This window comes from Pseudophryne corroboree, chromosome 6 (assembly GCF_028390025.1).
Source record: "Pseudophryne corroboree isolate aPseCor3 chromosome 6, aPseCor3.hap2, whole genome shotgun sequence".
In the NCBI taxonomy this organism is placed as follows: domain Eukaryota; kingdom Metazoa; phylum Chordata; class Amphibia; order Anura; family Myobatrachidae; genus Pseudophryne; species Pseudophryne corroboree.
Window position 1 is genome coordinate 43,524,412 of NC_086449.1, and position 72,089 is coordinate 43,596,500.

Here is a 72,089-nt window from a genome sequence, read left to right on the forward strand (position 1 = left end):
GCAGGTCAGCCCGCGCAATTGACAGAAAAACCTGTTTAAGGTGCATTTCTTATATGGTGTAGGTACAGAAAGTGGATTTGGGTGGGTTATATTGTTTCTGTGCAGGGTAAATACTGGCTGCTTTATTTTTACACTGCAATCAAGATTTCAGTTTGAACACACCCCAACCAAATCTAACTCTCTCTGCACATGTTACGTCTGCCCCACCTGCAGTGCACATGGTATTGCCCATCTGCTAACAAAAATCAGCTTATGGGTATTTATATGCTACATCTATCCCTGGACGCAAAGAAAATAAATGAGTTGTACAAATGTGCGGGTGCAATTTTAGAAATAAGATCAAAACAAAAACACGGCTGTCACCTCTGCCTTGGAAATTCTTGGAAAACCTTCTCCTACTAGGGCGTCTGTCTCGGGGTGTGTACTCTCATATGGAGCCTACACCCTACATCTCACTGCACTGTTGTGCATACTTGCCTACTTATGAAAAAGCATTTCAGGGAGATGTGACAGTAACATCTACCAGCGCGGACGCATACTGCTACATCTGAGAGGCGTGTCATGCACATGACTTACATCCAAATGTAAATGAGCCCTAAAGTTAGTAAGATCTACTTGTTAAAGAGAAAAGACTCTGATATTTTACAGGATTTGTTTGTGTATTGTGTGTTACAAGAGGTTCCAAATACTGTAAGTGGCCACAAGAAACCTTATTTAAAATGTATGTAGCCATAGCATACCTCCCAACATGACCCTCTCCAGGAGGGACACAATGCTCTGCTTCTGGACTTTTCTCTTAATTTATGATTGCCGGCACCTGTGTTGAACAGGTTAATGAATAAGAAAGGTGTTTTAGCACAGGTGATGGCAATCATAGAGTAAGAGGGAAGTCCAGGAGCAGAGCATTCTGTCCCTCCTGGAGAGGGTCATGTTGGGAGGTATGGCCATAGGGATCATTGCATACCTCCCAACATGACCCTCTCCAGGAGGGACACAATGCTCTGCTTCTGGACTTCCCCCTTCATTTATGAGAGACATCACCTGTGCTGAAACACCTTTCTTATCCATTAACCTGTTCAAAACAGGTGTCTGCAATCATGAATTAAGAGAAAAGTCCAGAAGCAGAGCATTGTGTCCCTCCTGGAGAAGGTCATGTTGGGAGGTATGTCATTGTGCCTTATAACCAATGCAGGGAAATGGCCCTGATGATCCCAGTTGAATGGTATGTACAGTATCTCTGATTTCTCTTTCTCCACCAAGAAAGTAACGGCTATATAATGTAGGTAAGGTGCAATCAGGGAGATTGCTGGTCTATTCAGGGAGTCTCCTGCAGAATGAGGGAGGATAGGTAACTATGGGGCACATGTACTAAGCAGTGATAAAGGTGGAGAAGTGAGCCAGTGGAGAAGCTGTCCATGGCAACCAATCAGCTGCTCTGTATACTTTTATAGTATGCTAATTATATATGTTACGTCAATGCTGATTGGTAGCCATGGGCAACTTCTCCACTGGCTCACTTCTCCGCTCTTATCACTGCTTAGTAAATGTCCCCCTGTGTCTGTGTGTTACTATCAGTATCTTCTCTGTTTGAGATGTGTTTGTATGTTACTGTGTGTGATTCTCCTCTCACGGTTTCCTCTATGTGTGATGTCTGTGTATAGTATATCTCTGCCTCTCCTTTATATGTTGTCACTCTCTGCCAGTTGTCTATGGGCCTACTTCAGACCTGATCCCAGCAGCAAATTTGTTCTCTAATGGGCAAAACCATGTGCACTGCAGGTGGGGCAGATGTAACATGTGCAGAGAGAGTTAGATTTGGGTGGGTTATATTGTTTCTGTGCAGGGTAAATACTGGCTGCTTTATTTTTACACTGCAAATGCACTGCAGGTGCAACACACCCCACCCAAATCTAACTCTCTCTGCACATGTTACATCTGCCCCAGCCGCACTGCACATGGTTTTGCCCATTAGAGAACAAATTTGCTGCTGCAATCAGGTCTGAATTAGGCCTTTTGTACATTCATAATCTCCCTGGCTGCAATAACTAACTATGCAGAGATCAATATCATTGCTCTTTGTCCCTGCCTGTGCACCCACCAACTAGAACTATCAGTACTGTCTAATCTGTGTGTAACACTCACTCCTGCCTTTCCTGTATGTACTGCTCACGTATGTCTGTCCTACAGTATATGTACCGCTCACTCCCGCCTGTCCCTTCTGTACCGCTCACTCCCGCCTGTCCCTTCTGTACCGCTCACTCCTGCCTGTCCTTCTGTACCACTCACTCCTGCCTGTCCTTCTGTACCACTCACTCCTGCCTGTCCTTCTGTACTGCTCACTCCTGCCTGTCCTGTCTGTACTGCTCACTCCTGCCTGTCCTGTCTGTACTGCTCACTCCTGCCTGTCCTGTCTGTACCGCTCACTCCTGCCTGTCCTTCTGTACCACTCACTCCTGCCTGTCCTTCTGTACCACTCACTCCTGCCTGTCCTTCTGTACCACTCACTCCTGCCTGTCCTTCTGTACCACTCACTCCTGCCTATCCCGTCTGTACCACTCACTCCTGCCTGTCCCGTCTGTACCGCTCACTCCTGCCTCTCCCTTCTGTACCGCTCGCTCCTGCCTCTCCCGTCTGTACCACTCACTCCTGCCTGTCCCGTCTGTACCACTCACTCCTGCCTGTCCCGTCTGTACCACTCACTCCTGCCTGTCCCGTCTGTACCACTCACTCCTGCCTCTCCCGTCTGTACCACTCACTCCTGCCTCTCCCGTCTGTACCACTCACTCCTGCCTCTCCCGCCTGTACCGCTCACTCCTGCCTCTCCCGCCTGTACCGCTCACTCCTGCCTGTCCCTTCCTTACCGCTCACTCCTGCCTGTCCTGTCTGTACCGCTCACTCCTGCCTCTCTCGCCTGTACCGCTTACTTCCATCCTCTCCCGCCTGTACTACTCACTCCTGCCTTTTCCGTCTGTACAAATTACTCCCGCCTCTCCCACCTGTAACGCTCACTCCTGCCTGTCCCGTCTGTAACGCTCACTCCCACCTCTCCTGTCTGTACCAATTACTCCTGCCTATCCCTTCCGTACCGCTCACTCCTGCCTCTCCTGTCTGTACCACTCACTTCTGTCTGTACAGCTCACTCCTGCCTGTCCCTTCCGTACCGCTCACTCCTGCCTCTCCTGTCTGTACCACTCACTCCTGTCTGTACCACTCACTCCTGTCTGTACAGCTCACTCCTGCCTGTCCCTTCTGTACCGCTCACTCCTGCCTGTCCCTTCTGTACCGCTCACTCCTGCCTCTCCTGTCTGTACTGCTCACTCCTGCCTCTCCTGTCTGTACAGCTCACTCCTGCCTGTCCCTTCTGTACCGCTCACTCCTGCCTCTCCTGTCTGTACCACTCACTCCTGCCTGTCCCTTCTGTACCGCTCACTCCTGCCTCTCCTGTCTGTACCGCTCACTCCTGCCTCTCCTGTCTGTACCGCTCACTCCTGCCTCTCCTGTATGTACTGCTCACGTATGTCTGTCCTACAGTATATGTACCGCTCACTCATTCTGTACTGCTCACTCCTGCCTCTCCTGTCTGTACCACTCACTCCTGCCTGTCCCTTCTGTACCGCTCACTCCTGCCTCTCCCGTCTGTACCACTCACTCCTGCCTCTCCCGTCTGTACCGCTCACTCCTGCCTCTCCCGTCTGTACCGCTCACTCCTGCCTGTCCCTTCTGTACCGCTCACTCCTGCCTCTCCTGTCTGTACTGCTCACTCCTGCCTCTCCTGTCTGTACTGCTCACTCCTGCCTCTCCTGTCTGTACAGCTCACTCCTGCCTCTCCTGTCTGTACTGCTCACTCCTGCCTGTCCCTTCTGTACCGCTCACTCCTGCCTCTCCTGTCTGTACTGCTCACTCCTGCCTCTCCTGTCTGTACTGCTCACTCCTGCCTCTCCTGTCTGTACTGCTCACTCATGCCTCTCCTGTCTGTACCGCTCACTCCTGCCTCTCCTGTCTGTACCGCTCACTCCTGCCTCTCCTGTCTGTACCGCTCACTCCTGCCTCTCCTGTCTGTACCGCTCACTCCTGCCTCTCCTGTCTGTACCGCTCACTCCTGCCTCTCCTGTCTGTACCGCTCACTCCTGCCTCTCCTGTCTGTACCGCTCACTCCTGCCTCTCCTGTCTGTACCGCTCACTCCTGCCTCTCCTGTCTGTACCGCTCACTCCTGCCTCTCCTGTCTGTACCGCTCACTCCTGCCTCTCCTGTCTGTACCGCTCACTCCTGCCTCTCCTGTCTGTACCGCTCACTCCTGCCTCTCCTGTCTGTACCGCTCACTCCTGCCTCTCCTGTCTGTACCGCTCACTCCTGCCTCTCCTGTCTGTACCGCTCACTCCTGCCTCTCCTGTCTGTACCGCTCACTCCTGCCTCTCCTGTCTGTACCGCTCACTCCTGCCTCTCCTGTCTGTACCGCTCACTCCTGCCTCTCCTGTCTGTACCGCTCACTCCTGCCTCTCCTGTCTGTACCGCTCACTCCTGCCTCTCCTGTCTGTACTGCTCACTCCTGCCTCTCCTGTCTGTACTGCTCACTCCTGCCTCTCCTGTCTGTACTGCTCACTCCTGCCTCTCCTGTCTGTACTGCTCACTCCTGCCTCTCCTGTCTGTACTGCTCACTCCTGCCTCTCCTGTCTGTACTGCTCACTCCTGCCTCTCCTGTCTGTACTGCTCACTCCTGCCTCTCCTGTCTGTACTGCTCACTCCTGCCTCTCCTGTCTGTACTGCTCACTCCTGCCTCTCCTGTCTGTACTGCTCACTCCTGCCTCTCCTGTCTGTACCGCTCACTCCTGCCTCTCCTGTCTGTACCGCTCACTCCTGCCTCTCCTGTCTGTACCGCTCACTCCTGCCTCTCCTGTCTGTACCGCTCACTCCTGCCTCTCCTGTCTGTACCGCTCACTCCTGCCTCTCCTGTCTGTACCGCTCACTCCTGCCTCTCCTGTCTGTACCGCTCACTCCTGCCTCTCCTGTCTGTACCGCTCACTCCTGCCTCTCCTGTCTGTACCGCTCACTCCTGCCTCTCCTGTCTGTACCGCTCACTCCTGCCTCTCCTGTCTGTACCGCTCACTCCTGCCTCTCCTGTCTGTACCGCTCACTCCTGTCTTTATTGATCACTCCCGCCTATACCACTCACTCCCGCCTCATCCGCCTGTACCGCTCACTGCCGCCTCACCTGCCTGTACCGCTCACTCCTGCCTCTTCCGTCTGTACCATTTACTCCTGCTTCTTCTGTCTGCTCACTTCTGCCTCTCCCATCTGTACCCAGCGACGGATCTAGACTTTTCTTTAGGGGGGGGCGGTTTACTCTTTAATCTTGACTCCTCCCTCTACAGTCCCAACTCCTCCCATCTGCAATCCTAACTCCTCCTCTCTCAATTCTGACTGAACTTTTTGAGTGAGACTGAGATAGAGCTTTGTGATTGTTCTATGTACAAGTGACTGTGCTATGGGGTAATTCTATTTATTAGCCCTAGTACCCACACACCAGCAAGTGAGGGGCAAATGCTCTGTAACCCTTGCTCTCCTGGCTCCTCTGTGCTGCTATAAGCTGCAGCACATCGTTCTGCCTCATGCTCTCCCCGGAGAGCTCTCTTCTGCTCAAAAGTGGGCGTGGCTATGACTGTGTTTGGGGGGGGGGCGGTCGCCCCCTTCGCCCCCCCCCCCAGATCCGGCCCTGTCTGTACCGCTCACTCCCGCCTCACCCGCCTGTACTGCTCACTCCTGCCTCTTCCGTCTGTACCGCTCACTCCTGCCTCTTTCGTCTGTACCGCTCACTCCTGTCTGCTTTGTCTGTACCACGCAGTGGGAGATGTATCAAACCATGGATAGAGATAAAGTACCAATTGAACAGCTCCTAACTAATTTTTCAAACTTAGGGGTAGATTTATTGAGTGATATTTTTGTTATCACTCATAACTAATGTTAAATGGCGCTCCAGCCAATCAGCTCCTCTCATGTGTTTGAAAAATGACAGAAGCTGATTGGCTGGAGCACCATTTATCATTCGGCATGAGTGATAACAAGAATATCACTTGTTAAATTTGCCCCAGCTCCTGTCCATTTTCAAACCCAGCCTGTAACATGGCAGTTAGGAGCTGATTGGCTGGTACTTTACCTCTCTCCACTCTATCTTTCTCCTAGGCTTAGTGCATATTCCCCTATGTACTAAGCCTTGGAGAGAGATAATGTACCAACCAACCAACCAACCAGCTCCTGTCATTTTTTTTTAAAACAGCCTGTAACATGGCAGTTAGGAGCTGATTGGCTGGTACTTTGTCTCTCCAAGGTTTGATACAACTCCCCCTTTTGTACCTCCCATTCATATCACCATTTTCTCCCTTCTCTGTGAGTGAATACTGGTCCTTCTCTCACAGGGTGTTACTGGTTTCACTTGAAGAACAGGAACGGCAAGTTTTGTCCTTCTCCAATCCTCACACCTACACAGTGGTAGTAACACAGGCCCAGCAAGGGGGAGCCTCAGCTGCAGAATAGCATGGTGGATACACACACTCTGGTACAGTGAAGCATCACCGTGTGCCCTCCTCGCTGCTGGCATAGCAAAATGCAGAGTGGCCCCACTTCAGCAGGGCCCAGGGAGTGACAGAAGCCCACACTGGACTTGGCACATGACATTTCATCCATACATTTCTGGGCCTGTACGGTGGTAGGACCTCTACGCCATGGTTCTTCATTACCAGGAGCAGCGTTACGACCATCTCAAAACCCAGTGTCGCCAGCAGAAGCACCTCTTCGAGGACCCAAAGTTCCCAGCCGACGACAGCTCCCTTTACTACAGCAGACGCCCCCCCAGAGTGGTGGAGTGGAAGCGCCCTCAGGTAACATTACCTCAGCTGTTTGAAAAGGTCCGCAGCGGCCCATAGGTTTGTAGCTGTGTAAACGCACCTTTCCCTAACCAGCAAAATGGCTGGAGTGTTATACACTGGTTTGGTCAGGTGACTTTGCGTCAGCCATCCAATCAGTACTCTCGATACACACACAAAACATGGTTGCGGTGGTGTCATTCAGAATTATTGCAAGGGTGGGCCTTTGCATCGGCCCTTGGGTTTGAGCATCTTTTGGACTAGTCGGATCATTTAAGTAGATCTGTTGGCTACATATAGTGGAGGCATGTATTTTGTGGGCTGTACAGAAGTCTCGGTTCACCAAGAATTAGGGATCTATTCATGAAGCAGTGAAAAGTGTGGAGAAGTTAGCCATGGCAACCAATCAGCATTGAAGTAACATTTATAATTTGCATACTATACAATTGTACGGAGCAGCTGATTGGTTGCCATGGGCAACTTGTATACAATTGTACGGAGCAGCTGATTGGTTGCCATGGGCAACTTCTCCACTCTTTTCACTGCTTCATGAATAGACCCCTTTGTGACATCACTGAGGCACGGCACCGGCTCCTAGTGAGCTGAGAGGTGGCATTCTCATGCGATACCTTGTATGCGTTGTGTATAGGTGATTGGGGGGGGGGGCCTTATTATAGCAAACACAGAATATGAGGTAAAAGAAGCTCCCATCAAAGTGGAAAAAATATGGGACTTGCAATTACTGTATATATATGTATATAAACTGCACTGTAAATACAGCCTACACTGCTGCCAGTGGTCCTGGTGATACAATACAATGTTATGATATTAGGTGTATGTACACATGACAGTATATGCCAGCTTAGACCCCATGCACACTTTCTGTGCCTCTCACAGTCTTATAACTGATAATTACTAATAGGATCAGCATGTTCAGTGTTAGAGCTAAACAGCCATCTGGAGGAATGCCAACATACAGTATGAATCACACAGGTACGAACACGGTGATCGCAGTACACTTCTGGTTACTGAACTTTTGGGTTAAATGATAATCACACGCAAGCAGAAAAGAGATTGACACACACACACACTCACACTCACACTCTGGGGTATATTTACTAAAATTCGTATTTTCCCGATTGAGGTTAAAGTTCAATCACGAATGACATCGAAAGTGTAAAGTTGCAACTTTTTGAATTTATTACGACTAATTTACTAAGCTGCCGTATTCTGCATTTTCGTATTTACCGATGTCGATGTCATTCGTATTTTTTTGCAGTGTTTTACATGAGTGACTTGTAAACCACTGCCGACTTTAACACAATGAATCTCGGCCGGATCTGTGAGATCCGTCCTGGGCTTCATTGTGCACCTTTATTAAAATAAAAATCATTGTTAAAATCTTTAAAAAAAAATGCGTGGGGTCCCCCCTCCTAAGCCAAACCAGCCTCGGGCTCTTTGAGCCGGTCCTGGTTGAAAAAATATGGGGGGAAAAGTGACAGGGGTTCCCCCATATTTAAACAACCAGCACCGGGCTCTGGTCCTGGTCCTGGTTCCAAAAATACGGGGGACAAAAAGCGTAGGGGTCCCCCGTATTTTTAAAACCAGCACAGGGCTCCACTAGCCAGGTACATAATGCCACAGCCGGGGGGACACTTTTATATAGGTCCCTGCGGCCCTGGCATTACATCCCCAACTAGTCACCCCTGGCCGGGGTACCCTGGAGGAGTGGGGACCCCTTCAATCAAGGGGTCCCCCCCTCCAGCCATCCAAGGGCCAGGGGTGAAGCCCAAGGCTGCCCCCCCCCCCATCCAAGGGCTGCGGATGGGAGGGCTGATAGCCTTTTTGTCAAAAAATTTATATTGTTTTTAGTAGCAGTACTACAAGTCCCAGCAAGCCTCCCCTGCAAGCTGGTACTTGAAGAACCACAAGTACCAGCATTCGGTGGAAAACCGGGCCCGCTGGTACATGTAGTACTACTACAAAAAAAATACCCCAATAAAAACAGAACACACACACACCTTGAAAGTAAACGTTTTTTTACATATATGCACACCTGTTCTCGATACATACATACTTACCTATGTTCACACGAGGGTCGGTCCTCTTCTCCATGTAGAATCCAAGGGGTACTTGTTGGGAAAATTATACTCACATAATCCAGTGTTGTTGGCTCCTCTTCTGGTCTATTTGTAATCCACGAATTTGGCAAAATAACAAAACGAACACCTGACCACGCACTGAAATGGGCCCCATGTTTTCACATGGGACCCCTTTCCCCGACTGCCAGGAACCTCCCGCCTGACTTCTGTCTAAGAGGGTTCCTTTAGCCAATCAGGATGCGCCACGTCGTGGCCCATTTGAGTGCGTGGTCGGGTGTTCGTTTTGTTATTTTGCACAGTGCTGTTACCCCAGTGAGGGTCTGTCTGGTGTGTACGTGTTTTCTGGGGTCTCTGCCATAACACCGTTTCGGAGCGGTAAGAGGGCTATTAGCGCAATGCAGCTCGGTGCAGCGTAACATCTTAGTACATCCGCGCATTAAACTGATGAACTGACAAGAACAGATACTATACTTGATGTTAGCCAAAAGGCCGAGAAGCGAAATGTGAAGTATCTGTTCTTATCAGGTTAATATCTGATACGCCCCCTCAATTATTGACTTTAGGGTTGAAGTGTGTCCAAAACAGAAGAGTACCTTTCTCCCCACATGTTACGTCTACCCCACCTGCAGTGCAGCGTGGTATTACTAAGGTGCAAAGTTACTTGCTCTTTCTTTCTTTATTCCCAACTCAGAATCAGGCTCTCTGAAAGGCCAAAGGACTGCACCCCGAGCAGCCAGTGCAAATCTTTGGTTGTCGGAAAACCTAGGCATGTGGCAGTAGGAGAGGGATGTGGCAGTAGGTAGGGGGACGTGGCAGTAGGCAGGGAGATACGGAAGTAGGCAGGGAGATACGGAAGTAGGCAGGGGGTACGTGACAGTAGGCAGGGAGATATGGAAGTAGGCAGGGGGTACGTGGCAGTAGGCAGGGAGATGTGGCAGTAGGCAGAGGAATGTGGCAGTAAGCAGAGGAATGTGGCAGTAGGTAGGTGGACGTGGCAGTAGGCAGGGAGATATGGAAGTAGATAGAGGAACATGGCAGGAGGCAGGGGAATGTGGCAGTAGGCAGCGAGATATGGAAGTAGATAGAGGATCATGGCAGTAGGCAGGGAGATGTGGCAGTAGGCAGAAAACGTGGCAGTAGGCAGGGAGATATGGAAGTAGGTAGAGGAACGTGGCAGTAGGCAGGGAGATATGGAAGTAGGTAGAGGAACGTGGCAGTAGGCAGGGAGATATGAAAGTAGACAAGGGAATATGGCAGTAGGCAGAAAACGTGGCAGTAGGCAGGGAGATATGGAAGTAGGTAGAGGAACGTGGCAGTAGGCAGGGAGATATGAAAGTAGACAAGGGAATGTGGCAGTAGGCAGAAAACGTGGCAGTAGGCAGGGAGCTATGGAAGTAGATAGAGGAACATGGCAGTAGGCAGGGGGGACATGGCAGTAGGCAGGGAGATATGGAAGTAGGTAAAGGAACGTGGCAGTAGGCAGGGGAACGTGGCAGTAGGCAGGGGACGTGGCAGTAGGCAGAGGAACGTGACAGTCGACAGGGAGATAGGGAAGTAGACAGGAACATGGCAGTAGGCAGAGGCGTATGGCACTTGTTGGGGCTGCGGCACTAGGCAGAGGAATATGGAAGTAGGGAGATGTGGCAGCAGGCAGAGGGAATTGGCAGTAGGCAGAAGTCTGTGGAAGTGGGCAGAAAGTGACAGGAGGCTTAAAAATGCTGAAACTTCCCACCCAAATTCCTTATATCTAGCATCTTATATTACTTCACCAACAGTGCTACAGGTGACTCTGTATGTAAAGAAGGGAGAAGCACCTCTGAGATTTCGTTGACCATAATTATGCCAATCTTCCTCCCAGGAGCTCGTCCAGTCACCCCGTTTGTTCTCTGATGCGGGTATCAGTCCACGTGACCTACAGCAAGGCAGCCTGGGTAATTGCTGGTTTGTAGCAGCTGTTTCCTGTCTGGCTGGGGATCCATCCATTTGGAAAAAGGTAAATACCTCCACCTGATGGAACAGTAATATGTATCCCTACCCTGGAAGATATAGGGCATTAGGCCGCAGATTTATATATATGGCAGATATACTGCATTACACTATGACTTTCTCTTACGTCCTAGAGGATACTGGGGTCCACATTAGTACCATGGGGTATAGACAGGTCCACTAGGAGCCATGGACACTTTAAGAAATCAACAGTGTGGGCTGGCTCCTCCCTCTATGCCCCTCCTACCAGACTCAGACTAGAAAATGTGCCTCAAGGAGCCGGTCACGCTTTGGAGAGCTCCTGAAGAGTTTTCTACTTTTATTTTCAATGTTTGTTATTTTCAGTCAGGGCTGTTTAGGCAACAGCCTCGCTGCTTCGTGGGACTTAGGGGGGAGAACGGCCCAACTTCCTGAGAGTTAGTGGTCCCGTTTCTCTGCTGACAGGACACTGAGCTCCTGAAGGAGCCATTCGCAAGCCACACCACGGCGCAGCGTACCCTCCCGCTGCACGCCGCTATCCCCTAACAGAGCTGAGTTTTCACTAGTGTCTGTGTCTGTGTCTGTGTCTGTGTCTGTGTCTGTGTCTGTGTCTGTGTGTGTGTGTGTGTGTGTGTGTGTGTGTGTGTGTGTGTGTGTGTGTGTGTGTGTGTGTGGGTGTCCCTTTACAATCATGTCCAGGAACTGTGTGTCTTGTACAGCGGAATGTCTCTCATCTCCTGGGGACTCACTACCCTGTACTCAGGATAGTGTTCACTCCCAGTCCAGTGGGGCTGAACCTCCATGGTTGGCCTCCATTAAAGGGATGATTTCAATTATTTCTCTGACGTCCTAAGTGGATGCTGGGGACTCCGTCAGGACCATGGGGAATAGCAGCTCCGCAGGAGACAGGGCACAAAAGTAAAAGCTTTAGGATCAGGTGGTGTGCACTGGCTCCTCCCCCTATGACCCTCCTCCAAGCCTCAGTTAGGTTTTTGTGCCCGGCTGAGAAGGGTGCAATCTAGGTGGCTCTCCTAAAGAGCTGCTTAGAGTAAAAGTTTTGTTAGGTTTTTTATTTTCAGTGAATCCTGCTGGCAACAGGCTCACTGCAACGAGGGACTTAGGGGAGAAGAAGTGAACTCACCTGCGTGCAGGATGGATTGGCTTCTTAGGCTACTGGACACTAGCTCCAGAGGGACGATCACAGGTACAGCCTGGATGGGTCACCGGAGCCGCGCCGCCGACCCCCTTGCAGATGCTGAAGAGAGAAGAGGTCCAGAAATCGGCGGCTGAAGACTTCCCAGTCTTCTTAAGGTAGCGCACAGCACGGCAGCTGTGCGCCATTGCTCTCAGCACACTTCACACCAACGGTCACTGAGGGTGCAGGGCGCTGGGGGGGGAGCCCTGGGCAGCAATGAAAGTACCTATGCTGGCTAAAAATACATCACATATATCCTCTGGGGCTATATGGATGTATTTAACCCCTGCCAGGTTGTCAGAAAAACGGGAGAAGAAGCCCACCGAAAAGGGGGCGGGGCCTATTCTCCTCAGCACACAGCGCCATTTTCCTACACAGCCCCGCTGCTAGGAAGGCTCCCAGGCTCTCCCCTGCACTGCACTACAGAAACAGGGTTAAAACAGAGAGGGGGGGCATTTTTGTGGCGATATTATTACATATTAAGATGCTATAAGGGAAAACACTTATATAAGGTTGTCCCTGTATAATTATAGCGTTTTGGTGTGTGCTGGCAAACTCTCCCTCTGTCTCCCCAAAGGGCTAGTGGGGTCCTGTCCTCTATCAGAGCATTCCCTGTGTGTGTGCTGTGTGTCGGTACGTGTGTGTCGACATGTATGAGGACGATGTTGGTGAGGAGGCGGAGCAATTGCCTGTAATGGTGATGTCACTCTCTAGGGAGTCGACACCGGAATGGATGGCTTATTTAGGGAATTACGTGATAATGTCAACACGCTGCAAGGTCGGTTGACGACATGAGATGGCCGGCAAACCAATTAGTACCAGGCGTCTAAAACACCGTCAGGGGCTTTAAAACGCCCATTACCTCAGTCGGTCGACACAGACACGGACACTGACTCCAGTGTCGACGGTGAAGAAACAAACGTATTTTCCATTAGGGCCACACGTTACATGTTAAGGGCAATGAAGGAGGTGTTACATATTTCTGATACTACAAGTACCACAAAAAAGGGTATTATGTGGGGTGTGAAAAAACTACCTGTAGTTTTTCCTGAATCAGATAAATTAAAGCGTGGGTTTCCCCCGATAGAAAATTATTGGCGTTATACCCTTTCCCGCCAGAAGTTAGGGCACGTTGGGAAACACCCCCTAGGGTGGATAAGGCGCTCACATGCTTATCAAAACAAGTGGCGTTACCGTCTCCAGATACGGCCGCCCTCAAGGAGCCAGCTGATAGGAGGCTGGAAAATATCCTAAAAAGTATATACACACATACTGGTGTTATACTGCGACCAGCGATCGCCTCAGCCTGGTTGTGCAGTGCTGGGGTGGCTGGGTCGGATTCCCTGACTGAAAATATTGATACCCTTGACAGGGACAGTATTTTATTGACTATAGAGCATTTAAAGGATGCATTTCTATATATGCGAGATGCACAGAGGGATATTTGCACTCTGGCATCAAGAGTAAGTGCGATGTCCATGTCTGCCAGAAGATGTTTATGGACACGACAGTGGTCAGGTGATGCAGATTCCAAACGGCACATGGAAGTATTGCCGTATAAAGGGGAGGAGTTATTTGGGGTCGGTCCATCGGACCTGGTGGCCACGGCAACAGCTGGAAAATCCACCTTTTTTACCCCAAGTCACATCTCAGCAGAAAAAGACACCGTCTTTTCAGCCTCAGTCCTTTCGTCCCCATAAGGGCAAAAGGCCAGTCATATCTGCCCAGGGGTAGAGGAAAGGGAAAAAGACTGCAGCAGGCAGCCCTTCCCAGGAACAGAAGTCCTCCACCGCTTCTGCCAAGTCCTCAGCATGACGCCGGGGCCGTACAAGCGGACTCAGGTGCGGTGCGGGGTCGTCTCAAGAGTTTCAGCGCGCAGTGGGCTCACTCGCAAGTGGACCCCTGGATCCTACAAGTAGTATCCCAGGGGTACAGATTGGAAATTCGAGACGTCTCCCCCTCGAAGGTTCCTGAAGTCTGCTTTACCAACGTCTCCCTCCGACAGGGAGGCAGTACTGGAAACAATTCACAAGCTGTATTCCCAGCAGGTGATAATCAAAGTACCCCTCCTACAACAAGGAAAGGGGTATTATTCCACACTATTTGTGGTACTGAAGCCAGACGGCTCGGTGAGACCTATTCTAAATCTGAAATCTTTGAACACTTACATACAAAGGTTCAAATCAAGATGGAGTCACTCAGAGCAGTGATAGCGAACCTGGAAGAAGGGGACTATATGGTGTCCCTGGACATCAAGGATGCTTACCTCCATGTCCCAATTTGCCCTTCTCACCAAGGGTACCTCAGGTTCGTGGTACAGAACTGTCACTATCAGTTTCAGACGCTGCCGTTTGGATTGTCCACGGCACCCCGGGTCTTTACCAAGGTAATGGCCGAAATGATGATTCTTCTTCAAAGAAAAGGCGTCTTAATTATCCCTTACTTGGACGATCTCCTGATAAGGGCAAGGTCCAGAGAACAGTTGGAGGTGGGAGTAGCACTATCTCAAGTAGTTCTACGACAGCATGGGTGGATTCTAAATATTCCAAAATCGCAGCTGTTTCCGACGACACGTCTGCTGTTCCTAGGGATGATTCTGGACACAGTCCAGAAAAAGGTGTTTCTCCCGGAGGAGAAAACCAGGGAGTTATCCGAGCTAGTTTGGAACCTCCTAGAACCAGGCCAAGTGTCAGTGCATCAATGCACAAGAGTCCTGGGAAAAATGGGGGCTTCTTACGAAGCGATTCCATTCGGCAGATTTCACGCAAGAATTTTTCAGTGGGATCTGCTGGACGAATGGTCCGGATCGCATCTTCAGATGCATCAACGGATAACCCTGTCTCCAAGGACAAGGGTGTCTCTTCTGTGGTGGCTGCAGAGTGCTCATCTACTAGAGGGCAGCAGATTCGGCATTCAGGACTGGGTCCTGGTGACCACGGATGCCAGCCTGAGAGGCTGGGGAGCAGTCACACAGGGAAGAAATTTCCAGGGAGTGTGGTCAAGTCTGGAGACCTCTCTCCACATAAATATACTGGAGCTAAGGGCAATTTACAATGCTCTGAGCCTAGGAAGACCTCTGCTTCAAAGTCAACCGGTGCTGATCCAGTCGGACAACATCACGGCAGTCGCCCACGTAAACAGACAGGGCGGCACAAGAAGCAGGAGGGCAATGGCAGCAAGGATTCTTCGCTGGGCGAAAAATCATGTGATAACACTGTCAGCGTTGTTCATTCCGGGAGTGGACAACTGGGAAGCAGACTTCCTCAGCAGGCACGACCTCCACCCGGGAGTGTGGGGACTTCATCTGGAAGTCTTCCACATGATTGTGAACCGTTGGGAAAGACCAAAGGTGGACATGATGGCGTCCCGTCTGAACAAAAACTGGACAGGTATTGCGCCAGGTCAAGAGACCCTCAGGCAATAGCTGGGACGCTCTGGTAACACCGTGGGTGTACCAGTCGGTGTATGTGTTCCCTCCTCTGCCTCTCATACCCAAGGTACTGAGAATTATAAGACGGAGAGGAGTAAGAACTATACTCGTGGCTCCGGATTGGCCAAGAAGGACTTGGTACCCGGAACTTCAAGAGTTACTAAGAAGGGACTTGCTTCAGCAAGGATCATGTCTGTTCCAAGACTTACCGCGGCTGCGTTTGACGGCATGTCGGTTGAACGCCGGATCCTAAGGGAAAAAGGCATTCCGGAAGAGGTCATCCCTACCCTGGTCAGAGCCAGGAAGGAGGTGACCGCACAACATTATCACCGCATTTGGCGAAAATATGTTGCATGGTGTGAGGCCAGGAAGGCCCCCACGGAGGAATTTCAACTCGGTCGATTCCTGCATTTCCTGCAAACAGGAGTGTCTATGGGCCTCAAATTGGGGTCCATTAAGGTTCAAATTTCGGCCCTGTCGATTTTCTTCCAGAAAGAATTGGCTTCAGTTCCTGAAGTCCAGAAGTTTGTCAAGGGAGTACTGCATATACAACCCCCTTTTGTGCCTCCAGTGGCACTGTGGGATCTCAACGTAGTTCTGGGATTCCTCAAATCACATTGGTTTAAACCGCTCAAATCTGTGGATTTGAAATATCTCACATGGAAAGTGACCATGCTGTTGGCCCTGGCCTCGGCCAGGCGAGTGTCAGAATTAGCGGCTTTGTTTCACAAAAGCCCATATCTGATTGTCCATTCGGACAGGGCAGAGCTGCGGACTCGTCCCCAGTTTCTCCCTAAGGTGGTGTCAGTGTTTCACCTGAACCAGCTTATTGTGGTACCTGCGGCTACTAGGGACTTGGAGGACTCCAAGTTGCTAGATGTTGTCAGGGCCCTGAAAATATATGTTTCCAGGACGGCTGGTGTCAGGAAAACTGACTTGCTGTTATCCTGTATGCACCCAACAAACTGGGTGCTCCTGCTTCTAAGCAGACGATTGCTAGTTGGATGTGTAGTACAATTCAGCTTGCACATTCTGTGGCAGGCCTGCCACAGCCAAAATATGTAAATGCCCATTCCACAAGGAAGGTGGGCTCATCTTGGGCGGCTGCCCGAGGGGTCTCGGCTGTACAACTTTGCCGAGCTGCTACTTGGTCAGGGGCAAACACGTTTGCAAAATTCTACAAATTTGATACTCTGGCTGAGGAGGACCTGGAGTTCTCTCATTCGGTGCTGCAGAGTCATCCGCACTCTCCCGCCCGTTTGGGAGCTTTGGTATAATCCCCATGGTCCTGACGGAGTCCCCAGCATCCACTTAGGACGTCAGAGAAAATAAGAATTTACTTACCGATAATTCTATTTCTCGTAGTCCGTAGTGGATGCTGGGCGCCCATCCCAAGTGCGGATTGTCTGCAATACTTGTACATAGTTATTGTTACAAAAATCGGGTTATTAGTGTCGGGAGCCATCTTTTCAGAGGCTCCGCTGTTATCATGCTGTTAACTGGGTTCAGATCACAGGTTGTACAGTGTGATTGGTGTGGCTGGTATGAGTCTTACCCGGGATTCAAAATCCTTCCTTATTGTGTACGCTCGTCCGGGCACAGTATCCTAACTGAGGCTTGGAGGAGGGTCATAGGGGGAGGAGCCAGTGCACACCACCTGATCCTAAAGCTTTTACTTTTGTGCCCTGTCTCCTGCGGAGCCGCTATTCCCCATGGTCCTGACGGAGTCCCCAGCATCCACTACGGACTACGAGAAATAGAATTATCGGTAAGTAAATTCTTATTTTCTACTAAGATGTCTCATACTGAGAATGAGACAAAATTTTTGCGGCAGTCTATGGATGACCTGATAAATAGAGATTCAGCTCCCATTAGTGATGAGCGGGTTCGGTTCCTCGGAATCCGAACCCCCCCGAACTTCAGCCTTTTTACACGGGTCCGAGGCAGGTTCGAACCTTCCCGCATTGCTCGGCTAACCCGAGCGCGCCCGAACGTCATCATCCCGCTGTCGGATTCTCGCGAGGCTCGAATTCTATCGCAAGACTCGGATTCTATATAAGGAGCCGCGCGTCGCCGCCATTTTCACACGTGCATTGAGATTGATAGGGAGAGGACGTGGCTGGCGTCCTCTCCGTTTATAGAGAAGAGAGTAGAGAGTTAGAGACACTATTTAGTATTTACTAATTTTGGGGAGCATATTAGGACTGGAGTACTACTACTTGCTGATAGTGTGACCATTGACCACCAGTTTAATTAATCCGTTCTCTGCCTGAAAAAAACGATACACAGTGTGACACAGTCACATACCATATCTGTGCTCAGCCTCAGTGTGCTGCATCATCATATGTAATACTGTATATCTGACTGTGCTGAGTGCTCACTGCTCACACAGCTTAATTGTGGGGGAGACTGGGGAGCAGTTAGAGCAGGAGTACATAAATAATATATTTTAAGTACAGTGCACACTTTTGCTGCCAGAGTGCCACACTGCCAGTGTGACTGACCAGTGACCACACTGACCACCAGTATATTGTGATTGTCTGCTTAGGACGGAGTACTACTTGCTGATAGTGTGACCAGTGACCAGTGACCACCACCAGTTTAATTAATCCGTTCTCTGCCTGAAAAAAAAACGATACACAGTGTGACACAGTCACATACCATATCTGTGCTCAGCCCAGTGTGCTGCATCATATGTAATACTGTATATCATTATCTGACTGTGCTGAGTGCTCACTGCTCACACAGCTTAATTGTGGGGGAGACTGGGGAGCAGTTATAGCAGGAGTCAGTGCCGTAACTAGCCATTTTAGCGCTATGTGCAAGAAACGACAGTGGCGCCCTCCCCATGTAAGATAGGGGCAGTGCGCGCCGTAGGCGCGTGTAAAATTTATAGGGGCGTGGCTTCACGGGGAAGGGGCGTGGTCACAAAATAACAGCAATTCATACTACGGTGCACAGTAGTCTACATTATTCAAATTACGCTGCACAGTAGCGCCACTACACCAGGTAGAGCCCCTTTTATACATTACAGCAGACAGCATCCCCCTTTTTACACATTGCGGCAGCCAGGACACCTTTTTACACATTACGGCAGCCAGTCCCCCTTTTTACACATTGCGGCAGCCAGGACCCCTCTTTTCACATTGCGGCAGCCAGGCCCCATTTTTACACATTGCGTCAGCCAGACCCCCTTTTTATACATTGCGGCAGCCAGGCCCCCTTTTTACACATTGCGGCAGCCAGGACCCCTTTTTACACATTGCGGCAGCCAGGACCCCTTTTTACACATTGCGGCAGCCAGGCCCCCTCTTTACACATTGCGGCAGCCAGGCCCCCTCTTTACACATTGCGGCAGCCAGGCCCCCTCTTTACACATTGCGGCAGCCAGGCCCCCTCTTTACACATTGCGGCAGCCAGGCCCCCTTTTTACACATTGCGGCAGTCAGGACCCCTTTTTACACATTGCGGCAGCCAGGCACCCTTTTTACACATTGCGGCAGCCAGGCCCCCTCTTTACACATTGCGGCAGCCAGGCCCCCTTTTTACACATTGTGGCAGCCAGGACCCCATTTTACACATTGTGGCAGCCAGGACCCCTTTTTATACATTGCGGCAGCCAGGACCCCTTTTTACACATTGCGGCAGCCAGGATCCCTCTTTACACATTCCGGCAGCCAGGACCCCATTTTACACATTGCGGCAGCCAGGACCCCATTTTACACATTGCGGCAGCCAGGACCCCCCTTTTTACACATTGCGGCAGCCAGGACCCCTTTTTACACATTGCGGTAGACGGTGTCCCCCTGAGAGAGAGAGAGAGAGAGAAAGAAAGAAAGAGAGAGAGAGAAAAAGAGAGAGAGAGAGGAATATACTTACCTTCTCCCCGCTGACAGGCTCCTCATGCAGCTCCCTCGGTGCAGGCACAGGCAGTGAGATGAGAAGGAGGAGGGAGGGGGAGCAGGGAGCCGCAGCAGCGCTATTTGATTGGTAGTAAGCGCCGCTGCAGCATCCCCCTCTCCTTCTGTATTGCTGCCCGGCGCTGCTATGGATGCTGGGATGCGGTTCCTTCATCCCGGCATCCATAGCAGCGCCGGGCAGCCAATACAGAAGGAGAGGGGGATGCTGTAGCGGCGCTTACTACCAATCAAATAGCGCTGCTGCGGCTCCCTGCTCCCCCTCCCTCCTCCTCCTTGAACCCGGCGCTGGTCTCCTCTCCCTCCAGCCGCGCACGGCGCACACAGAGGCGGCATGTAATGAGTCAATTTGACTCATTACATGCCGCTGACCGTTGCGCCCCCAGGGCAACTGCGCTGTGTGCCAAGCCCACTTGGCATACACGTAGTTACGGCCCTGGCAGGAGTACATATTTTAAGTACAGTGCACACTTTTGCTGCCAGAGTGCCACTGCCAGTGTGACTGACCAGTGACCACTGACCACCAGTATATTGTGATTGTCTGCTGACCACCAGTATATTGTGATTGTCTGCCTGAAAAAGTTAAACACTCGTCGTGTGGTGTTTTTATAAACGAATTCTGCAGACAGTGTCCACTGTCCAGCAGGGGTGTGGTTCGTTTTATCGACCGTGCCTAGGTCGACAATGTTTAGGTCGACCACTATAGGTCGACAGTCACTAGGTCGACATGGATGGAAGGTCGACAGGGTTTCTAGGTCGACATGTGCTAGGTCGACAGGTCTAAAGGTCGACATGAGGATTTTTTTGTTTTGGGTGTCGTTTTCTTCGTAAAGTGACCGGGATCCCAAATTAGCGCACCGCGTCCCCTCGCATGGCTCGCTTTGCTCGCCATGCTTCGGGCATGGTGCCTTCGCTTCGCTCGGCACACTTTACCGTTCCAATCGTAGTCCACATGGATCGTTAAGTATGAAAAAATTGAAATAAAAATTTAAAAAACTCATGTCGACCTTTAGACCTGTCGACCTAGCACATGTCGACCTAGAAACCCCGTCGACCTTCCATCCATGTCGACCTAGTGACTGTCGACCTATAGTGGTCGACCTAAACATTGTCGACCTAGGCACTGTCGATCTTCAGACCGGATCCCGTCCAGCAGGTCCGTCATTACATAATATATACCTGTCCGGCTGCAGTACTAGTGTGATATATATATATATATTTTAATTTTATCTCATTATCATCCAGTCTATATTAGCAGCAGACACAGTACGGTAGTCCACGGCTGTAGCTACCTCTGTGTCGGCAGTCGCTCGTCCATCCATAATTGTATACCACCTACCCGTGGTTTTTTTTTCTATCTTCTTGATACTAGTAGCTTACTTTAGGAGTCTGCAGTGCTGACAGACAGTGTCCAGCAGGTCCGTCATTACATAATATATACCTGTCCGGCTGCAGTACTAGTGTGATATATATATATTTTTTATTTTTATCTCATTATCATCCAGTCTATATTAGCAGCAGACACAGTACGGTAGTCCATGGCTGTAGCTACCTCTGTGTCGGCAGTCGCTCGTCCATCCATAAGTATACTAGTATCCATCCATCTCCATTGTTTACCTGAGGTGCCTTTTAGTTGTGCCTATTAAAATATGGAGAACAAAAATGTTGAGGTTCCAAAAATAGGGAAAGATCAAGATCAACTTCCACCTCGTGCTGAAGCTGCTGCCACTAGTCATGGCCGAGACGATGAAATTCCATCAACGTCGTCTGCCAAGGCCGATGCCCAATGTCATAGTACAGAGCATGTAAAATCCAAAACACCAAATATCAGTAAAAAAAGGACTCAAAAATCTAAAATAAAATTGTCGGAGGAGAAGCGTAAACTTGCCAATATGCCATTTACCACACGGAGTGGCAAGGAACGGCTGAGGCCCTGGCCTATGTTCATGGCTAGTGGTTCAGCTTCACATGAGGATGGAAGCACTCAGCCTCTCGCTAGAAAAATGAAAAGACTCAAGCTGGCAAAAGCACAGCAAAGAACTGTGCGTTCTTCGAAATCCCAAATCCACAAGGAGAGTCCAATTGTGTCGGTTGCGATGCCTGACCTTCCCAACACTAGACGTGAAGAGCATGCGCCTTCCACCATTTGCACGCCCCCTGCAAGTGCTGGAAGGAGCACCCGCAGTCCAGTTCCTGATAGTCAGATTGAAGATGTCAGTGTTGAAGTACACCAGGATGAGGAGGATATGGGTGTTGCTGGCGCTGGGGAGGAAATTGACAAGGAGGATTCTGATGGTGAGGTGGTTTGTTTAAGTCAGGCACCCGGGGAGACACCTGTTGTCTGTGGGAGGAATAGGGCCATTGACATGCCTGGTGAAAATACCAAAAAAATCAGCTCTTTGGTGTGAAAGTATTTCAACAGAAATGCGGACAACATTTGTCAAGCCGTGTGTTGCCTTTGTCAAGCTGTAATAAGTAGGGGTAAGGACGTTAACCACCTCGGAACATCCTCCCTTATACGTCACCTGCAGCGCATTCATAATAAGTCAGTGACAAGTTCAAAAACTTTGGGCGACAGTGGAAGCAGTCCACTGACCAGTAAATCCCTTCCTCTTGTAACCAAGCTCACGCAACCACCCCACCAACTCCCTCAGTGTCAATTTCCTCCTTCCCCAGGAATGCCAATAGTCCTGCAGGCCATATCACTGGCAATTCTGACGAGTCCTCTCCTGCCTGGGATTCCTCCGATGCATCCTTGCGTGTAACGCCTACTGCTGCTGGCGCTGCTGTTGTTGCTGCTGGGAGTCGATGGTCATCCCAGAGGGGAAGTCGTAAGACCACTTTTACTACTTCCAGCAAGCAATTGACTGTCCAACAGTCCTTTGCGAGGAAGATGAAATATCACAGCAGTCATCCTGCTGCAAAGCGGATAACTGAGGCCTTGGCATCCTGGGCGGTGAGAAACGTGGTTCCGGTATCCATCATTACTGCAGAGCCAACTAGAGACTTGTTGGAGGTACTGTGTCCCCGGTACCAAATACCATCTAGGTTCCATTTCTCTAGGCAGGCGATACCGAAAATGTACACAGACCTCAGAAAAAGAGTCACCAGTGTCCTAAAAAATGCAGCTGTACCCAATGTCCACTTAACCACGGACATGTGGAGCAGGGCAGGGTCAGGACTATATGACTGTGACAGCCCACTGGGTAGATGTATGGACTCCCGCCGCAAGAACAGCAGCGGCGGCACCAGTAGCAGCATCTTGCAAACGCCAACTCTTTCCTAGGCAGGCTACGCTTTGTATCACCGCTTTCCAGAATACGCACACAGCTGAAAACCTCTTACGGCAACTGAGGAAGATCATCGCGGAATGGCTTACCCCAATTGGACTCTCCTGTGGATTTGTGGCATCGGACAACGCCGATTTAATGTGCATTAAATATGGGCAAATTCCAGCACGTCCCATGTTTTGCACATACCTTGAATTTGGTGGTGCAGAATTATTTAAAAAACGAGAGGGGCATGCAAGAGATGCTGTCGGTGGCCAGAAGAATTGCGGGACACTTTCGGCGTACAGGCACCACGTACAGAAGACTGGAGCACCACCAAAAACGCCTGAACCTGCCCTGCCATCATCTGAAGCAAGAAGTGGTAACGAGGTGGAATTCAACCCTATATATGCTTCAGAGGTTGGAGGAGCAGCAAAAGGCCATTCAAGCCTATACAATTGAGCACGATATAGGAGGTGGAATGCACCTGTCTCAAGCGCAGTGGAGAATGATTTCAACGTTGTGCAAGGTTCTGATGCCCTTTGAACTTGCCACACGTGAAGTCAGTTCAGACACTGCCAGCCTGAGTCAGGTCATTCCCCTCATCAGGCTTTTGCAGAAGAAGCTGGAGACATTGAAGGAGGAGCTAACACAGAGCGATTCCGCTAGGCATGTGGGACTTGTGGATGGAGCCCTTAATTCGCTTAACAAGGATTCACGGGTGGTCAATCTGTTGAAATCAGAGCACTACATTTTGGCCACTGTGCTCGATCCTAGATTTAAAACCTACCTTGGATCTCTCTTTCCGGCACACACAAGTCTGCTGGGGTTCAAAGACCTGCTGGTGAGAAAATTGTCAAGTCAAGCGGAACGCGACCTGTCAACATCTCCTCCTTCACATTCTCCCGCAACTGGGGGTGCGAGGAAAAGGCTCAGAATTCCGAGCCCACCCACTGGCGGTGATGCAGGGCAGTCTGGAGCGACTGCTGATGCTGACATCTGGTCCGGACTGAAGGACCTACCAATGATTACGGACATGTCGTCTACTGGCACTGCATATGATTCTCTCCCCATTGAAAGAATGGTGGAGGGTTATATGAGTGATCGCATCCAAGTAGGCACGTCAGACAGTCCGTACTTATACTGGCAGGAAAAAGAGGCAATTTGGAGGCCCTTGCACAAACTGGCTTTATTCTACCTAAGTTGCCCTCCCACAAGTGTGTACTCCGAAAGAGTGTTTAGTGCCGCCGCTCACCTTGTCAGCAATCGGCGTACGAGGTTACTTCCAGAAAATGTGGAGAAGATGATGTTCATTAAAATTAATTATAATCAATTCCTCCGTGGAGACATTGACCAGCAGCAATTGCCTCCACAAAGTACACAGGGAGCTGAGATGGTGGATTCCAGTGGGGACGAATTGATAATCTGTGAGGAGGGGGATGTACACGGTGATATATCGGAGGATGATGATGAGGTGGACATCTTGCATCTGTAGAGCCAGTTTGTGCAAGGAGAGATTAATTGCTTCTTTTTTGGTGGGGGTCCAAACCAACCCGTCATTTCAGTCACAGTCGTGTGGCAGACCCTGTCACTGAAATGATGGGTTGGTTAAAGTGTGCATGTCCTGTTTATACAACATAAGGGTGGGTGGGAGGGCCCAAGGACAATTCCATCTTGCACCTCTTTTTTTCTTTCATTTTTCTTTGCGTCATGTGCTGTTTGGGGAGTGTTTTTTGGAAGGGCCATCCTGCGTGACACTGCAGTGACACTCCTAGATGGGCCAGGTGTTTGTGTCGGCCACTACGGTCGCTTAGCTTACTCACACAGCTACCTCATTGCGCCTCTTTTTTTCTTTGCGTCATGTGCTGTTTGGGGAGTGTTTTTTGGAAGGGACATCCTGCGTGACACTGCAGTGCCACTCCTAGATGGGCCAGGTGTTTGTGTCGGCCACTAGGGTCGCTTAGCTTAGTCATCCAGCGACCTCAGTGCAAATTTTAGGACTAAAAATAATATTGTGAAATGACCCCCAAATTCTATGATTTAAGCTGTTTTTTAGTTTTTTTTTTTTTAAAAACACCCGAATCCAAAACACACCCGAATCCGACAAAAAAAATTCGGTGAGGTTTTGCCAAAACGCGGTCGAACCCAAAACACGACCGCGTAACCGAACCCAAAACCAAAACACAAAACCCGAAAAATTTCAAGTGCACATCTCTAGCTCCCATGCCTGCGCCCCACACTCTCGCCATTTGCTCACAAAAGCGTACTATGGCCCAAATCATGCAGGGTTATACTGATCCTGACACGTCGGATCCAGAGGAGTGTGAAGTGGATGCGAGTGGGGGGGGGGGGATGCTGTCCTGTCACACGGTATACAGGCCCTCATTGAGGCGATCAGATCTGTCCTACATATTCCTGACAAGACTGAAGATGTAGAAGAGGAATCTTATTTTAACACTAAAAGAAATACTTAGCTACTTTCCCCGCTTCAAAGGAATTTAAATGCCCTGTTTGAAGAGATGTGGGCGAACCCTGACAAAAAGTTTCAGATCCCTAAAAGGCTGATGTCTTCCTTTCCCTTTCCTGCGGAAGATAGGAAGAAATGGGAGAACCTGCCGATTGTGGACGCATCAGTGTCCAGGTTGTCGCGTAAGATAGTCTTACCGGTTCCCGAGCCGCGTCCATAAACGACATAGCTGACCGCAAGATTGAGACCACTCTCAAATCTTTATACACTGCGGCTGGGGTGGCCCAGAGACCCACTATTGCTTGTGCATGGATCACTATGGCCATTGTTAAGTGGTCAGGTAACCTAATTGACGGCTTAGATTCCTTACCCAGGGGGGAGATTATTTTACTCCTACAGCATATTCAGGATTCTGCTAACTTTATGGTGGAGGCCTTAAAGGAAATTGGTTTGCTCAACGCACGCACCACTGACATGGCAATGTCAGCACGCAGAGGCTTGTGGCTACACCAGTGGACTGCGGATGCGGATTCCAGGAAAGGCATGGAAAGCCTACCATTCACGGGTGAAGCTTTTTTTTGGAGATGAAAGTCTACATATCTTCCTTCTGCATCAACCCCAGCTAGGAAAACCTACTCTGCTCCAACTCTGAAATCCTTTCGGACAGCAAAATCTAAAGGAAAATCCAAGGGTTCTTCTACAATCTTCCGAGGCGGTGAAAGTAAACCCAGAAATCCAGAAAACCCGCTGCTGCAGATTCTCAGGAACAGACCTCCGGATCTGCTTCCTCAAAGCCTTCAGCATGACGGTGGACCGCACTGCCTGGAAGACAGGCAGGTGGGAGCCCGGTTACGTTATTTCAATCACATATAGGCAACATCATGTCAAGATCTCTGGGTCAAAGAGCTTATCACACAGGGATACAGACTGGAATTTCAGGAACTCCCACCTCCCAGATTCTTCAAATCCAGCTTACCAGCTTCTCCAGAAGCAGGTTTGACTTTGCAGGCAGTGATTCAAAAACTGATACAGACTCAGGTCATTGTTCCAGTTCCACTACACCTACAAAACCAGGGTTATTACTCCAACCTGTTTGTAGTACCGAAAACGGACGGTTCGGTAAGGCCCATTTTAAACCTCAAGTCACTGAACCCGTACTTACGGGTGTTCAAATTCAAGATGGAATCTCTGAGAGCGGTGATATCAGGTCTGGAGGAGGGGGAATTCCTGGTGTCTCTCGACATCAAGGATGCGTACCTTCACTTTCTGATTTGGCCGCCTCATCAGACATAACTAAGGTTTGCCCTGCAGGACTGTCACTACCAGTTTCAGGCCCTGCCATTTGGCCTCTCCATGGAGTTGCTACTGGAAGACCCGTGGCCTCTACCTCTGCGAGAGGATCTTCTGCAACAGGGGCCGTTCGTCTATCAAGATTTACCGTGGCTACGTTTGACGGCATGGAAGTTGAGCGTCAGATTTTAGCCCGGAAAGGCATTCCGAACAAGGTTATTCCAACCCTGATCCAAGTTAGGAAAGGGGTAACTTCTAAACATTACCACCGTATTTGGAAAAAATATGTCTTGTGGTGTGAAAACAGGAAATTTCCTGCAGTGGAATTTCAACTGGGATGTTTTCTCCTCCTTCTACAGTCAGGTGTGGATGTGGGCCTACATTTGGCCTCCTTGAAAGTCCAGATTTCGGCCTTGTCCATTTTCTTCCAGAAACAATTGGCTTCCCTCCCTGAGGTTCAGACGTTCTTGAAGGTGGTTCTGCACATCCAACCGCCCTTTGTTCCTCCCACGGCACTTTGGGATCTTAACGTGGTGTTGCAGTTTCTGCAATTGGACTGGTTTGAACCTTTACAGGAGGCTGACGTTAAGTTTTTTACGTGGAAAACTGTTACACTGTTTCCGCAAGGCGTGTGTCCGAACTGGGGGCGTTGTCTTACAAAAGCCACTATTTGGTTTTTCATGAGGATAGAGCTGAACTCAGAACTCGTCAGCAATTTCTTCCTAAGGTGGTGTCTGCGTTTCATATCAACCAACCTATTGTGGTTCCGGTGCTTACTGACACCTCTGCTACCTCAATGTCCCTGGATGTTGTGAGGGCTTTGAGGATCTACGTGAAGAGGACAGCTCGTCACAGAAAATCTGACTCGCTGTTTGTTCTCTATGATCCCAAGAAGATTGGGTGTCCTGCTTCAAAGCAGTCTATTGCTCGCTGGTTCAGGCTTACTATCCAGCAGGCTTATTCATCGGCAGGATTGCCGGTTCCGAAAGTACAGGCCCACTCTACTAGGTCAGTGGGTTCTTCCTGGGCGGCTGCCCGGGGTGTCTCGACTTTACAGCTCTGCCGAGCAGCTACTTGGTCTCGGTCGAATACGTTTGCTAAGTTCTACAAGTTCGATACTTTGACCAAACTGAAGGTCCTCAGAGACCAATCAGTTCGGCAGGAACCTCGGCACTCTCCCACCCGGTTTGGGAGCTTTGGTACATCCCCATGGTACTAATGTGGACCCTAGTATCCTCTAGGACGTAAGAGAAAATAGGATTTTAATTACCTACCGGTAAATCCTTTTCTCGTAGTCCGTAGAGGATACTGGGCGCCCGCCCAGTGCTTCGTGTTTCCTGCCCTGTTACTTAGTTAAGTAATGTTGCTGGTTCAGCCGTTGCTGTTCCTGTTCAGTTTGGTTAGCATGGCTTTCCTCTTGTTTGTGTGTGCTGGTTCGAATCTCACCACTGTTCAGTTAAATTCTTCTCTCGAAGTATGTCCGTTTTTCTCGGGCACAGTTTCTAGACTGAGTCTGGTAGGAGGGGCATAGAGGGAGGAGCCTGCCCACACTATTGATTTCTTAAAGTGCCCATGGCTCCCAGTGGACCCGTCTATACCCCATGGTACTAATGCTGGGTGGGCCTGGGGCACTTAGGACAGGGGGGCCCTGGTGGAGAGTGTGGGGGAGGGGGGGGAGGGGGGGGGGTGTATATTAGGTTGTGCATACCTCTCAACATGACCCATTTCAGAAGGTACAAAGTGCTCTCTACCTGGACTTCCCTTTTTAATATATGGTTGGCATCAGATGTGTTGAACTATTTAATTGATAAAAAAAGGTATTTCTACAAAAATGATTACAATTATAAATTAAAAGGGAAGTCAAGGTAGAGAGCACTTTGTCCCTCCTGGAATGGGTCATGTTTGGGAGGTATGGGTTGCGTATATTAAATATAAACCAATGGTGTATGTTAGATTTAAACTAATAGTTTAATAAGGCCTGGGTACTGTTTACTCCACCTAATAAAGGGGCAACTATTGTATAATGTTTTCCTGCAGTGGAACAAAGACAAGTTAAGCTTAAAATACACATAGAAAAATAAAATCTATAATTTATATTGCAGAAATGCAATAGCAGCAACCTCTGTACTACTAACACACTGGAAAAGGACTCAGGAGGATGCTCTGTGTGTCTCTCTCTCTCTAGACATGAAGGCTCTCATTAGATAACAGGTTACACAGGACCCTGACACCCAGTCGGGAGGAGAAGTTGGGATCCCTGGGTCACTTACAGCTCTCTCCCCTCTGCTATCTCTCCTCTGGTCAGGATGCTCCATTGTTATCTCTTGAAACCCTGCTCACATTCTGACAGCCTAGTTCTGCTGCTGCACAAGAGGGAGAGCTAGTAATGTCAGTATGCTCTGGCTCGGGGGCCCCTTGACAGAGGGGGGCCCGGGGTACAGTATGCCCTGCATCTTCCCCTTAATCTGGCTATGTACTAATGTGGACCCCAGTATCCTCTACAGACTACGAGAAAAGGATTTCCTGGTAGGTAATTAAAATCCTATTTTCATTGCCACACACATTTTAGTTAGTAAAATATTTGTAAGAAATAGGTGTTAATTAACAACACTCAAAACACAGTGGAATAAAAAATGTGGTTGAGAAGTGCAGTTGTGTGTGTTTTATCCCACATTCCCACCGTAGGTCCAGTTTTGGCAGACTGATTTACTGCAGGTGGCTGAAAATGAGTGGGGTCTATTAGATTAGCTAATGGTCTCATTAGCTAATCTAATGGTCTCTCTATTAGAGTGCTATGGTCTCATAGATTAGCATCATGGTTTGATGGATAAGGGGGGTGGCCTTGGAAATCAGAAGCAGTACTACAGCAGTTGTTGGAGGTGCACAAGCTATGGGGTATAGTGGTCGGGGTAGGGGCTAACTGCACTGTAGTTATTCACAGCCTAGACTGCCACACCCATCCTTTAAGACCCATCTTCATATTATAAAGTCTACTTTTCTCATTGTACTCCCAGGTGATACCTTCTCCCCAGGAGCAAGACTGGCCTCGACCGGGAGGAGCCCCTCACCTTGGGATCTTCAGGTTTCGCTTCTGGCGCTTTGGCCGCTGGCTGGAAGTTGTGATTGATGACCGCCTGCCCACATCTGGGGGGGAGTTACTCTTCTGCAGACCTGGCCGGGATGGCAACGTGTTCTGGTGTTCACTACTTGAAAAAGCTTATGCCAAGTAAGGTTCATCTGACTTCTACTGTGTGTCCTCAAGAATCTGCCTGTGCTTCTGTCTCTTCTCTAACCTAACATCATCTACGTCTTCCACCTATTCGTTGTTCTCTTGCAGGCTCATTGGAAGTTATGAGTCTTTGGATGGGGGAAGTACCGCAGAAGCTCTTATTGACTTCACTGGAGGAGTTTCTGAGGCAATTGACCTTCTTGAAAGGAACTCTGAGACAGAGGAAGAAAAGAAGAAGCTATTCAAGGCTGTGTTGAAGGCTCACTCGCGGGCATCCCTCATCTGCTCTTCCATTAGGGTAAATTTACCTGGTCATCTCTTGTACCTTTTACTTCCTGTCATTTACTCTTCACATTTACCATACGTTCACTGAGAAATTCTGAAGGTTCTCCGTTTCTCCTTATCAGCCAAGTCCAAGTCAGGGGTTTGAAGAGGTCCTCTCCAGCGGCCTGGTAACCGGCCATGCTTACAGCATCACCTCCGTCAAAAGCATAACTCTACACTCAGGGCTCTTATCGCTTTTTCGGACGCATAAGCTGCGCCTTGTTCGCCTGCAAAATCCCTGGGGGAGCGGAGAGTGGAAGGGGCCTTGGAGCGATGGGTAAGAGCTATATACTGATGCAATTTGCAGATAATACAAAGGATCTTTGTGTTCTCCTCTCTATGGGGAAAAAAATATCCTTATAAAGAATTCAAACAAGCAGATTCTGTTTCTGTAGGTCCGAAGAGTGGAAGAAGGTGAGCCGAAGGCAGAAAGAGAAGATGGGGGTCACTGTCAATGACGATGGAGAATTTTGGTAAATATAAACTGAGAAAGAGTCTTAGGAGTAAATTTACTAAGATGGGAGTTCTATTTAACATGGGATGTTCCCCATAGCAGATTCCAGGTATTATCTTCTAAAAGGTGCTAGATAAATGAGAAGTAGAATCTGATTGTTGCTATGAGCAACATCCCATCTTAAATAGAACTCCCATCTTAGTAAATTTACACCTTAGAAGTGTTTCTCCTCCACTTGTCTCCTCAACACTCGGATCTCTCCATTTTCTATATTTTCCTCATTATTTGCTCCACTCTAACTTTTAGCAAAGATGTCTTTTGCATTGTCCCCAGGCACCTCGTTTCTTTTTTGCTGACTCCCCCCTATCTCCACCCTTGCCTCACTTCACCCTTCTGCTCGTCCATCACTCCCCCACTTACCTCTCATGCTCCATTGGCTAGGATGAGCTGGGATGACTTCTGCACTCACTTCACCGATGTCACTGTGTGCCGCCGAGTGAACACTCACCTTCTGAGCTCTCACAAGACGTGGAAAGAGGAGACCGCTTTTTCTGCCTGGAGGCAAAATCCAGACCCTTTGAAGGACAGGAGTGGGGGTTGTCCTAATAACAAGACCACCTACCTACACAACCCTCAGGTACTCGCCTATCACCTTCCTACTCTCCAGTAAGGTACCTTCACAATAGCAGTTACCTGTCGGCGCTTCCTATAGGCAGACATGCAGATGGTCATGTGGGGACTCACCTGCACATCACTCAGACATACCTTCCGTCTGACAACCCGTGAACACATTTAGGGGTCTGTTTCCGGGTTGGAACGAAAATGCCGACGGTCAGACCGACAGCAGCAGGTGCTAAGGAGTCTAACCCTCCCCCTACCCTACCCTAACTCTCCCTTTTAGGTGCCTCACCCTCCTGCAGCCAATCCCCCAACTCCCCCAGGTGGTCCTAAACCTAACCCCCCTCCTTGCTCCCTAACCCCCTGGATGGTGCCTAAACCTAACACCCCCGCCCTGCACCCCTACCCTCCTGCAGCCTAACTCTATCCGCCCCTGGGTGATGCCTAAACCTAACCCTCCCTGCCCTTACCCTAAACCTAACTGTCTCCCTCCTGCAGCCTAACCCCCCCACTGGTGATGCCTAGCCCTAACCCTCCCAGCATCCTAAACGTAAACTCCAACCCCCGCACCCTAACCCTAAGTCCCCTGGGGGTTAACTAAACCTAACCGCCCCCCATCCCTGGAATAGTACTTGCCCTGTCCGCTGTGTTGACGATCGGGATTCCAACGTCAGTATTCCATCATGTTGGGATTCCAGCACCGCAATCTCGACCGCCGGGATGGTAACTGCATCCCCTATTTACTAAGTCGTGAAGAAAGATTAAGTTCCAGCCAATCGACTCCCAACTGTCATGTTACAGGCTGTATATGAAAATGACAGGAGCTGGTTGGTTGGTGCTTTGGGTGTAATTCAGAGTTGATCGCAGCAGCAAATTTGTTAGCAGTTGGGCAAAACCATGTGCAGTGCAGGTGGGGCAGATGTAACATGTGCTGAGAGAGTTAGATTTGGGTGGGGTGTGTTCAAACTGAAATCTAAATTGCAGTGTAAAAATAAAGCAGCCAGTATTTACCCGGCACAGAAACAATATAACCCACCCAAATCTAGCTCTCTCTGCACATGTTACATCTGCCCCACCTGCAGTGCATGTGGTTTTGCCCAACTGCTAACAAATTTGCTGCTACGATCAGGTCTGAATTACCCTCTTTCTACTTTATCTCACTCCAAGGCTTAGTACATTCAGTAGACCCCATATTTCATAAAGTTACACGTCTGCGACAAAGCTCTGCTGAAATAACATATACAGTATCACACAAGCAAGAATAGCAAGAATAGCAATTACTGAAAATACTTGTAATCTTATAGCCTGTAGGTGTTCTTCTAAAGAGACTTATAAAAAGCCATATGATCTTATCTATACCATGCTGTGTCATTTCCAGGCACAAAAGTATATGTAGAAAAGATGAAAAGCGCAGAGCGTTCCTATCTGCAGAGCGCAGTCACGGGTGCAGAGCGACCACAGTTGCTGGGAACTCCCCGTAGGAAATCAGTCATGGACTGATGATATATATATACTTTATATTTGTCCCTTTCTCTATTGCAGTTCTGCTTTGATGTGACATTGGACCACGACTCCGTCCTCATCTCTCTGGAGCAGGAAGATCGGAGGACTCAGCGCAGCGCTGGAGGCGGGGATAACTTGCCTATTGGATTCTTTGTCTTTAAGGTGACGTAGAGTACCAGTGACATCACTAAGAGTACGTAGAGACCCAGTGACATCACTAAGAGTACAGCCTATCCAGTCACTAGGAGCCAGTGACATCACTGAGAATGCAGCCTATCCATTCACTAAGGCCCAGTGACATCACTAAGAGTACAGCCTATCCAGTCACTAGGAGCCAGTGACATCACTAAGAGTACAGCCTATCCCAGTGATGGCTAACCTTGACACTCCAGCTGTTGTTGAGCTACACATCCCAACATCCCCTGCATCAGTTTTAGCATGGCCAAATAGCAAAACTGAAGCAAGGCATGCTGGGATGTGTAGTTCAACAACAGCTGGAGTGTCAAGGTTAGCCATCACTGGCCTATCCAGTCACTAGGAGCCAATGACATCACTGAGAATACAGCCTATCCATTCCTCATGCATAGACCAGTGACATCACTAAGAGTACAGCCTATCCAGTCACTAGGATCCAGTGACATCACTGAGAATACAGCCTATCCATTCCTCATGCATGGACCAGTGACATCACTAAGAGTACAGCCTATCCAGTCATTAGGAGCCAGTGACATCACTGAGAATACAGCCTATCCATTCCTCATGCATGGACCAGTGACATCACTAAGAGTACAGCCTATCCAGTCATTAGGAGCCAGTGACATCACTAAGAGTACAGCCTATCCAGTCACCAGGAGCCAGTGACATCACTGAGAATACAGCCTATTCATTCCTCATGCGTGTACAGTGACATCACTGTAGAATTACATTAAAATTTTACTTCAGTCCACAAATGGCTGTATTCTATAGGCAACAACGATTGCCCACTAAGCTGTACACTACAACACCCTAGAGTATCAGAATTTTGTTCATGGCACCCCTAGGCCAAAAGTTTCTTAGTGAGAGATTTAGAAAGAAATATTAAATTAAGTAAATTGTGTTTATATGTCACTCTTAGGGTCAGTTGTGTGGTGAGGGACAGGATTCACTTCTGTTTGTCTACATATTTTATGATTGGCAGCCACCAGCACTGGTTTTGCTTATTACATTGACCATAAATTTGTTTAATTGGTCCTGGACCACCAACCCAGGGCACTCCAACAAGTGTTCTGAGGCACCCCAGGGTGCCACGGCACAGTTTGAGAACCTCTGCACTACACTGATGTCCATGGGGGGTAATTCTGAGTTGATCGCAGCAGGAATTTTGTTAGCAGTTGGGCAAAACCATGTGCACTGCAGGGTGGGCAGATGTAACATGTGCAGAGAGAGTTAGATTTGGGTGGGGTGTGTCCAAACTGAAATCTAAATTGCAGTGTAAAAATAAAGCAGCCAGTATTTACCCTGCAGAGCAACAGTATAACCCACCAAAATCTAACTCTCTCTGCACATGTTACACCTGCCCCACATGCAGTGCTCATGGGGCCTAATTCAGATGTGTTCGGTCGCTAGCGTTTTTCGCTGCGCATGCGGTTACAAAGCGGACCGTTGTTGTGCACTGGTTCTAGCGAAGAAACCATTTGCATAGCCGTTCGCAAGGAGATTGACGGGAAGAAGGTGTTTGTGGGTGGCAACTGACCGTTTTCTGGGAGTGGTAGGAAAAACGCAGGCGCGTCGAGGCGTTTGCAGAGCGGGTGTCTGACCTCAATTCCGTACTCGAATAGGCTGAAGTGATCGCAGCGGCTGAGTAAGGTCAGAGATACTCAGAAACTGCACAAGCTGTTTTTGTACAGGGCGGCTGCACACGCGTTCGCACACTTGCAAAGCGAAAATACACTCCCCTATAGGTGGCGTCTATCTGTACGCAGCGCTGCAAAAAATAGCTAGCGAGCGAACAGATCTGAATTAGGCCCACGGTTTTGCCCATTAGCTAACAAATTTGCTGCTGCGATCAGATCTGAATTAGGCCCCATCTAAGATGTCCTCTGACAACTATCTCCATGGTGCAGTTGTCAGCACCGCCCACCATCCTGAAAGTTCTGTGATTGGCTGTCTCAGCTGCAGGTTATGCACTGCCACTAATTTGCTTTTCCCTATATTTGTACATTGGTTATTACTTATTTCCTTGTCCTCTCTCCCTGTCAGGTGGAGGTGAATCGCAAATACCGACTACACTGCGTCGCCGCTAAGGCTTCATCCTCTACATATATAAACTCCCGCAGTGTCTTAGTGCACACTGAGTTGCAGGGTGGGCGTTATGTGATCTTGCCCACCACTTTCCAGCCGGGCCAGGCCGGCTCCTTCCTCCTGCGGGTGTATACAGACCGGGCCAGCCACCTAAGGTACAGTATGGAAAATAAACCCAAACGAGACTCATTGCAGTCATATCAGTGGAGATCATTTATGAGGCGAATAACTGCTGCTCTGCAGTACATATGCAGCCTGTGATCCACCATGTGCATCGATTTCCACCAGGGGGAGTAGTTTAATGGGGCAAGATGATGGTGTTTGTGGGCAGTAGTTTGCACTGGAGACGTTTGGCTGAGTTAAGGCTACTGACGGGCAGATTTGTCAAGGCTAGGAGAGAGATAAAGTACCAACCAATCATCTCCTAACTGCCATGTAACAGGCTGTGTTTAAAAGTAGTATAGAGATATATGTACTGGCAGAAGCATGATCACTGCACTCCTGATATACATCCTGTGATGTCATCAGACTGTCAGCTTTCACTACATTGGTTCTGAGTGATCACATGAGCGCAGCAACATCTGCCCACGCCAACAGCTAATTTAAATCATGCCTAAATTCATACGTTACCGCTCAATAAGAGGTGTCACATATACTGCATAAGCATATTTGGGATTTCATTGCGTTGTCCATAGGGAGCTGACGCAAGATGTCCCGGAGCCCTCCTGCCTATCGTTCTGTCTTGGTGTCCCGAGAGTTGTCACTTCTATCACCGTTCACGCAGCGTCCAGCCTGGCGGTGCCCAGCAATGACAGCGGTAAGTCCTTGAACAGTAATATCTTTCGGTTGTATGATACATAAAAGGGAGTTACTCTGATTTCCTTCCTGATAGATCCCGCTGTCTATGTCACGGTTCACTGTGAAGGACATAAGGCGAGGTCACGGACAGTCAAGGGCCGAAACCCAGAGTTCGACCTGAAGGCGGTATTCTACCGAAAGCGGCAAAGCCGACCCCTCATTGTGCAGGTACTGTACTGTTTTCTATCCACCTCTTCTTATTCTTACTGGTATATGGTATGTAGGCTTGTTGTGTATGCTGAAGGTATTACCCCTCAGTGGTATCAAATGTCGGCAGCAGGTCTTGACCGTGGGAGTGTATTCTAGGGGGAAGGGGGTTTTCATTTCCAATGATGTTGGCGTCTATCAGTTGTGAGATCATGATACCTCTAATACATCGGGAAAGGGTACGGCCGGGCATACGTTCTAACGTCTATGTAAACTAAGAGGTAGTTTGGTTGGATATCAAGGGTTCAGGAGTGGATCACTGGGTTACCAGGTAAAGAAAGTCATACAGAGCTGGGGCCTACAGCAGTGTCCAGAGCCCACCACTGCCCATAATATTTATCAGCTGCTTCCTTGGGAGCTGCTAACTGTTGGCATCTCATGAAGAATACCAAGCTACCTTGGCATGTGCCCCAGGTAAAGTCAAGTGGGTCATTACATTCCGCTCCACAAGACAGCCAGTGTCAATCGCCAGCATCACAGAGGGTCCAGCCTGACCCTCTGTCCCTGCCACATGGAAATGAACCATGGTCAAATGGACCTCCATGAAGCTGGGCAACCAGCATTAGACAGGTCGGTTTCTGCTGCTAATTTCTATCCAAATTAAGGAGGAAGATTTATCAAAGGTTGTAGAGAAAGATAAAGTCGACAGAGATAAAGTGCCAACCAATCGGCTCCCAACGGTCATTTTTCAAACAGAGCCTGTAGCATAGCAGTTAGGAGCTGATTGGCTGGTACTTTATCTCTCTCCAAACTTTGATAAATCTCCACCTAAGAGGAAACTTCATGGACAGCCGTGTCCCACTTTAAAGAAAAATAAGAATGTTGTGTCTGTGTTTCAGGTCTGGCTGTCTCGGTGGGCGAGGGACACTCTACTGGGCACCGCGTCCGTTCCTTGTGCTGTGGGAGAGTCCAACCAAACATCTGTCCACAAGCTCCAGAGGAAAGATGGGACCACGTCTGGGTACATCATGACCGTGGCGTCCAGCAGCTCAGACCTCACAGCGCTCTGACTGCTCAGCCTCGTTCTTCTCTCGCTCTCGTCTCTCTCCCTCTCCGCCCACTCTCTCTCTCTCTCTCTTTCTTACACTTTCTTTCTCTCCCCCTCTTTCCTGTTCTGCTATACATTCCCCCAGCACTTCCTCTCCAGCTCACAGGACCTCTCGCCTCCTCTGCCTCAGCATGGTGAGGCTGCTGATTACAGTCGTCTTCCTTCTCGGAGGTACTTGCCCAGGTAAGTGTTTGATGGATGGATAGATGGCTGGTGGGGGAAGGTGGATAGTACAGGCAGAACCATAGAGCCATGAGGGAGGGAGCAGAACCATAGAGGGGGGAACCATAGAACCATAGAGGGAGGGAGCAGAACCATAGAGCCATGAGGGAGACAAGACACTGACATCACACCACTGATATGTCTATTGTGCATACAGGGGTCCTGTCATACATGTGACTTTCCAAGTTCAGATTGTTCCTTGTATATTATATGTACCACCTGGGGGGATGTTGTTACCTGGTGACAGGACTTGGGTGTTGTGGGGGTCTTATATTCTTGTATTGATTAATCCCCTTAAGGACAGATATACCATACAACAGTAACTGAGACGGACGGGTGTCACACAATAAAGCGCAGATGTTTTCCGCGAACCAACGTGCAATTTCCCATCAGTGCACAATTAGCGCAGTCTAACGACAACCAAGCAATACTTACCTGTATCTAATGACTCTGTGATACAGATATCCCGTTCTTCACTTAGGGCGTGATGCTGAGGTAGGTCCAAAACAAATAAGGGGAAAAAACTTTGCACCATGGAAAAACCGTGCTGCACTGCAGGTGGGGCAGATGTAAAGTGCCTCGTAGGTTTCTGCAAAGCTGTCATATTTACTATCTCTGGGTGGAGTTACCCTATAGTAGCCTATAGTAGGCTATGAGATACTATTTTGCACATTTTTACGGGGAGGGAGCCTCTCGGAAGCCCCACCTGTGACGCATATACGGCCAGCGGCCAGAATGTGCCGTCTGCGCTGGCGAACAGAACCAGGAAGCAGGCAAGAGAATTTTTTAGTAAATTCACATGAAAATATTAATCTTCACTAAAAAATATTTATCACATCCGCATTAAATACAGATTGTGATAAATATCCCTTCACGTTGGACGTTCGCTGGGCGGGTGTATGACGTCAAATCCAGACACGAATAGGCTGAAGTGATCGCAAGCGCTGAGTAAGTTCAGAGCTACTCTGAAACTGCACAAACTGTTTTTGCAGAGCTCGGCTGCACAAGCGTTCCCACTTCTGCTAAGCTAAAATACACTCCCCAGTGGGCGGCGGCATAGCGTTTGCACGGCTGCTAAAACTAGCTAGCGAGCAATCAACTTGGAATGACCACCATCATCCAGTGGCTGCTTCCATTCAATGGCTGTGCATGAGTTGTGATTTGTGTATACAAGGTACACACAGGAGTTGTGTTGTTGTGTTGCTGAAATTAATATTGTCCTCCTCATCCTCTACAGTACAGCTGCCATCTTCCCTGCTTGTCCTGAACTCCACCCAAAGATCCCCCGACTCCTACCTCATCTCATGCAACACCCAGGTCCCGGAGGAACGGGTGACTCAGGTACACTGGAAGGCGCGACACAGCGATGGAACATACAGTGTCATCGCTGTACAGAACCCACACTGGGGGAACGCCACACAGCTCCCTTACCATGAGGTGGTGAAACTGCACAAGTTGGACGCCACAACATATGCCGTGGAGATGACCGTGGTGGAGAACGTGGTGTGTTGTGAAGTGGTCACTTATCCCTCAGGAAAGGTCCACGAGAAATGCCTTACCATCGAAGAAGATTTAGGTGAGATGGCCCATATTAAGTGACCTGTGTGCAAATCACAGTACTCTGGAGAACTGCATAAGTGGCTCTTTATTACTAGCTGCAGTCCTGCTTAACAATGGCTGCAGAGGCACTTCCTGTATGGCAAACACTTCCTGTAGAACATAGTGGATGGAAATTATGTAATTTCCGCCATCCACATACAGCATACATCTACAGCGCACATCCCACTTTCTCTAGTAGGTTGCGTTTGGAGACACAGGAAGTATAACATGGAAAGGTACAAAAAAGGGTGAAAACAAACAACAATGACAATATATATTATAATATAGACTAAGGGAAAAGATAACAAAAGAACATGACCTGTATCTATGAGACACAATCTAATATTAAAAAACAACACTGCCCAGAACCAAAAATGTTGTGTTCAGGGTAGGGGAGAGGGGTGTGGGGTGTTTGACAAGGTTCCGGTATGAATAGTCGACCATGTTATGGTCGACAGTCATTAGGTCGACCACTATTGGTAGACATTGACATGGTCGACATGTACACATGGTCGACACATGAAAGGTCGACACATGAAAAGGTTGACATGAGTTTTTTTACTTTTTTGGGTGTCGTTTTTTGCGTAAAGTGACTGGGAACCCCAATTAGTGCACCGCGTCCCCTCGCATGGCTCGCTTCGCTCGCCATGCTTCGGGCATGGTGCCTTCGCTCCGCTGCCGCATCGCTCGGCACAGATTACCGTTCCAATCGTAGTCCACGTGGATTGTAAAGTATGGAAAAGTTCCCCAAAAGAAAAAAAAGTTAAAAAACTCATGTCGACCTTTTCATGTGTCGACCATTTTCACGTGTCGACCATGTGTCCATGTCGACCATGTCAATGTCGACCAATAGTGGCCGACCATGTGAACGGATACCGTTTGACAAGATATAATAAAACTGAGCTACTTACCTACCTTCCATGCTCTGTATGCCAGGAATCTATTACATCCCTGCCACTCTCCTCTTCCTATATTGTCTATTTCAAGACAAAGCGGGTGGGAGCGAGGGCCCTTGCCTGCAGGTGATTAGGAAGCCCAAAGTGGGGAGGAATTACAACGTCTCGACTTGTTTCAGCAGGAAGAGTGGGCTGCAGTTTGGGGCCTTTAGTGGGACCTAGGACCGCAGCAGATGTAAAACTTTACTTACAGTACGTCACACTTGTAGATAGCTACTTATGGTATTGCGGTATTTTTTTCTCTTGTATGCCAGTACTATCATCATGAGGGTTTTATCCCTGCATACATTAATATGAAAGTAAGGCTTTACCCAGGATATATGTGTGATATCTGCACCGTGGAGTCGTGGTATTATAATTCCATATTATTACATTAAGCATATTTGTTTGTTTATGTTTCTCCGTCACTGTCTTTCTGTGTGCTGTACTCATATACTGTATGTTGTGGATACCACTTGTGGTTTTTCATCTAAAGAGCACACCTCCCACATGTCCTTTCGGACATTATATATATATATATTTTTATATATTTTTTATATATGTTACACATTCATTTGGCCATTTTCATCCATCCTCTTTGCTCCGCTAATGCACGCCCCGCCTCTCCTGCCTACTGATTACTTCCTTCCCATTCCTGCCTCCAAGATTTCGCACGTGGTGCTCCCTACCACTGGAATTCCCTACCTCTCCCCCTCAGAATCTCCACCTCGCTACAAAACTTCAAAGGGGCTCTCAAGACCCACTTCTTCATCAAACCCAGCCAACTCTCCACCTACCCCTCTGTCAGAGCCCGATTTAGGGAGCTGCCCCGGGGGTCAGTTCCCCGGGCCCCCCGGCCGAAGCTCTGCACCGTTCTACAGGTTGCCGGGGCAGGAGGGATCTACGCTGTACATGCGGCTTCCTCCCCCCTCCTCTCGGGCAGCACGGTCGGGGACTGAGTCAAGCAATCTCCAGCCTTCGCTGCTGCCAGGAGAGATGCTGCTGGCGGCAGAGGCTGGAGATTGCTTGACTCAGTCCCCGACCGTGCTGCCCGGGAGGAGGGGGGAGGAAGCCGCATGCACAGCCGCACTCCTCCCCCGGCAGCGTGGATCCCTCATACCCTGGCAGCCTGGTGTCTTCTCTTCTCCCACTGCTGCAGCGCGGCTCCCGTTGACTGTGACCGCAGGAGGTGAGCAGCGGGGTGGAGGGGGGGGGGGGGACTGTGGGGGCTGGTGGTCCACTGGGGGGCCCTGCTGTCTTTGGTGCCACGGGCCCCCTGAGGGCTTAATCCGGCCCTGCCCTTTGTTCCATGGTTCCAGTGTACACCATCTGTGTCACCCCGTCTATCTGCCTCTCTAAATACTAAACACTGCTAATCAGAATAATCAGAATACACTCTGCAATATAACATAGAGTAAAATTGAGGTGCTTAGCATAACTTTGTCCCTAACGTTCCTAAGGTTCAAGTCCGGAGTATGGGACCCCCCCCATGCTAGCAAATGCAGGTGCACACTCCAAGTACTAACCACTGCTAAGTGTTTACTACTTGGAATGTGCATCGTTTTTTCTTTTTCTGAGTGGTACTACAAGTTTCAGTATGGTAGCACCTCCCATTATGTTTAGAGTTAGGGTATGTAGTCCAAGCCCCCAAAAACAAAATTATTATATAATGTGTACATGTGGGCATCTTACTAATGTAATACATTTTAGCACTTACGGGCATATTTATTTGTATTAAAAATCGCAATTAAATTGTTATTAGTGAGAGATAATTTTGATTGAATTGACATTGCGATTTCCCTTTAGATCGCACTAATGCATCATTACTCATCTCCCTGCACTCCCCCTGTGTTTATCGCAATTGTGATAGCCCTGGTCTAACCTCGCAGGTGCCCCCTATCTTCAGGAGGAGAGACGGATAGAGCCGAATGTGGGGAAGCCGGGCAATAGGGGGAGATGGAGCTGCAAGGATCTCTGGTTACCGGAGCTGCTGCAGGTGGCGTTGATAACGCAAGGCCGTACATTGGAACAGATCACATTTCCCATTACAATTATAGGAAATGCAATATGCCTTCTAAAGAAAATTTGATAATTAGGTTTTGGAGGAGAATTTAGCGAATTCTTCTCCAATTCTTCTTTAATACATTTAGGTGAAACTAAAGTTTTGTGAAAAATGTGTGAAAACATTTCAGTAAAAATAATGTTAATAAATCAGCTATCTCTCTCTCTAGTGTAATGCTTTGGGGTGGTTGGCCTGTGCTGGCTGGGGAGTCCGGTGCTCTGGACTTGAACTTTAGGAATATAAGGGACCCACCAGATAAAGTCACCTGGTCGTGCTTTGTGGGCCCACATATTTGGCCAAAATTATGTTAAACACCTCATTTTTATATAGCAGAGTTTATTCTAATTATTCTGATTAGCAGTGTTGTATTTCCTATTTTTCTGAGTGGAACTACAAGTCTCAGCATGGTAACACCTCTCATTTTGTTTAGAATTAGGGTGTGCAGCCCAAGGCCCTCTCCCCTTTAGAATGTAAGATCTCACGAGCAGGGTCCTCTTCCCTCATGTGCTTATCCATCTCTTACTTAGACCATCTTCTGTTCCATACTCCCTACAATGGCATCTAACCCTCGGTCTCTGCTGCCCTGATGCTTCTTTCGTTGATAAAGCAATGTTTATATATTATGTACTTGTCCTACATTGTCCTGCATTGTCTTGTCACGTCATGTACGTTATAGGCGCGGCTGAACCCTTGTGGCGCCAGATACATAAAGCAAAATAATAATAATTAGGCAGATGCCTGCATCTCGCAGGGTAATATTTGATTTCTCTGACGTCCTAGTGGATGCCGGGAACTCCGTAAGGACCATGGGGAATAGCGGCTCCGCAGGAGACTGGGCACAAAAGTAAAGCTTTAGGACTACCTGGTGTGCACTGGCTCCTCCCCCTATGACCCTCCTCCAAGCCTCAGTTAGATTTTTGTGCCCGGTCGAGAAGGGTGCATTCTAGGAGGCTCTCCTGAGTTTCTTAGAAAAAGTTTAGTTTTAGGTTTTTTATTTTCAGTGAGACCTGCTGGCAACAGGCTCACTGCATCGAGGGACTAAGGGGAGAAGAAGCGAACCTGCCTGCTTGCAGCCAGCTTGGGCTTCTTGGCTACTGGACACCATTAGCTCCAGAGGGACCGAACACAGGCCCAGCCTCGGAGTCCGGTCCCAGAGCCGCGCCGCCGCCCCCCTTACAGAGCCAGAAGCAAGAAGAGGTCCGGAAATTGGCGGCAGAAGACATCAGTCTTCACCAAGGTAGCGCACAGCACTGCAGCTGTGCACCATTGCTCCTCAGGCACACTTCACACTCCGGTCACTGAGGGTGCAGGGCGCTGGGGGGTGGGGGGGGGGCGCCCTGAGCAGCAATAAAAACACCTTGGCTGGCGAAAATACATCACATATAACCTCCAGGGCTATATGGATGTATTTTAACCCCTGCCAGAATTCATAAAAATGCGGGAGAAAAGTATGCGAAAAAGGGGCGGAGCCTATCTCCTTAGCACACTGGCCCCATTTTCCCTCACAGCTCCGTTGGAGGGAAGCTCCCTGGCTCTCCCCTGCAGTTACTACACTACAGAAATGGTTAAAAAAGAGAGAGGGGCACTAATTAGGCGCAGTATTAATAAAACAGCAGCTATAAGGGGAAAAACACTTCTTTAAGGTTATCCCTGTATATATATAGCGCTCTGGTATGTGCTGGCATACTCTCCCTCTGTCTCCCCAAAGGGCTAGTGGGGTCCTGTCCTCTATCAGAGCATTCCCTGTGTGTGTGCTGTGTGTCGGTACGTTTGTGTCGACATGTATGAGGAGGAAAATGATGTGGAGGCGGAGCAATTGCCGGTAATAGTGATGTCACCCCCTAGGGAGTCGACACCTGAGTGGCAGAGATTATGGAAGGAATTACGTGACAGTGTCAGCTCTTTACAAAAGACGGTTGATGACATGAGACAGCCGGCTACTCCGCTTGTGCCTGTCCAGGCGTCTCAAAAGCCATCAGGGGCTCTAAAACGCCCGTTACCTCAGATGGCAGATATAGACGCCGACACGGATACTGACTCCAGTGTCGACGATGAAGAGACGAATGTGACTTCCAGTAGGGCCACACGTTACATGATTGAGGCTATGAAAAATGTTTTACATATTTCTGATAATACAAGTACCACTAAAAAGGGTATTATGTTTGGTGAGAAAAAACTGCCTGTAGTTTTTCCTGCATCTGAGGAATTAAATGAAGTGTGGGTTTCCCCCGATAAAAAAACTGATAATTCCTAAAAGGTTATTAGCATCATACCCCTTCCCGCCAGAGGATAGGGCGCGTTGGGAAACACCCCCTAGGGTGGATAAAGCGCTCACACGTTTGTCTAAACAGGTGGCACTACCATCTCCTGATACGGCCGCCCTTAAGGAACCTGCTGACAGAAAGCAGGAGAATATCCTAAAATGTATATACACTCACACGGGTGTTATACTGCGACCAGCAATCGCCTCAGCCTGGATGTGCAGTGCTGGGGCGGCTTGGTCGGATTCCCTGACTGACAATATTGATACCCTAGATAGGGACAGTATATTACTGACTATAGAGCATTTGAAAGATGCATTTCTATATATGCGTGATGCACAGAGGGATATTTGCCGACTGGCATCAAGAGTAAGTGCGCTGTCCATTTCTGCCAGAAGAGGGTTATGGACGAGGCAGTGGTCAGGTGATGCTGATTCCAAAAGGCATATGGAAGTATTGCCTTTATAAAAGGGAGGAGTTATTTGGGGTAGGTCTATCAGACCTGGTGGCCACGGCAACTGCTGGGAAATCCACATTTTTACTCCAGGTAGCCTCTCAACATAAGAAGACGCCGTATTATCCGGCGCAGTCCTTTCGGCCCCATAAGGGCAAGCGGGCAAAAGGCTCCTCTTTTCTGCCCCGTGGCAGAGGGAGAGGAAAAAGGCTGCAGCAAACAGCCAGTTCCCAGGAACAGAAGCCCTCTCCCGTTTCTGCCAAGTCCTCAGCATGACGCTGGGGCTTTACTAGCGGACTCAGGCACGGTGGGGGCTCGTCTCAAGAATTTCAGCGTGCAGTGGGCTCACTCACAGGTGGACCCCTGGATCCTTCAGGTGGTATCTCAGGGGTACAAATTGGAATTCGAGACGTCTCCCCCTCGCCGTTTCCTAAAGTCTGCTTTACCGACGTCTCCCTCCGACAGGGAGGCGGTATTGGAAGCCATTCACAAGCTGTATTCCCAGCAGGTGATAATCAAGGTACCCCTCCTGCAACAGGGAAAGGGGTATTATTCCACGCTGTTTGTGGTACCGAAGCCGGACGGCTCGGTGAGACCTATTTTAAATCTGAAATCCTTGAACACTTACATACAAAGATTCAAATTCAAGATGGAGTCACTCAGAGCGGTGATTGCGAACCTGGAAGAAGGGGATTATATGGTGTCTTTGGACATCAAGGATGCTTATCTCCATGTCCCAATTTACCCTTCTCACCAAGGGTACCTCAGGTTTGTGGTACAGAACTGTCACTATCAGTTTCAGACGCTGCCGTTTGGTTTGTCCACGGCACCCCGGGTCTTTACCAAAGTAATGGCCGAAATGATGATACTCCTTCGAAGGAAGGGAGTTTTAGTTATCCCTTACTTGGACGATCTCCTGATAAGGGCAAGATCCAGGGAACAGTTGGTAGTCGGGGTAGCACTATCTCAAGTAGTGTTGCGGCAGCACGGTTGGATTCTCAATATTCCAAAATCGCAGCTGATCCCGACGACACGTCTTCTATTCCTAGGGATGATCCTGGACACAGTCCAGAAAAAGGTGTTTCTCCCGGAGGAGAAAGCCAGGGAGTTATCCAAACTAGTCAGAAACCTCCTAAAACCAGGCCAAGTGTCAGTGCATCAATGCACAAGGGTCCTGGGAAAAATGGTGGCTTCCTACGAAGCAATCCCATTCGGCAGATTCCACGCAAGAACTTTCCAGTGGGACCTGCTGGACAAATGGTCCGGATCGCGTCTTCAGATGCATCAGTGGATAACCCTGTCACCAAAGACAAGGGTGTCTCTCCTGTGGTGGTTGCAGAGTGCTCATCTTCTAGAGGGCCGCAGATTCGGCATTCAGGACTGGGTCCTGGTGACCACGGATGCCAGCCTGCGAGGCTGGGGAGCAGTCACACAGGGAAGAAATTTCCAGGGCTTGTGGTCAAGCCTGAAGACATCACTTCACATAAATATCCTGGAGCTAAGGGCCATTTACAATGCCCTAAGCCAAGCAAGACCTCTGCTTCAAGGTCAGCCGGTGCTGATCCAGTCGGACAACATCACGGCAGTCGCTTACGTGAACAGACAGGGCGGCACAAGAAGCAGGAGGGCAATGGCAGAAGCTGCAAGGATTCTTCACTGGGCGGAAAATCATGTGATAGGACTGTCAGCAGTGTTCATTCCGGGAGTGGAAAACTGGGAAGCAGACTTTCTCAGCAGGCTCGACCTCCACCCCTCCCAGTGGGGACTTCATCCAAAAGTCTTCCACATGATTGTAAACCGTTGGGAAAAACCAAAGGTGGATATGATGGCGTCCCGCCTCAACAAAAAACTGATGGACAGGTATTGCGCCAGGTCAAGGGACCCTCAGGCAATAGCTGTGGACGCTCTGGTAACACCGTGGGTGTACCAGTCTGTGTATGTGTTCCCTCCCCTGCCTCTCATACCCAAGGTACTGAGAATTATAAGACGGAGAGGAGTAAGAACTATACTCGTGGCTCCGGATTGGCCAAGAAGGACTTGGTATCCGGAACTTCAAGAGATGCTCACAGAGGACCCGTGGCCTCTACCTCTAAGAAGGGACCTGCTCCAGCAAGGACCCTGCCTGTTCCAAGACTTACCGCGGCTGCGTTTGACGGCATGGCGGTTGAACGTCGGATCCTGAAGGAAAAAGGCATTCCGGAAGAAGTCATTCCTACCCTGATCAAAGCCAGGAAGGATGTGACCGCAAAGCATTATCACCGCATTTGGCGAAAATATGTTGCATGGTGCGAGGCCAGGAAGGCCCCAACGGAGGAATTTCAACTGGGTCGATTTCTGCATTTCCTGCAAACAGGAGTGTCTATGGGCCTAAAATTAGGATCCATTAAGGTTTAGATTTCGGCCCTGTCTATTTTCTTCCAGAAAGAACTGGCTTCAGTTCCTGAAATTTAGACGTTTGTCAAGGGGGTGCTGCATATACAGCCTCCTTTTGTGCCTCCAGTGGCACCTTGGGATCTCAATGTAGTTTTGGGGTTCCTAAAATCACATTGGTTTGAACCGCTTAAATCTGTGGATTTGAAATATCTCACATGGAAAGTGGTCATGCTGTTGGCCCTGGCTTCGGCCAGGCGCGTGTCAGAATTGGCGGCTTTATCTTATAAAAGCCCTTACCTGATTTTTCATACGGACAGGGCAGAATTGAGGACTCGTCCTCAATTTCTCCCTAAGGTGGTTTCAGCGTTTTACCTGAACCAGCCTATTGTGGTACCTGCGGCTACTAGGGACTTGGAGGACTCCGAGTTGCTGGACGTTGTCAGGGCCCTGAAAATATATGTTTCCAGGACGGCTGGAGTCAGAAAATCTGACTCGCTGTTTATCCTGTATGCACCCAACAAGCTGGGTGCTCCTGCTTCTAAGCAGACTATTGCTCGTTGGATTTGTAGTACAATTCAGCTTGCACATTCTGTGGCAGGCCTGCCACCGCCAAAATCTGTAAATGCCCACTCCACAAGGAAGGTGGGCTCATCTTGGGCGGCTGCCAGAGGGGTCTCGGCTTTACAACTTTGCCGAGCAGCTACTTGGTCAGGGGCAAACACGTTTGCAAAATTCTACAAAATTGATACCCTGGCTGAGGAGGACCTGGAGTTCTCTCATTCGGTGCTGCAGAGTCATCCGCACTCTCCCGCCCGTTTGGGAGCTTTGGTATAATCCCCATGGTCCTTACGGAGTTCCCAGCATCCACTAGGACGTCAGAGAAAATAAGAATTTACTTACCAATAATTCTATTTCTCGTAGTCCGTAGTGGATGCTGGGCGCCCATTCCAAGTGCGGATTGTCTGCAATACTTGTACATAGTTATTGTTAACTAAATCGGGTTATTGTTGTTGTAAGCCATCTATCCAGAGGCTCCTCTGTTATCATGCTGTTAACTGGGTTCAGATCACAAGTTGTACGGTGTGATTGGTGTGGCTGGTATGAGTCTTACCCGGGATTCATAAATCCTTCCTTATTGTGTACGCTCGTCCGGGCACAGTATCCTAACTGAGGCTTGGAGGAGGGTCATAGGGGGAGGAGCCAGTGCACACCAGGTAGTCCTAAAGCTTTCTATTTGTGCCCAGTCTCCTGCGGAGCCGCTATTCCCCATGGTCCTTACGGACTTCCCAGCATCCACTACGGACTACGAGAAATAGAATTATCGGTAAGTAAATTCTTATTTTTTCTGTATGGGCGGTATTCAAATGATTTATCACACCCAATATCCTTTTTAAAGTGATCCCCGTTAACCCCTGATAGCGCTAGCAACCCCGGGAGATTTGCGGGCATACCACTGAAGGGGTTAAAGCACATATCGCGCCCACAGAAATCAGGTTTAGCTGCGTAACGGGTTGGGTGCCCTCTCTAGCATAGGGGTAGTGAGCTGAAATTATTATACCACGCCCATCAGCAGAAACAGAATGGGTGTGGAAGTGGGTGAAAATAATTGAATACCCCCCTATGGGGGACATTTACTAAGCAGTGATAAGAGCGGAGAAGTGAGCCAGTGGAGAAGTTGCCCATGGCAACCAATCAGCACTGAAGTAACATCTATAATTTGCATACTATAAAATGATACAGAGCTGCTGATTGGTTGATGGGGCAACTTCTCCACTGGCTCACTTCTCCACTCTTATCACTGCTTAGTAAATGTCCCCCTATGTGATCTTACATTGCAATAGATTATAGGTTACGTTTTTGTGCCCTCTTCATGTTTGAGCATTCTGTCTACTCTATTGGGCATAGGCCAGTATGCCTCAGACTTACTGCGGTTTTGTATTTTTGACAAATCTTGTAAATCCAGCATGTGTCCTGTTCTCTATTTCTCTCAGGCGGCTATAAGATCCAGAACGCAGTGTTGGTGACGTTACTCGTCGGTGGAATCTTCGTCCTTGGCTCCTTTGTCCTTCTGTTCCACATCTGCTGGATGAAGAAGAATTCTCGGTAAGGCCATATACCTTCCATTTGCAGACTTGAGGCTCTGCATGGAAGTAAGGACCCAGTCAGGGCCGTCTTTTTGTATGGGCACAGTGGGCTCTTGCCCAAGGGCCCCTGGAGTGAAAGGGCCCTAGGCTGATAGCTGAGGGTCCCCTCTTTCCAGGAGTACCAGGTTTTTTAAAATCGGCCCCGGGGAACCGGAGATATCCGACTTCAAAGCCGTGGGCAGTGGCAAACGCAGGATTTCTAGAGGGGGGTTTCCAAATGCAATCTGCAAATATCCCACTCTGCGGAATATGGAATACAGTATAGATGATCTATAGTATAGGCTGAATCAAATATATTTCAATAAAATAAATAATATAAGTGGTCAGGAAAAGGTTAAACATTCTACAATAAATAAATGCACAAACATTATAAAACTAGTACTGCACTTTCTAAACACACATTCTCCCACCTCACGGTTAGGCACCTGTCTCTTCTTACTGGTAGCTACTCTTTGGTCCAGTGCACTGAATGAGGGCTCAGAACCACACACAGCAAACTTAATAGAAAAAACTGTTACCACTGGGCATGATGCGGCAGTGACTTTAGTAATTATATGATATACCATTGGTATTGTCATAATTTGCCACTTGCCAAGAGGAGGGGGGGTTTCTGGGCAACCAGAAACCACCCCTGCGTTTGCCTATGGTGGGCCCCATCCAAGCCTGTTAATTGTTCTTCCCAGACAGATATCTTGGGTTCTGTCTGACTTAAGAAAAAAAGCTGGGACTCTCCCCTTTCAGTGGACACTGGCAGCTTGTCTCTACTATGCCCAGAACCAGAGATATCAGCCTTCCAGCAGCTGGTCCATGCTGCAGCTCCACACGCCTAATATGCAGTTTTATATTTTTGTTGGTGGATGGCTCTGGCTCCTGAAGTCTGATTCCCAAGTCCCCAGAACCTCCTGAAAGATGGGACTCTCAATTTTTTTTATCCCATTAAAGCTAAGAAATCTATTTTCAAGAACTGGAGATATCTGCAGTAAAACAAGCTGCCCTAACCCCCGGAAAATGATGAATATTAAGCCCACTCCACTATCCACCCCTGCCCTGTGTATTAAACACCCCCTACCACCCTGGAAGTCATGTACCAGGGCCCCTTCATTCAGCATAATGTCCCCTTCTACAGCTTAGTGTTCTCCTTCCCGCCCCATTTGAGCAGTATAGGAGTAATTAACAGAAACTATTTCTCCAGGTCCTACATGATAAGCGAAAGATAGAACCAACTACACCCCCGCGGAACATCAAAGCTGCCGCTGATAGCACCCCCCAACCCTACCGCTGATGGGTGGGTAGAGGGGCCCCAGTGCATTGCTGTGCCCAGGGGCCTACACTGCTGTTAAGACGTCTCTGGACCCAGTGACCCATCTGGCTGTTCCTGTGTTGTGGTTTCATCAACTACGCTTGGTAAAATGTGTGACAAGCGTCTGCTGATCTCTCAGTCACCCCTAGACTCTAAGCACCCAGGTTATGCCGTCATCTATGAGCGATGGAAATAACACCTGCGCCTCTGATAAAGCTGGGCACTTACAGATGCCTTCGTTGCTGTGCCTTGGTGCACCAAGGCTTATTAGCATAAGCCTTACATCCATTGTTCTCAGCTGCAATACAATACAGAGAGAACAATACATCAGTGGATTAAGTCATTACAGCAGGGGATTAAAGGCCCGTACACACTGGTCGATGTATCGGCTGTTCTCTTGAACGGCCGATACATCGCGGGACCGTCGGCCAGTGTGTACGGGCGATACGTCTGTGAACTCCGTCGTTCACAGACGTATCGCATCGGCCGCGCAGCACAGCCGACAGCCAATATATCTAACGATATATTGGCGCGTCGCTGTGTGTGTACGGGGCGGTCGTCCGACCGCCCATACACATGCTGCGGCGGCCGGCGGTGATTGACAGGTGAACTGGGCGGGCGCGAGCGCCCGCCCAGTTCATGACGTCAGTCCCCCGACGGATCGGGCTGTGTGTATGCACAGCACACTGCCCGATCCGTACATAGATATATCTGCAGATCAATTGATCTGCAGATATATCTAATAGTGTGTACCCACCTTAAGTCTCGGTTAATCCTAACCACTTAACTGGCATGGTCAGATTTCATGCAACTGCGTCGTCCCACCCTGTCACCCCGGTTTTGACGAGGAGATCCGTTCGGCAGAAGTGCATAATATAATGTTTAAATATTTAAAAAAAAATACTTTTTCAACTTTATTAAATAAAAGAAATAAATAAAAACAATGTTGTTAACGCTTTTGAAGGGAAAAATCGTCAGTTAAGTGGTGGGATAGATGAGCAGGGTTCCATCTGTAAATGAGACCACGTGATTGCACTACCACGTGAGTGGACCTTCTGTCTACTTTTAGCAGAAGACAATCTCCTCCAAAATCTAAAATATGAAAGGAGTTATGGAGTCCACGTTCTCAGACGCAGCGATCTCGGCTGCAGGTTTTTGCCACGTAGGGCCAGATTCGGAGGTACGTCCAGTGCCCATGATCAAGAAGTGGAGGGTTTAGTTTTGTTCGCTATTGTAAAAAAACTTGTGCAGCGCCTGCGTTACACAGCATGTACGCACAGAGGCGCAGTTGGGATTGAGGCGCGCAATATCAGAAATGTACTGAATAAGTGCTGGACGTGACTGGGAGGTTACTATTCAGGAGGTGGCCCACCTTATCGGCGTATTATTGAAGAGTCGCTGAGAGGTTTTGCTTGCACAGGGGCTTAATAGCCACTGGCCCTCATTCCGAGTTGTTCGCTCGCAAGCTGCTTTTAGCAGATTTGCTCACGCTAAGCCGCCGCCTACTGGGAGTGAATCTTAGCTTCTTAAAATTGCGAACGACGTATTCGCAATATTGCGATTACACCTCTCTTAGCAGTTTCTGAGTAGCTTCAGACTTACTCGGCATCTGCGATCAGTTCAGTGCTTGTCGTTCCTGGTTTGACGTCACAAACACACCCAGCGTTCGCCCAGACACTCCCCTGTTTCTCCAGCCACTCCTGCGTTTTTCCCAGAAACTGTAGCGTTTTTTCACACTCACCCATAAAACGACCAGTTTCCGCCCAGCAACACCCACTTCCTGTCAATCACATTACGATCACCAGAACGATGAAAAAGCCGTGTGTAAAATTCCTAACTGCATAGCAAATTTACTTGGCGCAGTCGCAGAAAATCGCTGCGATGCGAAAAAAAATACAGAGCGAACAACTCGGAATGACCACCACTGACGGAGAATCTGCACCTAGCATGGGGCTGCTGGTATACATATATATATGTTTCATAGTAATATAATTGGATGTCTTTGAAGAAATTAAAATAAAATAAAAAATTCACTTTCCTAAATTGAAAACTTGTCAGGAGACAAATTTATAAGATAAGATTTCCGGAGATAAAACCTAAAAAAGATGGATGCTCTCCTGGAATCCTCTTGGGTTAAGCAATAGCTTTGAGGCATGTTGTGTAAATTGTGGATTTTAACAGTGCCCCATAGAATTTAAGAAGGGCCAATTTTGGGTCTAATTTAAAATTGACCAAAATCACCCAAAAGCCCCACAAAACTGACCCCAATGTTTCTTTTGTAAATAGAGCATTTACTACTAGTCATTTATTATTTGGTTCTGTTGTGAATTTGAAGGTGCATAGATTTCTATTTGAAGTTCTATTTGTGTTCAAATCACCCTCAATAGAAGCATAATGCACCCCAAAATCACAAAAAAACTCGCAGCAAAAATTGTCTGAGAAACCAACCAAATTATACAATTGCATCCCTATTGGCCAAAACAGATCACATGCACTGTATTACCCACGAACACCTTCATTCAAGTGCTAATTTGCATATTTTTGAAAGCATTGCAGTGGGTCACCCATTGATGGTCACCATAGATTGTACCATTGATGGATAACCTTGATGGTATAAAACCATCTGTTAGAGGAACCATCAATGGTTTCACCGACCGATGGTCATCCTTGCTTTACTATGGAATGGGCTGCAGTCCAATCTGCGACTGGGGCAGGGCGTCATGGGAGTCCGTGTGCTCCGTGTTCCGACACATAGTAAGAAAAAAACAATAGTTCTTTGTCTTCGATGGCGGGTATCCATGTGGTGCTCCCCCATCTACAGTATGGCGTAAGTATTCAACATCGGTCATGGACCATTAATGATTTCGAATCATCAGTGTTCGATGGCCATCCCTATTTTTTTAGGCTTCAGGCAGTTCCACATGGCTTAGAAAACAAACAGACCTGTTTCTGGTGTTTCTATTTAAAAATTTAGATTTTTGGGCGATTTTGAAACCGACTGTTAGTAATTTTTTTTTTTTATGTCTATGGATAAGTTAGGTATGGCCATCGGTGTGTTTGCCATCAATGGCGAAACTGAGAGTGACCATCAATGGTTTCTCTCATCGATGGCCATCCATGTTATTTCTGTCTAAGGCCCACGGACCAATCACAGCCCAGGGGTGGGGCTTCACAGGTGTCGGGGGCGGAGCTATACTCCGTGTCCCGGCATCTTTAAAAAAAATTGACAAAAATGATTCATTTAGGCCTAGCCATTGATGGAGAGAAACCATCCTGGTTCTCCTCAGATGGTAAAAGTATGCAACATCGGTCATGGACCATCGATTATTTCGAATCATCGATGGTCGATGGCCATCCCCAGGATAAGTACCGATGGTCTATTTGAGGTTCTATTCCAGTGTGAAGTCTATTTTGTGGTGATTCGGTAAAAACCCGATTTTCAAAATCACCTCAGAATCACCAGGAACACAAAATGGAATTGCGGCTCTTATGGAAACATACACTCTTGCACATGGAGTGGCACCTGTCCTAGAGATGATAGGTAGCCACACGCCCCATGGCTATATATATATGGACGTGGTCCGTCGGACCCATGACAGAAACGTCTGCAGAGCGTAACATGTCACCTCGCTGTATTATCAGCACAAGTGTCTGCTGCCTGAGGCGGCACTTGTCAGTGACTGAGACCAGCGCTCTGTACTAAACGCTGACATATATACATGCAGCTTATTTGCATACGTTAAAGACAAGAGACGGAATATACACGTCCGCTTATCTGCTCAGAAAACATGTTACGTCAGCATTAACCACACGCTGTGTCTCGCTGAGAGCTGGTTTCCATTTCCTGTGTGTTGTCCTGTACACACTGACACTGGCTGCATTATAATCACACATCTCTCCAAGCTTTGATTCATCTCTGTCATATCGCCCGTCCACCACCCAGTGGGCTTTGCGTGGTTTATGTGGAAGATAATATACTCTGATTAGACCAGGGCAGATTACTCTATGTAATTGCTGCAATAGTAACCTGCCATTTCATTACAGATGGACTGTATTATTATACAGAGCGGGGTGTTCAATGTACTATTATACTGAACACTGTCATTATTATTATCAGTGTATAAATACTCAGTGTCATTATACAGAGCAGCGTCATCACTGTGAGTGTATTATACAGTGCACTGTGAGTATTATCAGTATATACTAAGGGAGACATGTACTAAGCAGTGATAAAAGTGAAGAAGTGAGCCAGTGGAGAAGTTGTCCATGCCAACCAATCAGCTGCTCTGTATATTTTTAAAGTATGAAAATTATAAATGTTACATCAATGCTGATTGGTTGCCGTGGGCAACTTCTCCGCTGGCTCGCCTTATCACTGCTTAGTACATGTCTCCATCAGTGTCATTATGCAGAGCAGCGTCATGACTGCCTGTGTATTATACAGTGTGTTGTGATTCATATCAGTGTATACTCAGTACCATTATAAAGAGCAACGTCATCACTGTGAGTGTATTATACAGTGTTATTATAATACATAAATGTATTTCTCTGTTATCTCCTATAGTGCATTTAAAGTAAGAGGTACTACTGACCAACAAGTGTGGAGTAGGAATGAAAGATCCCATGTCCCACACAGAAGATCTGGACCATCAATAAACCTTGCATACGAGCCTCCACTACAGTCTGAGTCACTCCCGCCAATGACGCATCCACGCCAGGAACTTCCAAGAAACCTGCTTCCTCCTGAGGATCCACCTCTGAGAAACCAGCAGTATCGGGTAACCCCACCCCTGAGGAATCAGCAATATCAGGTGGCCCCACCCCTGAGGAATCAGCACTATCAGGTGGCCCCACCCCTGAGGAATCAGTGGTTTACTGACGAGTCTTCTCCAGTGGATCCCACCTCTCATATTGCCCCTCCCCTGAGGAGCCATGTGAAACCCGAGATCCCACAAACACCAAGCCAAATATATAGCAATGTTAACCGTCTCAATAAGCCCTACCGAAAAGTACCCCGTTTACACAATATCCAACATGAGCCAACAGTTCTTCGTCCACATCATAATGAGCCGTTACCTTATACGGTTTCTGACCAGCCACCATCCATACCTTCAGACCACTCGTCGTCATCTCCATGGCTTTGTGGTGAAGCGTCCTACTCTCTTCAAAAAAACTCTGCATTGCAGCCCTCCAGATTATGTGTCCCAAGGACACCGGAGCCTCCTTTTTCCACCCCTAATCCCATGTATCACAGCGGGAAAGGATGGTCTTGCCATCTGAACAATGTTCAATTCTAAACTAACAATCCACATTGTTTTGAAAAACTTTTGGACATTGGCCTGCAGACCCAATACATCAGTTTCTGTACATAAATGATATTACCTATGGATTAATATTCTATGAAGCAAGAGACAGATAGTGTAAAACTTATGTAATTTTACTGTATTCTTCAGCATCTATAATAATAAATGATGAAGGCATATAGACAGTATATAATATCATACTGCATGCCTTGTCTTGGCTGTAGTAACAGTGTTAGCCACTTCAGGCAGCTCGGTGGAAAGGATAAAGACGCAGCCTAGTTTCTACCATCTATGATACTGTATATATTTGCTGGTAGACACGGCAGCCACCAGGGGGGGACTGTGGGGACTTGTGTCCTGGGCCCTTACATAGAGTGGTGCCCACCCCTGGCTCCTACCACTGGAGAGCTGCACCAGGCTATAAAACAACAGTGGGCTGTTGAGCAGGGAGGACAGCTCTGGTTCCGGTATGAATGGTCGACAATGTTAAGGTTAACAGTCAATAGGTCGACCATTACTGGTCGACAGTGACATGGTCGACATGGCCAAATGGTTGACACATGAAAATGGTCGACATAGATTTTTTAAACTGTTTTTGGTGTCATTATTTCCGTAACACGACCAGGAACCCCAATTAATGCACCGCGTCCCCTTGCATGGCTCGCTTCTTTCTCCATGCTGCGGGCAAGGTGCCTCGCTCCGCTACCGCTGCACTCTGCACAGGTTACTATTCCCAATCGTAGTCCGCGTGGATCATAAAGTATGAAAAAGTTACAAATCTAATAAAAAAAAAAACATGTCCATTTTAATTTGTCGACCATTTGTCCATGTCGACCATATTACTGTGGACCAATAGTGGTCGACCTAATGAGTGTCGACCTTAACATTGTCGACCATCTGAACAGTTACCATCAGCTCTCTGTGAACCGTTCATGCAGGTCCGCAATGCTAAAAGTATATGTAACATCACAATGTATGACATCACAGGGGTAGAGCAGTGTGGTAGAAACTTTTTTTTGAGGGGGGAGGTGCCCTATTTATTTTGTCAGTCCCGGCCCCACAATTTCTCTTACGTTCTAGAGGATACTGGGGTTTAGTCGAATGGGGTATAGACGGGTCCACTAGGAGCCATGGGCACTTTAAGAATTTGATAGTGTGGGCTGGCTCCTCCCTCTATGCCCCTCCTACCAGACTCAGTTTAGAAAATGTGCCCGGAGGAGCCGGTCACAGCTAGGGGAGCTCCTAAGAGTTTTCGGCATTTATTTTATGTTTGTTATTTTCAGGCAGGACTGGATGGCCCCAGCCTGCCTGCTTCGTGGGACTTGGGGGGACGGGGACGGCCCAACCTCTTGAAGGGTTAATGGTCCCGTTCCCCGCTGACAGGACACTGAGCTCCAGAGATAACTATCAAGCCCCACCACGGCGAGCGTACAGTCCCGCAGCACGCCACCACCCCTAACAGAGCCAGAAGAATAAAGAGTGGTGAGTACTGAGCCGGCGTCCCGGCTAGCAGGTCGCTAGCCATTATGGCGGCATGAGGGTACGAAGATGCACGGCTTCTAACCGGGACGATATGCGTCTCCAGACACAGTACACAGCTGCGTCTCAGTACACAGTACCCACACTGGCAAAAACAGCCTTAAAACGGTTTTCTCTCCATTTGGTCTCCAAATTACCAGTATAAAAAAAGCGGGAAGGCCGCGCGCCGTTGAAGGGGCGGGGACATCACTATGAGCGGATCCAGCAGCTCACCAGCACCAGTTTCCCTCTGCAGTGGACACAGACACTAACTGACAGGGACGCACAGCTCCTCCGGAGTGACTCCAGATTACCTCAGCGGTACCAGGGGGTCATAGCAGGGTAGGAGCGATTATTAGTGTACTAAGTCCCCTATCAGGGTACTTAGTCTGTGACCTGGCTAAGCTTGGCATTAGCGATAAGGGCGTGGTGGGGGCTGGCTCTAAACAACTCTGTGTCTCCCTGACGGGCTCTCTGTGGGTTAATTGTGCTTAACCTTTTCCTGTATGTGTGTCTGTGCTGTCAAATTTACATTATGTCAGGCAAAGAGTGTGTTTCTTGTACAGCGGAGTCTTCCTCTTCACCAGGGGGCTCACTACTGGGTACTCAGGGCAGTGCACCATCCCAGAAAAGCGGGGCTGAACCGGAGTGGGTTAATTCCCTTAAAGGAATGATCTCAAATATTTCTACAAAACTATCCCGCAAAGAGATGCAATACTTAAGACAGACTGTGGATGAGTTTATGAATAGAGACCCAGTCCCCAAACCAGCGTCTCAATCCCTTTCCCATTTGTCCGCAAAAACGATCTCTGGCCCATATCCTGCAGTCTGACGCTGGCGCTGACGGGTCAGACATGGAGGAGGGTGAGGTGGATTTGGAGGGGGTGGATGCTACTCTGTCACAGGGAATTTAGGCTCTTATAGAGGCTATCAGAGATGTTCTGCATATTCCTGATAAGGTTTCAGAGGAGTGTGAGGAATCTTATTTTAATGTAAAAAATAAGTCCTCAGTCACTTTTCCTGCGTCAAAGGAATTGAATACCCTGTTTGAAGAACCGTGGGCTAATTCTGATAAGAAATTTAAAATCCCTAAAAGGTTGCTCTCATCTTTTCCTTTTTCTCTGGAGGATAGGAAAAAATGGGAAAATCCACCGATAGTGGACGCATCAGTCTCTAGGCTGTATTGCCTGTCCCTGGTGCAGCCTCCCTAAAAGATACGGCTGATCATAAAATTGAGACTACACTCAAATCATTGTACACAGCAGAGACCTACTATTGCATGTGTGTGGATCACAAAAGCCATTGCTAAATGGTCAGGTAACCTAATTGAGGGGTTAGATTTCTTGTCTAGGGTGGGATGTTGTTTTACTCCTGCAGCATATACAGGACTTTGCAAACTTTATGGTGGAAGCCATAAAAGAGATTGGTTTGCTTAATGCACGCACCACCGCTATGGCAGTGTCAGCACGCAGGGGCTTGTAGCTACGCCAGTGGACTGCTGATGCGGACTCCAGGAAAGGCGTGGAAGGTCTACCATTCACAGGTGAAGCCTTGTTTGGAGACGAACTAGACAAATGGATAACCAAAGCGACTGGGGGTAAGTCTACATATCTTCCTTCCGCAGCTACCCCAGCCAGGAAAGCTTATTCAGCTTCAAATTTACAGTCCTTTCGGACAGCCAAGTTTAAGGGAAAATCCAGAGGTGTTTCTACGGCCTCCAGAGGCGCTAGAGGTAAACCACGCAAACCAGCAACTGCCGGTGCTCAGGAACAGAACTCAGGCTCTGCTTCCTCAAAGCCTTCAGCATGACAGTGGACCGCGAAGCCTGGAGGACTGTCAGGTGGGATCCCGACTAAAATTCTTCAGTCACATCTGGTCAGGTTCGTGCCGGAATCCCTGGGTCATAGATCTTATTTCCCAGGGCTACAGACTGGAGTTACAAGAGCTCCCACCTCACAGATTCTTCAAATCAGGCTTACCAGCTTCACAAGAGGCAAGTATAACTACAGCATGCCATCCAAAAACTGGTACAGACTCAAGTCATTGTTCCAGTTCCACCTCATCTACACAACAAGGGGTACTATTCAAACTTGTTTGTAGTACCGAAACAGGACGGTTAGGTACAACCAATTCTGAAACTCAAGTCCTTGAACCCGTTCTTAAGAGTGTTCAAGTTCAAGATGGAGTCTCTGAGAGGGGTGATCTCAGGTCTGGAGGAGGGGGAATTCCTAGTGTCTCTGGATAGCAAGGATGCGTACCTCCACATTCCGATCTGACCGCCTCATCAGGCTTATCTACGGTTTGCACTGCATGACTGTCACTACCAGTTCCAGGCCCTGCCATTTGGTCTCTCCACAGAACCGAGGGTGTTCAGCAAAGTAATGGCAGAGATGATCTTTATACTCCGCAAGCAGGGAGTGAACATAGGAGGTCATTCCGAGTTGTTCGCTCGCAAGGCGATTTTAGCAGAGTTGCTCACGCTAAGCCGCCGCCTACTGGGAGTGAATCTTAGCATCTTAAAATTGCGAACGATGTATTCGCAATATTGCGATTACAAACTTCTTAGCAGTTTCAGAGTAGCTCCAGACTTACTCGGCATCTGCGATCAGTTCAGTGCTTGTCGTTCCTGGTTTGACGTCACAAACACACCCAGCGTTCGCCCAGACACTCCCCCGTTTCTCCGGCCACTCCTGCGTTTTTTCCAGAAACGGTAGCGTTTTTTCCCACACGCCCATAAAACGGCCTGTTTCCGCCCAGTAACACCCATTTCCTGTCAATCACACTACGATCGCCTGAGCGATGAAAAAGCTGTGAGTAAAAATACTACCTTCATAGCAAATTTACTTGGCGCAGTCGCAGTGCGGACATTGCGCATGCGCACTGAGCGGAAAATCGCTGCGATGCGATGAAATTTACCGAGCGAACGACTCGGAATGACCTCCATAAGTCCGTACCTGGATGATCCAAGGATACTAAAAGAACTTAAAGAGGTGCTGGTAGCACCATTGACAGAATTATTCAACCAGTCATTAGCTACAGGAGAAATTCCAGGGGACTGGAAAAGAGCAAACGTAGTCCCACTGCACAAAAGTGGAAGCAAGGAAGAGGCAAACAACTACAGACCAGTGAGTCTTACATCAGTAGTAGGGAAATTGATGGAAACACTCTTAAAAGAAAGAGTTGTAGATCATCTCAAATCCGGCAATTTACTGGTTCCCAAACAGCATGGATTCACTGGGGGGAGATCATGTCAAACAAATCTTATTGACTTTTTTGATTGTGTGACTAAAGTGATGGATAAAGGTGGAGCCATGGATATAGCTTATCTAGACTTTAGTAAGGCTTTTGATACAGTTCCACATCGCAGACTGCTAAATAAACTTGAAAGTTTGGGATTGGATATTAGGATTATTGAATGGATAAGATCTTGGTTGAAGGATAGAAAACAGAGAGTTGTGGTAAATGGAGTGCATTCACAGGAGGGAAATGTTACCAGTGGAGTACCCCAGGGATCTGTACTTGGACCAGTGCTTTTTAATATCTTTATTGGTGACATTGCAAATGGCATTAAAGGGAAAGTATGCCTTTTTGCAGATGACACAAAGGTATGCAACAGGGTAGACACACCAGGTGGGGTAAAACAAATGATTGAGGATCTAAGTAGACTAGAGCAATGGTCAAGAGTCTGGCAATTACAGTTTAATGCCCAAAAATGCAAAATCATGCACTTGGGTCTCAAAAATCCTAAAGCTAAATACAGTATTAATGGCACTATACTGAAAACTACTGAGGAGGAAAGGGATCTAGGAGTCACTATTTCAGATGACTTAAAAGCAGGTAAGCAATGTAACAAGGCAATGAGGAAGGCTAGTCAGATGCTTGGCTGCATTGGGAGAGGAATCAGCAGCAGAAAGAAAGAAGTAATAATGCCACTGTATAGGTCATTGGTACGGCCTCATCTAGAATACTGTATTCAGTTCTGGAGGCCATATCTTCAAAAGGATATTAATACATTAGAAACTGTACAAAGGAGGGCAACTAAAATGGTGCATGGCCTACATCACAAAACATACCCAGAAAGACTAAGAAATCTCAATATGTATAGTTTGGAGCAGAGAAGGGAAAGGGGGGACATGATAGAAACTTTCAAATATATGAAGGGTTTTAACAAAGTCCAGGAGGGAAACATTCTCCAAATGAAGAGAAGCAATAGGACACGAGGACATGCACTGAGACTGGAGGGGGGGAGGTTCAGGGGAAATTTGCGGAAAAATTATTTCACAGAAAGGGTAGTGGACAAGTGGAATAGCCTCCCATCAGAGGTGGTAGAGGCTAAGACAGTAGAGCAATTTAAACATGCATGGGATAGACATAAGGATATCCTTACAAAGAAATAAGGATCAAATAAGGTTAGTGATGAAAAAAATAATATAAAAAAAAAAGGGGCAGACTAGATGGGCCAAGTGGTTCTTATCTGCCGACAAATTCTATGTTTCTATCTTCTGATAAAGCTGCCGTCCAGGGAGAGGTTGCTGGACAGCACTGGCCTCTCAATGAAACTTCTCCAGGATCATGGGTGGATTCTGAACCTTCCGAAATCTCACCTAGAGCCAACACGGAGGCTCCATTCCTGGGAATGATACTGGACATGGAGTTGCGGAAAGTTTTCCTTCCGTTGGAAAGGCATTGGTAATCCAGTCGATGGTTTGGGATGTCCTGAAGCCAACCCGGATATCAGTGCATCTATGCATTCACCTTCTGGGGAAAATGGTGGCCTCTTACGAGGCGCATCAATGCGAAAAGTTTCACGCAAGACCCTTCCAGCTCAATCTCTTGGACAAATGGTCCGGATCGCATTTTCACATGCACCAGAGGATTCGTCTGTCGCCAAAAGCCAGGATCTCCCTTCTGTGGTGGCTACAGGTCTCTCACCTCATCGAGGGCCGGAGTTTTGGAATTCAGGACTGGATCCTGTTAACCGTGGATGCAAGCCTCAGAGGTTGGGGAGCAGTCACCCTGGGGGTGCAGTTTCAAGGAAGATGGTCAAGTCAGGAAGTTATCCTTCCAATCAACATTCTGGAAATCAGGGCCATATACAATGCCCTTCTGCAGGCCTCTTATCATCTTCAGGATCGGGCCATTCAAGTCCAGTCGGACAATGTGACGGCAGTGATGTACATAAACCAACAGGGCGGAACGAAAAGCAGAGCAGCAATGTCGGAGGTGTCAATAATTCTCCTCTGGGCAGAAAAAACCCCTGTGGCGTTGTCAGTGGTCTTCATTCTGGGAGTAGACAACTGGGAAGCAGACTTCCTCAGCAGACACGATCTGCACCTGGGGGAGTGGGGCCTTCACCTGGAGGTATTCAGATGCTTGACACATCGGTGGGGATATCCACAACTCGACATGATGGCCTCTCGCCTCAACAAGAAGCTCAAGCGGTATTGTTCCAGGTCGAGAGACCCACAGGCAGTGGCGGTAGACGCTCTGACGACTCCATGGGTCTATCAGATGGTGTACATTTTTCCTCCACTTCCTCTGATCCCAAGAATGCTCAAAAGAATGAAAAGTTAAAAGGTTCAAGCAATACTCATTGCTCTGGACTGGCAAAGAAGGGCCTGGTATGAGGACCTTCTGGAGATGCTCCTCGAAGATCCGTGGCCTCTACCTCTTCGCGAGGATCTTCTGCAACAGGGCCCGTTCGTCTATCAGGACTTACCGCGGCTACGTTTGACGGCATGGAAGTTGAACGGCTGATTCTAGCCAGAAGAGGGATCTCTAACAAAGTTATCCTGACTATGATCCAAGCCAGGAAGGGGGTAACGTCTAAACATTACCACCGTATTTGGAAGAAATACGTCTCTTGGTGTGAGAGCAGAACTTATTCTGCGGTGGAATTTCACCTGGGACGTTTACTGCTTTTTCTGCAGGCAGGCGTGGATGTGGGCCTACGTCTTGGCTACATAAAAGTCCAGATTTCGGCCTTGTCCATTTTCTTTCAAAAACAATTGGCTTCTCTCCCTGAGGTCCAGATGTTTTTGAAAGGTGTTCTGTGCATCCAACCTCCCTTTGTGCCTCCCACGGCACCTTGGGTTATCAATATGGTGCTGCATTTCCTCCACTCGGACTGGTTTGAACCATTACAGGAGGTGGACGTAAAATATCTTGCGTGGAAGACCGTCACACTGTTGGCCTTAGCTTCAGCAAGACGTGTGTCGGAGCTGGGGGCTTTGTCTCACAAGAGCCCCTATTTAATTTTCCATGAGGCAATTTCTTCCGAAAGTGGTGTCTGCGTTTCACATCAACCAACCTATTGTGGTTCCAGTTATCACTGACACTTCCACTACTTCAAAGTCTTTGGATGTTGTGAGGGCTTTGAAGGTATACGTAAAGAGGACTGCTCGCCACAGGAAATCCGACTTGCTGTTCGTTCTATATGATCCCAATAAAATTGGGTGTCCTGCTTCATAGCAGACAATTGCACACTGGATCAGGTTCGCTATCCAGCATGCTTATTCCACGGCATGCTTGCCGGTTCCAAAATCTGTACAAGCCCACTCTACTAGGTTGGTGGGTTCTTCCTGGGCGGCTGCCCGGGGTGTCTCGGCTTTACAGCTCTGCCGAGCAGCTACTTGGTCAGGTTCGCACATGTTTCTTAGTTCTACAAGTTCGATACTTTGGCCTCTGAGGACCTTCAGTTTGTTCAATCAGTTCTGTAGGAACCTCAGCACTCTCCCACCTGGTTTGGGAACTTTGGTACATCCCCGTGGTACTAAATGGAACCCCAGTATCCACTAGGACATAAGAGAAAATAGGATTTTAATTACCTACCGGTAAATCCTTTTCTCGTAGTCCGTAGAGGATGCTGGGCGCCCGCACAGTGCTTCATTCATCCTGCACTGTTACTTGGTTAAGTATTGTTGGTTCAGCCGTTGCTGTTCCTGTTTAAAGTTGGGTTAGCATGGCTTTCCTCTGTTTTGTGTGTGCTGGTTCGGAATCTCACCACTATCTTTATCTATCCTTCTCTCAAAGTATGTCCGTCTCCTCGGGCACAGTTTCCTAGACTAAGTCTGGTAGGAGGGGCATAGAGGGAGGAGCCAGCCCAAACTACCATTCTTAAAGTGCCCATGGCTCATAAAGTGGACCCGTCTATACCCCATGGTACTAAATGGAACCCCAGTATCCTCTACGGACTACGAGAAAAGGATTTACCGGTAGGTAATTAAAATCCTATTTTCTGATGGCAGCACTGCTGGTAGAAGAAAGACGGTGTGCCACAGCACTACTGTACATCTCTTACTGGGAGCGCCCATGTCGGGCCAGCAGCTCCCACTGGAGAATGGCACCCCACAGACTACTCTGTTGTGACATGCCATCTCCGTGTACACTGTGTGTAAAACCAGGGACAGACAGCACCTGAGCTACCGGAGACGCACTTTTACACTTTCCAGTATCTGATAAAGTTTACCTGCACAAGGCAAGATGGTCGCACATAGGACAACTATTGTACTTGGCACATGGGGACCAGGCCAAGATACAATTAAAGAAAATAACTTGTATTACACGGACTATAGTTACTTATTAAACATCTCCTTCCAGAGCTTATTTTCTCTGGCTAATATACCTGTAAGTCTACAGCCTTCCATGCAACCTGCAAGTTCCTATCCAATAGTATTCGTCAATGGTTTATTGCTGTACATTGTTATTTTATTTGCCACACCGGCTGAACTTGCTGTACAATACTCACCGCTGCTATTCCAATAAAATGCACAGAAACATTTTTATAATCCATGCTTGGATTTTATGTCTGTTGTAAGGACCATACATATATACTGTACATATCCGGTTCTTTCTTAATGTGGGATCCGTCTTCCTATCATGTCCTGCATCAATGCCACCGGCACCATGTCTTAAACCAGCCTTTCAGTGCACTCAACTTCCTCCTCACCCTTTCCCCACCTCCTCTCACCAGCCCTCCAGTGCACACAGCCTCCTCCTCACCCCTTTCCCCACCTCCTCTCACCGGCCCTCCAGTGCACTCAGCCTCCTCCTCACCCCTTTCCCCACCTCCTCTCACCAGCCCTCCAGTGCACTCAGCCTCCTCCTCACCCCTTTCCCCACCTCCTCTCACCAGCCCCCCAGTGCACTCAGCCTCCTCCTCACCCCTTTCCCCACCTCCTCTCACCAGCCCCCCAGTGCACTCAGCCTCCTCCTCACCCCTTTCCCCACCTCCACTCACCAGCCCCCCAGTGCACTCAACCTCCTCCTCACCCTTTCCCCACCTCCTCTCACCAGCCTCCCAGTGCAATCAGCCTCCTCCTCACCCCTTTCCCCACCTCCTCTCACCAGCCCTCCTGTGCACTCAGCCTCCTCCTCACCCCGTTCCCCACCTCCTCTCACCAGCCCTCCAGTGCACTGCCCCTCCTCGCCCCTTTCCCCACCTCCTCTCACCAGTCCTCCTCCGCACTCAGCCTCCTCCTCACCCCTTTCCCCATATCCTCTCACCAGCCCTCCAGTGCACTCGCTCTCCTCCTCACCTCTTTCCCCACCTCCTCTCACCAGCCCTCCAGTGTACTCAGCCTCCTCCTCACCCCTTTCCCCACCTCCTCTCACCAGCCCTCCAGTGCACTCAGCCTCCTCCTCACCCCTTTCCCCACCTCCTCTCACCAGCCCTCCAGTGGACTCAGCCTCCTCTTCACCCCTTTCCCCACCTCCTCTACCAGCCCTCCAGTGCACTGCCCCTCCTCACCCCTTTCCCCACCTCCTCTCACCAGCCCTCCAGTGCACTCAGCATGCTCCTCACCCCTTTCCCCACCTCCTCTCACCAGCTCTCCAGTGCACTCGACCTCCTCCTCGCCCCATTCCCCACCTCCTCTCACCAGCCCCCCAGTGCACTCAGCCTCCTCATCCTTTTCCCCACCTCCTCTCACCAGCCCTCCAGTGCACTCAGCCTCCTCCTCGTCCCTTTCCCCATCTCCTCTCACCAGTCCTCCAGTGCACTCAGCTTTCTTCTAAACCGCTTTCCCAACCTCTTCTCACCAGCCCCCCAAGTGCACTCAGTCTACTCCTAACCGCTTTCCCCACCTCTTCTCACCAGCCCTCCTGTGTCCTTCGCCTCCTCCTGACCTCTTTCCCCAGCTAACTCACCTCCCCCAGTGCACTCAGTCTAATCCTCACCCTTTCCCCCACCTCTTCTCACCAGCCCTCCAGTGCACTGCCTCCTCCTGACCCCCTTCCCCACCTCCTCTCACCAGCCTCCTCTGCAATCAGCCTCCTCCTGACCCCTTTCCCCAACTCTTCTCACCAGTCCTCCAGTGCACTCAGCCTCCGGTTGACACCTTTCCCTACCTCCTCTCAACAACCCTCTAGTGCACTCAGTATCCTCCTGACCCCTTTCCCCACCTCTTTTCACCAGCCTTCCAGTGAACTCAGCCTCTTCCTGACCACTTTCCCCACCTCCTCTCACCAGCCCTCCAGTGCACTCAACTTCCTCATGACCCCTTTCCCCAACCCTTCTAACCAGGACACCAGTTCACTCAGCCTCTGCTTGACACCTTTCCACAGTCCTCCAGTGTACTCAGCTCCAACTGTTCCCAGCAGGCCTCCAGTGCACTCAGTCTTTTCCAGACCTGTTTCACCACCTCTCATTAGTAATCCAGTGCAATTAGCATCCACCTAAACCCTTTCCCCACCTCAACCAACCAGCTCTCCAGTTCACTAAGCCTACCCCTTTCCCCACCACATCTTCCAGGACTCCAGTGCACTCAGCCTCCTCCTGAGTCCTTTCCCCACCTCCTCTCGCCAGCCCTCCAGTGCTCTCAGGCTCCTCCTGACCACTTTTCCCACATCTTCCACCAGGTCTCCACTGAACTCAGCCTCCTCATGACCCCTTTCCCCACCTCTTCCCACCAGCTCTCTAGTACACTAAGCCTATCCCTTTCCCCTCCTTCTCTAATCAGCCCTCCAGTGCAATCAGCCAACTCCTGACCACTTTCCCCAACTCTTCTCACCAGGACTCCAGTTCACTTAGCCTCCACTTGACACCTTTCCCCACTTCCTCTCAACAGCCCTCCAGTGCACTCAGTCTACGCCTAACCCCTTTCCCCAACTCTTCCCAACAGCCTTCCAGTGCACTTGGCCTCCTCCTGACCAGTTGCCCCACCTTTTCTCACCAGGACTCCAGTGCATTCAGCCTCCTCCTAACCCCTTTCCCCACCTTCTCTCACCAGTTCTCCAGTGCATTCAGCCTCCTCCTACCCTTTTTCCCTCCTCTTGACCTTTTCCACTAGGAATCCAGTGCAATTAGCATCCTCCTAAACCCTTTCCCCACCTCTTTCAACCAGCTCTCCAGTGCACTAAGCCTACCCCTTTCCCTACCTCCTCTCACCAGTCCCTTTCCCCATCTCCTCTCACCAGTCATCCAGAGCACTTGGCCTCCTCCTGACCACTTTTCCCACCTCCTCTCACCAGTCTTCCAGAGCACTTGGCCTCCTCCTGACCACTTTCCCCACCTCCTCTCACCAGGACTCCAGTGCATTCAGCCTCCTCCTGAGTCCTTTCCCCACCTCCTCTCACCAGCTCTCCAGTGCTCTCAGGCTCCTTCTGACCCCTTTTCCCACATCTTGCACCAGGTGTCCGGTAAACTCAGCCTCCTCCTTACCCCTTTCACCACCTCTTCCCACCAGCTCTCTAATGCTCCAGTGCCCTCAGCCAACTCCTGACCACTTTCCCTAACTCTTCTCACCAGTCCTCCAGGGCACTCAAGCTCCTCCTGACCCTTTACACCACATTCTTTCAGCAGGAGTCCAGTGCACCCAACTTCTGCTTGACCCCTTTCCCAACCTCACCAGCCCTTCAGTGAGGTTGACCTCCAACTAACCCCTCTCCCCATCACTTCTCCCCAGGACTACAGTGCACTCAGATTTATTCTTACCCCTTTCCCCATCTCCTCTTACCAGTCCTCCAGTGCTCTCAGCCAGCTACTGACCCCTTTCCCCACCTCCTGTCACCATCCCTTCAGTGCACTCAACCTTCTCTTAAAACCTTTCCCTACCTCCTGACCCCTTTCACCCACCTCCTGACCCCTTTCCCCACCTCTTCTTACCAGTCCTCCAGTGCGCTAAGCCTCCTCCTGACCCCTTTTCCCACCTCCTCATTAGTCCTCCACGGCACTCAACCTTCTCTTAAACACTTTCCTCACCTCTTTTCACCAAGACTCCAATACACTCCTCCTGACCTGTTTCCCCACAGGACTGTGCCCTACCAAGGCCCTGTATTTGTTAAATTATCATTTTGCATGGGGTAGCACATTTGGCGCAGTGGTTAGCATTACTGCTTCACAGCCTGACCAACTGACCAACTTACTATATGTGTGGTGTTTATATGTTCTCTTGTTTGTGTGGGCTTCCTCACCGTAAAACTGTACTAAGCCTTGGATGGAGATATAGTGCATTGAGATAAAGTTCCAGCCAATGAGCTCCTAACTGTCATTTTTAAAACACAGCCTGTGACATGACAGGAGCTGATTGGCTGGTACTTTATATCCATCCACTTTATATCCAAGGCAAAGTAAATAGACCCCATATATTGCAAACTCCACCGGCGCAGGGACTGATGTGAATGCCTGATATATTCTCTGGTTACATAACTGTTAATAAATAAATACATTTAGCATGATCTGTAGTCTGTGAACACTGCAAGGATGTCATCAGTCAGTTCTGCTATGTTATGTGCTCGCCGCACGTCACTGCTGTGAACATGTACATTTGTACAAGCCTTAATGCCACAGGTCTTATCATGCTAAATTTTGCAGCCAAATACAGCAAATATTTAGCAGAACAGCTTTTAAGAATTTCTCGTTTTCCAGTTTCTGCAGTTTCGGCGCCACCTTGTGGTCACTCTGTGCAAATGCTAAATTCAAATAGTTTTTCAAGACACTCGGATGTATATTTATTAATGTTCGATTCTGTATTCGATTTTAAGATCGATTTACATCAACTGAAATCGGATCAAATCGACATTCTTTTTTACTGTCCAAATTGTTAATTTACTAATCATTCGATTTTGAAATCGATTTCAAAATCAAATTCGATGTGTGTCAATTTTGAAGCTGCTGTGGTTCCTCTAGTTCTGGTTTGTGTACATTCTACGGTGGTGGGGTGGCTGCAAATATCCAGGACCCATTGTGTGCATGTGCAGAACAGGTTCTGCGTCGTCGCACACAGTGCCCCCTAAACCGCAGCCTGTTACCGTTTGGGGGCTGGAATCCAAAGAAGCAGGAGGCCCATCTGGCTTTTCTGGCAAATGGGCTGGTGGGCCGGTCCTCTCATTCAGAGAGCTGGGAAGGCCGGGCGCAGCGCAGCCTCCGGCTCTCTTTTGTGGAAGCTCCCCCGCCCGCCCCCTGCCCGTCTCCATGTAAATAGAGGCGTTCCGCGAGTCCACGCCCCCTGACTCGCGGCACCCCCCCACCCGTTTCCATGGACATGGGGGCTTACTGGGGGTCCACTACCCCTTGACTCGCGGCACGCCCCCATTACTAGTGTCCGCACGCCCCCTTTAGCAGCGCACGCGCCCCTGTCATGCGCACACATGCCAGGGCCGATTTCGTCCCCCAGTCCGTCCCTGAGGCCCATAACTCCTACAGACACAGTGAGCCACATGCTTGGGTCTCTTTTTATTAGAGACGTGCGCAGATCCTCAAGTGTTTCTTAATTTCTTTTACAATTGATAAAACATCTATAATGATGTCATTTGACCTGTCACATAGAGCCTTCACAGCGCTATTATCCGGCCTGATTCGTTGACGGGCGCTATTGGCGACTGCAGCTGCGATTGTGCACGTCAAGGATGTTCAAAATTATTCCATAAACCCAGCAGCCCTGAAAAGTACAGAGACGCCCAGTGACTGCACACACATTCCCGGCGCACACGCAGATCCGTCCATGTTCTTCAGATCGATTTAACCATCGGCCACGCAGCATGACAGCCTGAACAGAGGCGCCATAGGCACGCTGCTTGAGAGCAGATTTGCAGGCGCACCCAGCGTCACGCCCCAAAAACGGCTGCGACACGCCTGTATTTTTGCTACCAGTCCCTCGTCAAGGCCCACAAACAGTGCCTCTGCGTAAAGGTAAGCGCTGCGAGCGGCATCGCTATTAGACTTTGGCGCATGTTCAGCGCCAAGCATATGCATGCGCAATTTACCAATAATCGCCCAATTGCAAAAACATCGGCACAGCATCAGTCATCCCTACTTTTATAGGCATCACAATTAATTCCCAACTGATGTTGTATAGAAGCGAAGATCGCCTGTCTGCTGTTAGTCTGTTATTTGCAGGATTTGTGTGTCCATTTTGTGTTCAATTTTCAAATAGAATGTTAGTAAATCAGGGGATCCTATATTCGTCTATGTAAAAGTACCGATGTTTTGCCGATATTTAATTGTGGTCAGTGGCGGATCTTGCCACGGGCAAGCAGGACTTTTGCCCGGGGCGCCACCTTCCGGAGGGCGCTGGCGCCATCCGGAGGGCGCCGCACAGTGGCAAGATCCGCCACTGCTGCCCGCTGTGTCCCCGTCCGCCTCCGCTTCCCGCTGCCGTCCCCGTCCGCCTCCTGAAGGGAACTAGACGCTATGCGTCTAGTTTCCCTTCCTGTAGAGAAACTTTGCTGAGCGGTGCGCGATGACGTCATCGCGCACCGCACAGCAAAGGTCCTCTCTACGAAGGGAACTAGACGCATAGCGTCTAGTTTCCCTTCGTGGAGAGGACCTTTTGCTGTGCGGTTCGCGATGACGTCATCGCGCACCGCTCAGCATTCAAGCGGCGCTTTTAATGTACAGGGGGCGTAATTGACCACGCCCCCTGTATTAGGCCACACCCCATTTACTGCCCGGGGCGCAGAGCGCCCTTGAACCGGCCCTGATTGTGGTTTGGTTGTAAGTTCGATTTTATGTTTGATTTTGTCTTTAGTAAATCGCCAACTGCAAAATCGAACACAAATGCACCAGAACCCCCAAATCAAACATTAGTAAATATACCCCCTAGAATGTAACACAAAACCCAGATCTTCCACAAAAATGCAGCTCCCTCCATGTTTTCTACCGACCAGCATTAGGCTTTACCAGCCAGTGCTGGTGGCTTTAAGAGAGCATGAGGCCCGTGTTCAGCCTCCTCAGATTGGGCCCCCTCCTCTCCGGCTGGAGCGCTGTAGAGTCTGAGCGCAGCTCTCCGGGAAAATGGTGCAGCGGCCATTTTACCTGAGATTTCTGAACTCTGTGAAAATGGCCACTGAGCCATTGTCACTGTGTTTCAACGGCGCCGCGGATGCCGGCGCTGGACTTCGGAGGGGTGAGTCTTTTAAAAATGGGTGCAGCGTGTGCACTGCACACACTGCACCCATTATAGAAACGCCAGTGGGTGGCACTATAGCAGGGAGGACACATAGAGCAATTAGCCCTCAGCTGGTCTGCATGGGACTGGAAGCCTTAAGAGAAATTGGGCCTGCAAAAAAAGAAATAAATTGTCCCTACGAGGAACCAACCTGTAATAATGGCATGAGGACTAGGCCCAATACCCCTGGTGCGGTTGGTGTGGGGTTATCAATGAAGTGTTCCGCATTTGAAGACCCAGAGTGCTCTGCCGATGGGCCCGAACACTACAGCTTCACAACCAGATTCTGCTCAGGGTTGCTGAGAATCCGCTTGGTCTCTTCCTCTCTAGGCGGGATGGGTGGTGCAGCACCGGCACAAGAAGGTGAGCGGAGGGGAGAGTGCTCTCCACTAGGAACTTTGGGGACCCAATCAAACATTTTGTATTGGGCCCACAAGTGACTAGTGCAAGCTAATATGGAGTGTTTCCCAGGAGATGCTGGGCTACCGCTGCCACGGTGGTGGCCATTTCCGGAATA

The 72,089-nt window shown here is 48.9% G+C and overlaps 1 protein-coding gene and 1 pseudogene across 2 annotated transcripts; one reads left to right on the forward strand and one right to left on the reverse strand.

The window, feature by feature from the left end:
* Positions 1-1,088: 1,088 nt before the first annotated feature.
* On the forward strand, positions 1,089-56,464 carry LOC134936032 (calpain-5-like). 2 transcript variants are annotated; one of them, XM_063930933.1, is made up of 16 exons: positions 1,089-1,162; positions 6,412-6,873; positions 10,819-10,953; positions 29,508-29,719; positions 29,831-30,020; positions 30,130-30,323; positions 30,442-30,519; positions 30,942-31,137; positions 32,661-32,783; positions 34,860-35,056; positions 35,597-35,718; positions 35,794-35,927; positions 36,806-37,197; positions 38,474-38,812; positions 48,912-49,023; positions 54,929-56,464. In XM_063930933.1, exons 2-13 carry the CDS (start codon positions 6,718-6,720, stop codon positions 36,974-36,976), a joined length of 1,908 nt encoding a protein of 635 aa, XP_063787003.1. In that variant the 5' UTR covers positions 1,089-1,162; positions 6,412-6,717; the 3' UTR covers positions 36,977-37,197; positions 38,474-38,812; positions 48,912-49,023; positions 54,929-56,464. The 2 variants fall into 2 exon arrangements, with proteins under 2 accessions (XP_063787003.1, XP_063787004.1); XM_063930934.1 differs by lacking the exon at positions 1,089-1,162 and adding an exon at positions 1,317-1,348.
* On the reverse strand, positions 9,340-9,461 carry LOC134938231 (U2 spliceosomal RNA; annotated as a pseudogene).
* Positions 56,465-72,089: the final 15,625 nt, after the last annotated feature.

Bases quoted from the DNA above. Each gene is read 5' to 3' on its own strand.
- LOC134936032 (XM_063930933.1), top strand. From the start codon at position 6,718: ATGGTTCTTCATTACCAGGAGCAGCGTTACGACCATCTCAAAACCCAG. The intron at 30,520-30,941 runs GTAAATATAAAC...TCCATTGGCTAG, and splicing joins AATGACGATGGAGAATTTTG to GATGAGCTGGGATGACTTCT. The intron at 35,057-35,596 runs GTACAGTATGGA...CGTTGTCCATAG, and splicing joins GACCGGGCCAGCCACCTAAG to GGAGCTGACGCAAGATGTCC.